Source organism: Cibotium barometz, chromosome 23 (assembly GCF_041138505.1).
Source record: "Cibotium barometz isolate CiBa-2024 chromosome 23, ASM4113850v1, whole genome shotgun sequence".
In the NCBI taxonomy this organism is placed as follows: Eukaryota; Viridiplantae; Streptophyta; class Polypodiopsida; order Cyatheales; family Cibotiaceae; genus Cibotium; species Cibotium barometz.
The window spans coordinates 43,396,941-43,469,029 of NC_141068.1; the positions used below are offsets into that span (position 1 = coordinate 43,396,941).

The 72,089-nt window shown below is 38.9% G+C and overlaps 2 protein-coding genes and 1 long non-coding RNA gene across 4 annotated transcripts; 2 read left to right on the plus strand and 1 right to left on the minus strand.

Moving 5' to 3' along the window:
• Positions 1–16,331: 16,331 nt before the first annotated feature.
• Positions 16,332–22,021, minus strand: LOC147625977 (oligopeptide transporter 4-like). The gene is made up of 6 exons (XM_086817531.1): positions 20,601–22,021; positions 19,928–20,025; positions 19,265–19,828; positions 18,834–19,086; positions 18,442–18,624; positions 16,332–17,069 (listed from the first exon to the last, which is right to left on the minus strand). Exons 1-6 carry the CDS (start codon positions 21,108–21,110, stop codon positions 16,446–16,448), a joined length of 2,232 nt encoding a protein of 743 aa, XP_086673657.1. The 5' UTR covers positions 21,111–22,021; the 3' UTR covers positions 16,332–16,445.
• Positions 22,022–42,855: 20,834 nt separating this feature from the next.
• On the plus strand, positions 42,856–54,604 carry LOC147625978 (oligopeptide transporter 4-like). Of its 2 annotated transcripts, none has more exons than XM_086817528.1 (7): positions 42,856–42,972; positions 43,442–44,129; positions 44,544–44,641; positions 44,740–45,300; positions 45,510–45,762; positions 45,868–46,050; positions 53,680–54,604. In XM_086817528.1, exons 2-7 carry the CDS (start codon positions 43,620–43,622, stop codon positions 54,295–54,297), a joined length of 2,223 nt encoding a protein of 740 aa, XP_086673654.1. In that variant the 5' UTR covers positions 42,856–42,972; positions 43,442–43,619; the 3' UTR covers positions 54,298–54,604. The 2 variants fall into 2 exon arrangements, with proteins under 2 accessions (XP_086673654.1, XP_086673655.1); XM_086817529.1 differs by having other exon boundaries at positions 42,857–43,077.
• A 5,857-nt stretch (positions 54,605–60,461) lies between these two features.
• On the plus strand, positions 60,462–61,251 carry LOC147625979 (uncharacterized). The gene is made up of 3 exons (XR_015268751.1): positions 60,462–60,842; positions 60,954–61,025; positions 61,151–61,251. It is a non-coding gene; the product is annotated as an uncharacterized LOC147625979 (long non-coding RNA).
• The last annotated feature ends 10,838 nt before the right edge of the window (positions 61,252–72,089 follow it).

Genomic DNA, 72,089 nt, shown 5'->3' on the forward strand with positions numbered 1-72,089 from the left:
CCAGCATTCTTGACATAAAACAATCATTTAAAAACAGGTCATAAATATAGTTTCTATAACGAACTCTCGTCTTTCCACATTGTTTCACCTCAATCTACATTTCTTAATCCACGTCCAATCATATGTATTCCCATCGTCCTTTCTTCTCATCTAATCATATCATATTCCATCTCATCCCATCTATCCACATTTATCCTTATCACATCTCATCCATTTGTATCTACCCATGTCCACATCTCATCACATTACATTCATTCACATCTCATCCATTCATATCTACCCCGATCCACATCACTCACATCAATTTCACATCACATCTCATCCATTCACATCTATCCTGATTCACGTCACATCACATCATGTCCATTTCACATCACGTCTTATCCATTCACATCTATCCCGATTCACATCACATCATATCACATCCATTCACATCACGTCTTATCCATTCACATCTATCCCGATTCACATCACATCATATCACATCCATCACATCACATCCATTCACATTTATCACATTCATTTATATCACATCGATCACATCACATCCATTTATATCCATCATATTCATTCTCATCACCATCCCATCACATACATTCTATCCACATTACATCACATCCACATCTATCCACATCATATCTCATTCATACACATCCCATCTCATTCATCCGCATCCATCCAATCATTCACATGCATGACTATTCACATCCATCTATTCATTCACATTCACACCTATCACTTCACATCTCATCACATTCACATCCATATCCCTTTACATCACATCACACCCACATCAAGTTTACATCACATCACATCCATTCACATCCACATCCATATCCCTTTACATCACATCACACCCACATCAAGTTTACATCACATCACATCCATTCACATCCACATCCATTTACATCACATCACATCTTATCACATCCACATCCACATCCATTTACATCACATCACATCTTATCACATAACCTCACATCTCATTCTCATCTCATCATTCACATCCACATTCATTTACATCACATTATTTCACATACACATCCACATCCATTTACTTTACATCTCATTCTTTCACATAACCTCACATCTCATTCTCATCTCATCATCTCATCCACATTCATTTACATCACATCTCATTCTCATCTCATCATCTCATCCACATTCATTTACATCACATTCTTTCACATACACATCCACATCCATTTACTTCAGATCTCATCGATATTTGTTTACATAAAACCACATCCTATCACATCCCATTCACATCAAACCACATCCTATCACATCCCATTCACATCCATTCACATTCTATCGCATCTCATTTACTTTTTATCACATCTATTCCCATCCTATCGCATCCCATTTACATCTTATCACATCCTATCGCATCCCATTTACATCTTATCACATCCATTCACTTCCTATCACATCCCATTTACATCTTATCACATCCATTCACTTCCTATCACATCCCATTCACATCTTATCACATCCTATCGCATCCCATTCACATCGCATCCCATTTACATCTTGTCACATCCATATTCACATCCTATCACATCCCATTTACATCTTATCACATCCATTCACATCCTATCACATCCCATTTACATCCTTGGTTTGACATTGGGGCTAGTCCCAATGTCTTACCTTCTCTCTAGCCCCCCCACCACCCCCCCTTCACACCATTAATTCATCATTCCTCCAAAATATCGCATTTTTTTTTAGTAATATCTCATAGTTTTTAACTAATAAACCTTGTACTTAATCAACTCTTTATCTTATGTGAGCATAATTTACTCATTTTTGGGTATTTTCTTTTATTCTTTGGATTTATCTCATCCAAACACTTGGATTAATTGTATTGGCTCATAGGATTCTTAGAATTATAAGGTAAATACCATCATGTCTAGGCCTCAAGCAAGTCAGGGATTCCATACAATTGTGGTACTTCCATTTGAAGACCCAATTACCTATTTATGAATCTTCATTCTGAATATCAATTTGTATGAATTTTATCACACAATTACAACCTTTTACTGCTACTTCATAAATTTTTGATATTTTTGGTTTGTCAGTTGATCCACTTTAGCCAATTCGCTCTGATACCAGCTGAAAGATCCCTACCCCCTCCGTGCAACGAATTCGGGGTTGCTAGCTGCGGAAGTAGCACTTCTTGCGCAGGGGGCAGAGCCTCTCACTCGAGGCCTTGCCCATGGATATCTGGACAAGAGACTAATCCCTCAGTTCTTCCGAAACCAAACCCAGAAAAAACTTCTCTCGACCAAAAACCACAGGCGATTCCTCGAAGGTATTTTTATTCTAACGTAGTCAAGGGCCTTAACTAACCGAGAACTGATCCGACCGAACCCGTAAGCTACATGGTTAGATCAAGGAAAAGACATGCACTTGGATCCTAGAGACCAACGCTTTTTTTCTCATCGAGAGGAGGCACGGCCGTTGATGCTTTTCCATACAACAAGGACTGTTCGAGATTTACTTCACCTATCGTACCATAACAGAATTGAGTCTCATTTTAGGGATCCATCAGTCCAGCCTCAGTCCCATGGGTTAGCCAACCGCCCAACCACTATAGTGATAGGATCCATTTAGGAATTTGGTTATGTTTTGTCCCGAGTACCAGGGAAAAGAGTTCCCAGGGCCCCTAGCCCCGGCAGTTCATGCAAACTTCAAGATAGTCACACCACTTACACACCCAATATGAAATTGCCTTTTTCACAGATTCAACTATCTTTAAAATAATCTTTTAATGAAACCATAGTATCACTGATCATAATCCTCCGATTGAATTCTAATTTTTGATCATTCCTTCATTGGTGTACCTATGGCATCATTGGTAACCAGAACGCTCACCACCTATCCACTCAGGGGCCTTTTGAATAGTTCCTAGCTCATAGTACCTGGCAATATAATCACATAAGAAAATCCAGATGGACTCTCCGTTGAAGATCAGCAAGATCAACCACAACAGATCCATATAAAAGAGCCATGGAATCATGCCTTGAGGACCAGCAAGGTTAATCAACCAGATCCATTCTCGAGTTCAGAAAACAACTCTAACACCTTGTTCCATTTTCTTCCTCGACGCACGCATAGGTATCTTCGGCGACCCATAGCCCGAGCACCGTATGGTCAGCACCCTCTAGGATCTTTCGCAGGTCACCTAGCGCTTCACTCATAGGCCGCTTCCTTGGTCCCTCATCCAATGTACCGGAAGCTCACCATTTAAATCGAACCGAGGCTGGTCAAGACCTTGGCCGACCTTGCTACGTGAGACATCCTTCATTGACTCTCCGTCAACTGTTGCAACTTTATCACTTAGGTCACCCCACGACCTCATTCACAAGATGGTTAAATGCTTCCCTAGCATTCTTGACATAAAACAGTCATTTAAAAACAGGTCATAAATACAGTTTCTATAACGAACTCTCGTCTTTCCACATTGTTTCACCTCAATCTACATTTCTCAATCCACGTCCAATCATATATATTTCCATCGTCTTTCATCCATTCTCATCCAATCACATCATATTCCATCTCATCACATCTATCCACATTTATCCTTATCACATCATATTCCATCTCATCACATCTATCCACATTTATCCTTATCACATCTCATCCATTCGCATCTACCCATGTCCACATCTCATCACATCACATTCATCACATCTCATCCATTCATATCTACCCCGATCCACATCACTCACATCACATCTCATCCATTCACATCTATCCCGATTCACATCATATCTCATCCATTCACATCTATCCCGATTCACATCACATCACATCACATCCATTTCACATCACGTCTTATCCATTCACATCTATCCCGATTCACATCACATCATATCACATCCATTCACATCCATCACATCACATCCATTCACATTTATCACATTCATTTATATCACATCCATTCATATCCATCATATTCATTCTCATCACCATCCCATCACATACATTCTATCCACATTACATCACATCCACATTACATCACATCCACATCTATCCACATCATATCTCATTCATACACATCCCATCTCATTCATCCGCATCCATTTAATCATTCACATGCATGACTATTCACATCCATCCAGTCATTCACATTCACACCTATCACTTCACATCTCATCACATTCACATCCACATCCCTTTACATCACATCACATCACATCCATTCACATCCACATCCATTTACATCACATCACATCTTATCACATCCACATCCACATCCATTTACATCACATCACATCTTATCACATTCACATCCACATCCATTTACATCACATCACATCCTATCACATCCACATCCACATCCATTTACATCACATCACATCTTATCACATAACCTCACATCTCATTCTCATCTTATCATTCACATCCACATTCATTTACATCACATTATTTCACATACACATCCACATCCATTTACTTCAGATCTCATCCACATTCATTTACATCACACCACATCCTATCACATCCCATTCACATATCCTATCGCATCCCATTTACATCTTATCACATCTATTCCCATCCTATCGCATCCCATTTACATCTTATCACATCCATTCACATCCTATTACATCCCATTCATATTTTATCACATCCATTCACATCTTATCGCACCCCATTCACATCTTATCACATCCATTCACATCCTATCGCATTCCATTTACATCTTATCACATCTATTCACTCGCATCCAATTTACATCTTATCACATCCATTCACATCCTTTTACATCCCATTTACATCTTATCACATCCATTCACATCCTTTTACATCCCATTTACATCTTATCACATCCATTCACATCCTATCACATCCCATTCACATCTTATCACATCCATTCTAATCCTATCACATCCCATTCACATCTTATTCCCATTTAGCAGCTTTTCCTACTTCGATAACGATAATGAAACTTTTTTTAGATTTTTACCAATTACTTGGCCTAGATAAAGGTTCTTTTTTACGACGACGGCTATTTGTATATTCTTTCTCAATTTCTCAAATGAATTGTATTCAATATTCTTCTTTTGAATAAAAGAATTCATAGGATTTACAAAAATCAATTCTACCCATATTTTCCAATAATGCTCAAAACTTCACTTTTGATAAATACTCATAATTTGAATTATACTAGAAAATACTCTTTTTTTCATTTAATTTCTTGGATGTCAAATATCACGGGAATTTCTCTTTTTATATTTAATTGAATGATTTCTAAATTTCATGAGAATTTCTCTTTTGTTATCAAATAAATTTACAAAAATCTTCTTTTCTTTACAAAAATATCCATTAATTCAATATACCAAGAATTTTACTTTTACTATTTAAATGATTGAATTTTAAATATCATGAAAATTTCTCTTTTATCATTCAAATATTTCTCATGCATAAAATAAATTTATCTAAAATAAGATATCCATTAATTTCAATATGCTAAGAATTTTACTTTTCTCATTTAAATGATTGAATTCCAAATGTCATGGGAATTTCTCTTTTATCATTTAAATAAAATTATCATAATTTTATATTTTCTTAATTATTTAATAATGCATAAACCTTTAAAATTAGTTTTCCATTGAATGTGATGAAAATCATTCTTTTAACATAGGATGACCAATCCTAGAATATGGTAGGAAGTCCTCTTTTCACATTATGCATAAGAATGAGTTATTTATTAAGTCAATATTAGGTAATTTGAAAAAAATCTCGCATTTTGAGAATCAATTACTCCATATAGTTTTGGACATATCTTAAACATACTAACTCTAAATTTGTTGGAGATCATAGATTTAGATTCTACTCTTTAAGATCTTTCCGATGATATGTCACATGAGGGAGTTTTGACAAAATTTTGGACAAGTTCACCATGCTCCCATTTTTCAAATGGGAATGGGATTTTTTCCAAATTATCTAATATGGTGTTTATTGATTTCTTAAAAATTTTGCCATAGCTCCGTTGTTGCTATTACTGATATTTTTTAATATTTTTTTTAAAATAGACTTAGTAATACAATTATGATAGTATAACTATCTTCTAAACTTAAATCCTTTATGAATTTAAATCATAAGGTTATCATAATTTTGAAAGCATAAAAGTATAAAAAATCATTTTTCTAATCTCTAGCTTCACAAGACTAGAGTTTGATTTGTGAATTGAAAATTTATCAATGAGAATCATCATTTGAATAGAGATTTGGTCATAGGAATGACCATTCTTTTGGGGGGGAGAGAGATAAACATAAAAAGCATCCTAATTAAGCATAAATGTAAAATTTTTTTAATTATTCATTACAACTCTTAAGAAAATCTTTATTTGTATTATAAACACATAATTAGAAACTTCTCAAGCTTGAGAGGGGTTGAGAAGTGAAAACATTGAGAATAGTAGAGAAAAACCATAAAATTACACTTTACCTCTTGTTTTTGCTTGCTTCTCTATCTTAGAAGAAGCCCCCAACCAATCAATTGGTTAGTGTGTTAAGAGGAAAGCTCCAAGGATGGTTGAAGTGAGAGAGAAGCTCCACTCTCTCCAAAAGTATAGGATTTTTAAGGGATAATAGAAAATATGAGTATTTTAATGTAATACTAGCATGGTATAGCTCAAAGATGAGAATACAAAAGAACGAGGGTCTATTTATAAGTGAGGGAGGCCACTAACTCAGTCCAACTAAGTTTTAGAATTTTTCAGCTTCAGTTTGACTGAATTTAGACAAGATTTAGACCAGTTTAGCTCCCTTTTTTATTTGGTTTGATCTAGGAGAGAGGAGAGATAAAAATACCATAATTTTTTTGAATTTAAAACTCATCCACATGTGTGAAATATGCACCTATCTTAAAGGTCTCCCCTTCCTTACCAAGGTGTCAAAAATTCATCATTCCTCCAAAATATCTCATTTTTTTAGTAATATCTCATAGTTTTTAACTAATAAACCTTGTACTTAATCAACTCTTCATCTTACGTGAGCATTTACTCATTTTTGGGTATTTTCTTTTATTCTTTGGATTTATCTCATCCAAACACTTGGATTAATTTTATTGGCTCATAATAACCTTAATTGGACCATAATCTAAAATTTTCAGAAAATCTTGATCCTTAGGCTAAGGTCCTTTGTACACATTTTCAATTAATTCCAAATGCACATTGGAAAGTTCTTTTTGAATTTCTATTTTAGGGAAAACCATTTCAGACACTAGGAGGATTTTTATATCCAAAAATATCTCAATTTTGGATTACCTCTCTAGATATTTTCTCTCTCTAAGCTAAAATAGGGTAAAACAGGATCTTTCTTCTATTTCAGAGAGGGGAATAATTACAAGAACAGAAGGAGAGGTTCTTACTTCTTTACACCTCAAAAGCTAGAGGGAGGAATCTTACATCACTCTCCATGATTGGTCATGTGGTTAAAAGCACCCGAATCAACATACCATACATCTCCAAGGTTCCTTGCATTTGCAGTCATAGAACTGAGCGTATAATACATCACAAAAAGATGCTCACTTCTATCTTCAGCTTGCTTACTTGAAGATGTATAGTTCCCTTATAGCTTCCCACTTTTAATATCATTCTTCTTTTTATAGCGATTCTTTGTCATATGACCTTGTTTGCTATAATAATAGCACTTCATGCTATTTTTACTATGGTTTCTTTGTCATTTACTTCGGCCTCTCGCTCTGAGCCATATCTCTAGAGTGGCCTCTTCCTCTTGTTTGTATACTAGATTCATGTTGATGTTACCCACTATTTTTGTTTTTAAAATAGCCTACACCTTAGCCTCTAAATGATAATCTACCTTTACCTCTACTTGTGTTCGTGTAAAAGTCCCGCTCTTGCATATTTCTAAGATGAGTTACTCCCAACATTCATCTTCTTAGTGATAATAAGGGCTATAAGATCCTCAAAGTTTGGGAAGTTTTTTCGAGTTCATTTTTTATAGATCTCCAAAACTAATCATACTCTTTGCCAAGCTCGTTGAATGTGACCGATACCAGATTGTCGGTATCAAAACATGAGCTTCAATAATAGAGCTGAGGGTATCTTTGCAAGCCCTTTAAATTTCAATGAGTAATAGATGATACTCATCTTATTCCTCTGCACATTTTTTTGAAGCTCTTATTCCTCTACACATTATTATACATCTTATTCCTATGTATATTATTATGTAACTCTTGCTTTAACTCCCAAAACACCATGCACCTCGATCTCAATGATGAGCTACCTCTACCTCTACTTGTGTTCTTGTAAAAGGCCTACTCCTACATATTTCTAGAAGATAATTTACTCTCGACATTCATCTCCCCAATGATAAGGACTATAAGATCCTCAAAGTTTGGGAAGTTTTTCCAAGTTCGGATAGATGTCCAAAACTGATCATACTCTTTGCCAAGCTCATTCAATGTGACCGATACCAAGCCATCAATATTAACAAGATCTCCAATAGAGATAAGGGCATCTGTAAGCCCTTTAACTTTCAATGAGTAATAACTAATACTCATCTTATTTCTCTATACATTATGGAGCTCTTTCTTTAACTATATCTTTCTTTCTTTGTTGGTACTTGTGCTATATAGCTTAACCAAGGTATCCCATGCATCCTTAGTTATCACTATATCCTGTATATGATCGATCATAGAATTCAATACACTACTAGATAGCCAATACATGACTTTGCTGGCTCAATCATGTTATGACTTAAAAGCCTATACCTGTTTGTTGAGGAGTGACATTTTCTTCTGAAAGCTCTGGCTTCTTCTCCTCACCTAAAATGAACTCCCAATATCCTTTTTTCATGAGGATTTTTCTCATCATGAACTTCCATGCTCAGAAGTTATTCTTGTCTAAGTTCTCGCTTATAATCTAGGATAGACTATTAAATATAGTTAGTAGTAGCACCTTACCAACAAATAGTGCTTGCAATTAAATTTGTACTCAAATTCTGAAATCACTAAGATCCTATGGAATTTATCCGTGAAATATAATACCCTTCTGCTTCACTCTGTGAATGGTGACTCAAGATATGATAATACATTTTACTGTTGTGCATGCCTTATCTGGTGAGATTTGGTTCCAAAACAAAGAGAAAGAGATGGATTTATTCTTACTCCTATGAGGAGACTTTCAACCCAATTGCTAGGATGACAACCGTGAGAGTATCCATTGTTATTACTGTAGTAGCTAAGAAATGGTCTCTATGCTAGATATATGTAAAGAATGCTCTACATGATGATTTACAGAAGGTCGTCTACATGGTGTAAGCACCAGGATATGAGGACCATATGCACATCCATACTTTATTTGCAGGTTATGAATAGCCTTGTTTGACTTGAAACAGGCACCTAGAGCATGCTTAGACAAGGTAGGAGAGTATCTTGTACTATTAGATTTCATATATCTACAACAAATTTTTTACTTTATGCAAAAAAGATTAGCATAAGCATGTTCTAGTAGTCATCTAGATTGATGACTTGATTATCATAGGAGATAGTGACATTGACATTTATGAGAGGAAGACACTCTTGAAGAAGACGTTTGAGATGAAGGATATTGTTAAGCTACGATACTTCCTTGGTATAGAGGTGATTAGATTACATGATGGCATTTGACTTTTACAGAGGTAGTATGCTTTGGACATGATGTCCAAGTATGGAATAACGTATTGTAAGCCAATCTAAGTGCCATTAAAGCAGAACACAAAATTGGCTACAAATACTGGTGATCTTTTGGAGAACCCTTCAATGCATACCTTCAATGTACATATGCATTGTAGAGAATTTGATTTACATGACTATCACCGGGCTATATTTGAGCTATGGTGTTATGTTAGTAAGTAAGTTTATGCATGCCCCGAGGAAGCCACACTTGGATGCAACTAGAAGGATACCCAAGTATATAAAGCCCACATCACACTATGGACTTTTATATAAGGCTGAACTAAAGATACATGTACATGGATATACATATGCAAACTGGGCTGATAGTATCATAGACATGAGATCCACTACAAGACAATGCTTCCATACACGCGTTCGATACACGCGATAAGTTACGGGTGCGTGTATGGTCGCGCGTGTATATGAGTAATATCGGGCGCGTGTATATAGGCATCTAAATTCGTGTGTATACTGAGTTCATAAACGCGTGTAACAGAGCGTGTATATACGTGTAAACACTGTGTTACATGCTTTATTACACGCGATAGCAGAGAGCAAATATTATTTAAGAAAAGCTCCATACCTTTAAAAAAATAAAAACCATCTTCTTTAAACCATCTCATAGTACATTACAATATATATCATTACACAATCCCACTACATGTATTTACAACAATATATATTCAAAAATAAATCATGAGATGATAATTAAAAGACAACATATACAATAGAATTGTCATCAATTTAGAACGATACAATGATGGATTGGTTAGGATTCGATCTCATATTCAATAAGATCCATCCTTGCCAAACGATCAACATCAATATCCATTTGATCAATTTGTAAGGCTATGATTAAATTTATTCCACTATCGATATTCTATCCATTGATAATGGTACCGATGCCTTGATCATCCTCATCAACATCACCATCATCATCAATGGTAGGGTCATCCTCCTCACGATCATGAGAAATGGCACGCACATCCTCACATTATCATGATCATCTCTTATTTCTTGATCATCGATCACAATATCTTCAATATTGGCATGTTCGATATCATTTTCATTGCGCCTGCTACATCCTCCATATGCTCCATATCAGTGAATGTTCGATATCATTTTCATTGCGGCCTGCTACATCCTCCATATGCTCCATATCAGTGAATGTATTGTAAATCACTTTGGAACGTGGTGCAACAGGGATGACGTACCACCATTTAGTGTCATACACCATTGGCAGATAGATAACCTACTTAAATACACATACTGCAATGTATTAGCATATCAAAAGTCAAGGGGTACGTGAGCTTAGATATATATGTACATGAAACACATTAGTAAAAAAACGCATACCTGCTCACATTGTTGTGGCAATACGAGCCTATCTTTCTTTGTTTGCCAAAACTTTGTAGAGTCAATAGTTACATAGCTATTTGCATGGCGTCTTATCGTTGCATTAGGTCCTTTTTTCACCACGTTCATTTGCTATTTGACATCCAAAACATACACAAAGAAGTGACGAAAGTCAAGCCTAAATATGTCTTGGATTGTGCCACAATAATCATCTATTTTTCCATTGGCTCCCTCAAAGCTACGACACCGCAATCTTGTGTATTCCTCTTATCATCAATTCTTTGTGTTCGAAAATGCTTTTCTTCACACCATATAGCATTGAACATAGTGCACTAGACCAAAGTAGAAGCAATATTTATGTAAGAAATGTGAATAAATATTAAAAGCAAATCACTTACAACTAATGCAAAAAACATTAGTTCTATGTACCTTTAACATGCATCCTCGTGCATACTCCCATTCTTCCACCGTGATATGCAGCCCCTCGTCTCTCTCTGCTCTTCTCTCCATTTCCTCATGCAACCAATCAACATGGATATCATTTGGAAGTGTTGCTAGATGCTTAGGGTACGCCTTACGAGAGCCATGTTGCCTCCAAAAGAGAGCTCTTTCTGCGTGCCTTCTTGTCTTTGCATCCTCATATCTTGTAACCCATCTGCTCATGACATCACTATTCTGTCAATTACTTTACTCTGTCCTTTTCCTTGAGGCACAATAGAGGTCATCCTCAAGCTCTCTTCATTTCTCCATAGTCGCGGGAAAGAGCTATCCACTTGACTAAGAAATTCTGAAATATATACAAGAGACTCTTGTATCAACCAACCCTCGGCCATGCTTCCTTCGGGCCTTGCACTTTGCCTCCTCACAAAGTCTTTTAAGGTCTTCATGAAGTGCTCTAGGAAGAACATTCAACGTGCATGTACAATGCTGCATATCCTAAAAAGTCATGCATTGTCCACATCAATACTGCTTTCAAGTCGAAGTGTCGAGAGGAGGGAGGCCTACTAACGTCCACCACCGCAACACCTCTCCATAGTTCCTCCAACTCATTAATCAACGGTTCGAGATAAACATCCATGTGCTTTACTTTATGTTTCCCTGGAATTAGAAGGGATAACATAAGATGTCCCTTCTTGATCGCCATTGATGGTGGAAGGTTGTAATTCACCACCACCAACACAATTGGCCACACGCTGTATGCGGTGCTTTTGAAACCAAATGGATTCACTCCATCCATACATAGGCCAAGTTGTAATTCACCAAATGGATTCACTCCATCCATACCTAGGCCAAGTCTCAAGTTTCTGGGCTCTGTTTTGAAGCTGAGCCACTCATCTTCAATATGCTTCCAAGCAGGAGGGTCTGCAAGAATTCTCCACATGCCATCATCCGATCGATGTGAGGAATGCCATGACACGAGCTCTGCTATAGATTTGTACTTGAACATGTGTTGACGCGAGGAATCATAGGAAAGTGTCGCAAGACTTTACGAGGTACATCAAAACTCTTGACATCTATTCTATACCTTGCTTCACCCCACAAGTGGGACAATGTTGAGCCTCCTTATGCGTCCCACGAAAGAGAATGCAATCATTGACGCATGCATGTATGCTATCATAATCTAATCCTCCAAGAGATGTCACATACCGCCTCGCTATGTCTCTTGAGGTGGGTAGTCTATTCCCCTTTGGAAGCATGTTTGATAATAGCCTGCATCCAATATCATCGATTAAAACATATTGAGCTTTATTCATTGCGAAACCCTTAACCACTAATTCAAATTTGCAAGTTAGAATGCTTACTTGAATAATGCGTCAAGACTTGCATTACTCCACGTAAAATAGAGAATGTGCACCCTTCAAATACCGGTGTTGATGAAGCCTTGTAAAGATGCTCTTGATCAGTTTCATCATTGTCCATACCTTTGGGATCATCCCTAAAAAGATGCCGCACCATATCATCAAACACTTCCTCTTCCACGACTTCGTGGGGTGCAGAGCTATTGTCATCCCTTTCCCACTCATCTTTGACAATAGATCCCGAAGCTCCAGCATCATCGCGTCGACGCTTTGCATGCTCTCACCGAGCGTAGGGCACCATGTTAGGGTGTGGTACTGCATCCTGCTCCAATTAGAGTATATATATTAACAACTCCATTAATTTGGACACCATGAGTCATTTGGATACTATCAATTTGGACACCATGAGTCATTTGGATACTATCAATTTACATCTACTCACCTCTAAACCTATTTGATTCCATTCTTCATACATGGAGATGTAATTCAAGGTAATTCGACGCACTCGTACAATGCATCCTTGACATTGATTACACATACACTTGATCCTTTGTCCCAACCACACATCGTGATTACGGTGACGCATTGTCTCATCTTCACCACCAGAACTGCTTGAGAAGGTTGATGACATTCTGTGTACAAAAGAGCAAATACATAATCATAATCAGTTTTTAATCAAAGTATAAAAAGTCTCTATATCGCGTGTATAACCACGTGTATCTACGCATTTACCCTGTGTCAAAACGCATGTATTTGCGCTGCAATGTTATCATACACGCGATTATACATGCGATCATACACGCAACGGTCAATGTCATACTTAAAACAAAAGCCACCGGCTACTCCAAAACCCTATCGCTTTCTTCATTTTCATCTTCTTCGTCGCCACCAAAGCATCACAAGTGCAAGGAGCTTGCAAGCAGGTGGAAGGAGCATACGCACGGGTGCACACAAAAGCCAAAAAGGAGACTCACTTGTTAAGAGGTGAGTCAGTTGGTCCTGTCTCTTCCATTCCTTTTCTTTATGCAAATGTCCCTTTTCTTTATGCAAGTGTCTCTGTCCTTTCTTCTCCTTCCTGCAAGTGTCCCTTTTCTTTATGCAAGTGTCCTTTTCTTTATGCGAAAGTGACGTTGATCGATAGGCGGCCTTTTTCGGCACTTTTTTTTCACAGAATCGCGTGTATGCCTGCGTGTACTCTACTAGACAGTTTTTTCACGCGGAGATATACACGATCTTGGATGGGATTTTACACGCTCATTTACACGCGACTTCATGATGCATGATACACTTCATGATACATGATACATACAAATGGATTCTTTTTGCAGATTCTTCATGGTGGATCCAGGTTCTTCATTCGATCCATTTACATACGACACTTGGATGATGGAGATGCTAAATCATTTTGGACGCTACCCTGGCCCAATTGAGCTTACAGAGTATATGTATGCCCATCTTCCTCCTAGATTCCCTAGTATAGTCATCCCACTCCTAAACTCGCGTATGATGATCGGGTAAATCAAGCTGCGAGTGGCTATCCTACCAAATCAACCTGCCATCACTGCCCACAAATGCGAGTGGAAGGAGGCAAAGAAACGAGCAGAGAGTGGCGTGAAGAGCAGGGAGCATGTGGAGGCACGACGGATCCAGATGGAGACCATTGGATCTTCGCATTTCGGATCTGGAGGCGTCGAGTCGTGGGAGGCAGAGTTCGTAAGTATCTTGCCACCTTATTTGATTTTTTACTTGATTCATTGATGCGCTGATTGTTTTAATCTTACAAATTGTGTTGATTATGTTACAGCGATGGATTATGGAAAGGAAGCCCACAGCCCACGAGACTGCGTATGCTCGCCGGCATAGCAGGCGTGACACGTGGGCTCTCTTTAGAACTGAGGGACGTATTACAGACGCGCAGTTTGAGATGGCCATGAGACCGTACGGTCGATAGGTACTTGAAAACTCTAAACGAATGATTTTGGTTTATTAAATTTTGAATTACATATATATATACTTATATATGATATATTACTTGAATAGGCACAAGTTGCTGCTGTACCTGCTGATGCTCGTGTCGCGTCGCGATGATCCACATGCCGCCGCTACTCCTGCTCCTACTGGACGTGAACGACAAGGTGAGCCTTACTCTTCGAACATGTTTACCGATGTGAGCTAATCTGATCCTGGAGGGAGCAACTCGTCATCATCTGAGTCTGAGTAGTACTCGAGCTTATAGTATGACATCCGTATTGAGGATGTGGTTGTATATATATTTTTGTAACTCAAGCCATGGGCTTTTTTAGATAAACCAATTTGATTTTGTATATATTTATTTATATTGAAGCCATGGACTACTTCAATATATGGACTCCCTTGTATATATGTTTTTACATAATGAAAGCCATGGGCTTATTTCAGCACACATAAAATTTTGATAGTATTGCATTCATGTCTTTCTTGAATCGTGTATTGATAATATCGTTCTTAAATTGTGTATTGACAATGCACAAAATGTTCTCCGTGTGGATGGTGCAATGCACCAAAAAAAAAATCCAGAGAGTGCTATTGGGTGCTGGAATGCTGGAATAGATTTCAAGTACCAAATACCACTCTCTAGATTTTTTATTTTTGCTCTGTGTTTGCGTGTATTTGCGTGTAAAGTCTGCCAAAGTCGTGTTTATATACGCAAAAAATCTGTTGAACATGCGTGTATCGACGCAACAAAATTGATAAAACGCGTGTATAAGTCCGGTATCAATGCATCTAACGGTCATCATACACGCGCTTTTACGTGCATGTCTGTGGTCGCGATTATACACGTGCTGATACACGAGCCCGCTACTTTTTTTTCACAAGTCATTTTTCGCGGCTAACAGCGCGGGTATGAGCCCGATCCCTTGTAGTGATCTACCCGTTTTTTTTATTTGAAAGTGTTACTGTTAGTTGGAGAAACAAGAAGCAACCAACAGTTTCTTTGTCAAGTGCTGAGAGAGTGTTGCTACGGCAACATATTAGGATAGAAAATGCAACCATCAATCACTCTTGTCTCGTTACGTTATGGTCAATGTATAGAAAAGAAGAGAATCTAAGAAAATGCAACCATCAATCACTCTTGTATGCTAATGTCTACCCTTGTGTGTGTGTTTACTTACAAGAGGAGCTCAAGGTCACCCTCTCCCCCGCATTCTTCTCACATATAAACTTAATGTAGTAATGGCTTTGATATCAGATATAATATAATTACTATCTAACAATGCAATATTCTCAAGCTTGACCTTACTCCTACATTGAAATTTCGCATGCAGATGTATATCATGGACGTAACAATCTGGTGTGTAGAGGTGTGTGTGTGTCCACCCGCTTCGGGTGACTATGAGTGTACAGTTTACTATTTAATATAAACAGTGTTTTCACCAAAAAAAACAAAAAAAACAAAAAAAAAAACGCGTGGGGTGGTAAGTTTCCTCCACTCGACCCAACCCAAAGTATAAAATGCAGTCGTCTTTCTTAAAAGCATATAAAAAATACACTAGTTGGTTTTGATATACACTAGCTGTCCTTGGGTATGGTGGGACTGCAGTAAACAAGTCTTTGAGCATGTCAATGGTTCACAGGACAACCTGCTTTCACAATACCAGGAGCCGTGGGACAAGCAGCGAGTGGACAATGATCCCCAGCACTTCCCCACCAGTTCATCTGAGCATTCGGGAGCTTTAAACAAAAATATAACACCACGGCCATGAAAGCCAGTCCGCTCTCTGCATCGAGGGCAGCAGAGAGCACATAATTGTAGCGTTTCCACCAGCTTTTGTGGTACTTGAACACGAAGAAGTTAAAAATGGTCCCAACAACCACCCACGAAGTATAGTTGACTGCTGTTGCGGGCGGTAGCATCGCGGTGGCCCCGAGAAGCACCGGCATGTTGATGAAAGGAATCCACCATACCTTGGGGAAAGCCCTGTGACACATCCACACAATCACAGGTGCAATGGCTCCCCCGAAGAAGAACCAATTGAGGGCTGGGTACACCCCTTCATTCCCAAAGATCTTCCTTGGTCCAACAAGCCCCCATATTACTGATGCATCAAAGAAAACAGCATCACCTGGACAAGTCCAAGGGCTACTCGCAGGCAGCAGATCTGTATTACAGATATTCTCGATTGAGTTCAACAGCCACCATGCGACTCCCATGTTCACTGTCCCTGCTACTATCGTGCCAATAACCTGTAGGGTATTTAGGATGTTCAAGTTCGAAGAGCTGAGCTTATGAGCTTGCAAGTGCACACAGTCGTTTGTGGATGCACGTACATGTACACATCACACACATTTGCGCATGCACACACACATGCATGCGCATGCAGCCATGCACCCACCCACCAAATGCAGATTATCCAAGCATGCATATCCCCACCACACGCACGCGCGCACACACACCCACCTACCCACCCCATGCCTATCACCCAAGCATGCACATCCCCATGTCATAGGCATGGACAGCCACATTACCATTTTGAGAAAATTTGCACTTAGCAATTGTAAAGAAACATTATTTTTTTTGCCAAAGCATTCCAAGACATTAGAGAGCTTAAATTATAAGTGCCCCAAAGCAAAGCGAAAAATCTGCAAATATGAATGTTGAGCTGCTTGGAGGCTCGTCTCTGGGAATTTGAAAAGCTAATCTCACGTTAAGACCAGCTTGCATCCACCCATAAAAGCCAGACAATTGCTGCAGTAGATTGAACCTTGCAGGCCATTACGATAGGCTTGGCCAGAGCAGGCTAATAAGGGCATGTTGAGCCATAAGAGACTTTACTATGGGAAATTCATTCAGCATGCCAGCGGTTTTCGAGCAGCACCAGACTGAGGAGGGCCATAGAATAAGATTAGCATGCCTTTTCCCGAGCGAGCAATTACTAGTAGGCTGACCTGCACTCTTTCATCCACTTCCCCTCAGTTGCCCATCCTTCCATTTGAGCCTTGGTTACCATCTCCAGCCCCAATTCACCTTCATTACTGTCTCCAGCCTGTGGTGAGTGCACAGTGACATTCGCTAGCTCAGCACGGCATATCCTTCTATGCGTGAAGTAAAAAATCCCCAAGAGAAGCTGGAGCGGTGGGGGATGAACGCCCACTTTGGATGTTTCAACCTTCACCCCAAGACCCAATGCTTCAGTTACATCCTTACTAGGGGTCACAGGGGACTGGCAATAGAAACCATAACGAGTTAATAATCCTATAACGCATGACAGGCTATTAATACGAGCCTGAGGCCTACCGAGTGTCTATAATGAGTGTCTGTAATCTAGATACATTGCTGAGCTTGAGGGATGCTGGCATACATGGTATGGGACACAAATGGCAGTAGACCAAAGGCAAGGTGGTCCATGATCTCCATGTGCTCAGGGGCGGTAAGCGTCAGTTGGACAGACATCAGCTAGTGCTGGTTGTGTTGTGCTTTGGATGAAGGTTGTGGTTGTTGTCACAGCTTGCACTTTAAGACGTACACAAGATTTACTAGATACAACACTCTGCTTAGAAACCTTCCAAGTAAAACCACAACACTCACAAGGCATGATGCATATGATAAGGTACAAACCTGAACCATGAACATTGATCGTGGAGGAACCTTCATATAGTGGCCTAATTTGAAGTCTGCCAAAAAGGCAACTGCCTGGCTCATGCTCATGTAGCCATACACCTTGAAGCAAACATTTGCAAGAGGCTTGCCCGGAAGTACATAACCCATGATGTACTCGGTAATAATGTTTAGACCTGGAGTCTGAACCAACACGTGGACACACCCATAAATCCAGGTGTTTGGAAACCCAATACGGAAGACAGAAAGCACTCTATTTGCACACCACAAAGCATAAACAAGAATTTACCTGATTGGTGGTTGGTGTGATCACATCTACTGGTAGAGTGAACCCAGTACAAAAGACAGAAAGCAATCTAATTGAACATGACAAAGCATAAACAAGAGTTTACCTGGTTGGTGGTTGCTGTGATCACACCTACCGGTAGAGTGAACATAGCTGCTAGAATGCATGCTAAGAGCAAACCCCACCAAGGCAGCTGAACTTGCTCTTTAAACCCCACGCATACTACAATAGAAAGTCCAACTGATCCAAAGAGCAGAATATTCCACCACCATTGTGGTATGTCCGAATACTTTTGCATTAACCGCGTGTGGATATCTGGTTGAGTATTCAAGGCAGCTCTGCTGCGTTGCCATATCTCCCTGCCGCACAATCAAAGTGGTTTAGAATCACACATGCAGTGAGAAGCACAATCCAAGTGTTTGAGAAGAGCTCACACATGGAGTGTGGAGCACAAACAAATGAAAATGTCATTACAACTGTGTCTAAAAAAGCTGATCAATTAGTGTTGAAAATGACAACTGCTGAGAAAATGCTTACTTGCCGTAGAAACAAAACACATGCGTCAATGTGGCTGCAATTGTTGCAAATCCGAGGCCATACGTAAGAGCAAACACGATACTCAGGTGCACTTGGCCTTGTTGCTCATAAGCTGTATTATTCAAAGTAAAATCTGGGCTCAAGACTGCTTGGATGTCATAAACGCTCCCATTTGCAGTGAAAAGATGGGATGAGAAGATGGGAAATGTCTTTGCATGATATATATTGTTCCAGTAAGCAGCTGGGAGCACCACGTACATGAAGACAAGGAATCCCACACCAACATTGACTATTGCAAAGAATGGAGCAACCAATGGACTTAGAAGAAACGAAGAGATGCCTGACCAATCAAAACTGAAGGCACCCAGCCCGAGTCCATGATAGCCAGAGCCTATCTGTTGTGCAGTTACTGAATTGGGAAATGCCCAACATACCCATGAAAAGCATGTTAAGGTGCTAAACAAGTAGCCTGGCAGTAAGTAGTAGGAGAAACTTGCAATCATGAATATCAAGAAGAACTGGGTTCTGGAAAGTCCTTTGGACATATCCTTCTCGTGCAAAGTTCTGCATAACATGTGTATGAAAGTGGAATAGATAATCACAATAAGTTAGACAGTTTTTTATTTGCCTTGAGGAGCTGCTCACAATAAGATTTACGTTTACCTGAACAATGACACCTGCACAAGTGTACTAGGCCACCACATTTGGGCAGGTTCAATAAGATATTTCCGAAAAAGGCCAGCCCACCCATAACCCAGAACCTGCAGTTGGAGGAAGCACGTTAGGTAGCATGAAAAGTTTGCTGGGTTTTCCATACTCTCTTATGAAATAAATGGTACACATGGAGACATAGAGAAATAGATCATATTTCGCCCACCATCAATCACAAACTGGTGCTTCATGAAACATAGCATGCTTAAATCCATAATTATGATTGGTTAGTCAGCAGTTAACGCCACTTAGTCAACTACAAACAGGCAATAATTCACCAAAAGACAGCATCTACTTTTGCTTTAACAGCCACTAGTTGGTACTTAATTACCCAAAAACAGGCAACTACCTGTGTTTATCATCCACAAACAGACATTCATTTGTGATATTGTTGCTTGATGGACCAGAAAGAGGATGTTGTTCACTGGCCCAAAAAGATCCTTTTATTGTTGCGTAGCCTCAAGCAGCCACTAATGGATCCCCAAGAAAAAGCCACCAATTGGAGCATAATGGAAACAGCCACTAACTGGCCCAAAATATTCACTAAGTGCCCTATAACAACCACTATATATTGCTTTGATCACCCACCACAGATAAGGATTTCAAAATCAAACAAGAGGGTTACCTGGGTAGTCAAGATGATGAACAATCCAGCCCAGAAGGAGATGCCTCGTTGGTAGAAGGCCTTCACGATGTCAATGATGCCGACAGCATAGGCAGGCCCGTTGCCGAAAGCCGTGCCAGCATTGGCAAAGATGGTGATGAGCACATGCTCCTTCACATTGAAGGGCCCTGGGTTGAGTGAAAACTCCTGGTTGGAGAAGGGCAGGCGGTAGGTCTTTGTGGGCAGGGTGAAGGCCATGAAGCGCCCAATGGGCAGCGCCACAACCTGCACTGTGATTAGGGTTATGATGAGAGGCTCTGTGCGGTAGGAGAAGAACTGATTGAAGAAAGACAGCACCATGCAGGACAGTAGCCCTATTGTCCACATCCGGAAAGTCCATACTGGTAGAGATGGGTCATCTGTTGTGGCCACAGTAAGGGCCACTTGCTCCACAGGAGACTGGTCTTCTTTACTTGTCCACCCTTCTGATTGGACTGAAAAAGCATACTCACTCTGTGTACCGTTTTCCATGGCTTCTGTGCTGCTTAGCTCTGCTCTCAACTGTTTCTTAGGTGGGCAAGAAGAACTATAGCGGACTTTCTGGATCCAAGAACTGCATGCGATTGCAGTAAACAGCTCACCAGCTGGACTCTACTAGAAAACCCGCCGAATTGCTGGACCTCTACTTCCACTCTCTGCAACAATTTGCATGTGCGAGCAGGAACCCACAACGATGGCAACCTCTCTTTCGTCAAACCTGCATGTTGGCGCAACAAGAACCCACAACAATAGAGATCTCCGTTTCAAGGTTTTTGCATAGCACAACAAAGATCTCTACTTTCCCTCTGTGTTCACCACTTTGCATGTCATTAAGAGCAAGAATCCACAACAGTCTTCCCCTTCTGTGCTCGAGTTTTGCATGTGGGAGTGTGCAAGGGGAACCCACATTCCCCCGTGATAAACTCTACGCTGCCTTGTGCACAGATGATTACTTGCATAACTAGCCAAAAAGCCAGATCAGAGATAGGGGTGCTAATTCTACCCCCTTTGTGTGTTTCCAATAATACTGTGCAATGCGGTAGCAGCAGTGATGGTTCTTGAGGGAAAGATGAAGGGTAACTTGAAACCAGCCGCGCATTATTGAGACTTATTCTTGCTCTGATCATGAGAAGGGATGGATGTAATAGACGCAGTCGGCCATTGGTAGTGTGAATGGGATGTCCAAAGGAGCTTGACTTCTCTGATGTAGTACTTTGTTGGTGTTTGCTAACAGCTCATGAAGATGGACAATTGCCAAGTTTCCAATATATTGCCGACAAAAAACCCACGAGTCACGAGCGTGACTCTTTATTCATACTCAAACTTATACCCCTCCAAAAAAACACACACACACAACCTATAGTGTTTTGAAAAAAAGTTAAGGCCTGTGTCCCACGAACACTAGATAAGTAGATCGAGGATACGTCTCATTTTATAGTTTCAATATGACTAGCTAAGTAAGTTATTTTCAGTTCATTTTTAGAAGCCTAAAATTTGAAGGGTATTTTTTCTTTTGAAGGGCTTTTCTTTATAAAGAGATTTTCTTACTACTCAAGTAGCCGCAGCCCGTGGGACGCAGGTGTACCCATCTATTTGAGAATTTTTTTTTAAATAAGTAGGCTTTAAGTTGAAACAAACCTATCTTTTTCTACAGCTTGTTACCTTACCCTTCTCACGTTCAAAATTTCAAAATAAGGATGCATCATCCCATGTGCGGCTAGCTCAGGATATCTCCAACCATCATGCCATGGGTAATTAATGCAAGAGAGATGTGTGCATTTTGTGCAATGGGCAGGCCACATGCCATGTCCTCTTACGAACACCTCAACACCATTCTAATACAAAATAACTACCATGTGGATAGTATGATTCTCAAGGTTAATAATTATCTTGTTGAACATCAATTATAATGAATTTTGATCAACTCATAAAAAAACCCACAAACTTTGATCTATTAAGTTATGAATACGAGTTTGAAAAAAAAAACATAATGGAAAGAGCACAACACAAAGGCTAGTACCCACAAGTTAGGTGAGCATGACTAAAGGAGTGAACAGAACCCATCACCCCTCTAAATCTTGGTGATTCATGATCATATTAAGATTTATTAGAACTATAGCTATCTTGTCTATTAAAATTAACACATGTGACAATGCTCAAGTGTCAGATTGAATGTTGAAACTATTGAGAACAGGTAAAGAATAGTTCGAACGTTTAATAAAGATATATAAGTTCTAGTTTGAAATTTCATGTATGTTTTATATTAGACAAATCTAGTTAGAAAGGATCATGAAGGATAGGATGCAAACAGGAATGGTAAGGGGTAGGGAAGGAAAAACATCAGTAAGACATTCACATCATTTTGTTTAAATGCCTAATCAAAATAAAAAGTAAAACATTTTCCTAGTTTCAAGGTAAATTGTAGCAAGATCCTTGCAAGCTACAATAAAAATGGAGAAGCCCCATGCAAGCTGTAGCAAAAATAGTTGCAAATGAAGTACACGTACCTTTATAGGTTACAAAGGTTGCCCCAATGACATCATTGCTTATGTCATGCACACACAATTATCTAAATATTATTGATACCCCTCTAAGAGCGGGTTCACACACACACACAAGACTAGAATATCTAGATATTATTGATACCCCTCTAAGAATGGGTTCACTCACAAAAAAGACACTTGCACACTACCAATCTTTAGGAGGTGGTTCACACACACACACAAGCAATACCTTGATCCCAATAAACCCTCCCTCAAGGGATTACCTCATACTGTGTCAAGGAAAAATATAGGCTCATGGTTTCTTATACCAATTTTCCTGGTCAAGGATAAATCACATGGCTCTAGTTTCACATACCAATTTTCTTGGTTAAAGATAAATCACATGGCTCTAGTTTCACATGCCAATTATGAGGTCCCAAGGAAAAAGACATACAAGAGATCATGTCACACAAAAGCTTACAACAAACACAATGGACTTAAAAATCGCAATCATTAATACAATAGTTGGCCTCTTGTGTGGAAGGCTCTTCAACGATATTAGTATGGTTTTTCTTGAAATAGTAATCTTTTTCAAGATGATCTCTCTTCCCACAAATACCACAAGGATTTAGGTTAAAACCATCCTTTTCTATAAGTGATTGCTTTTCCCACATGGTGTAAGGTCCCTCCCTTTCCACCTTTGATGACTTTAGTCATTTTTTTGACCCCACCTCTTTGCTGTAAAAATTAAAGTTGTGAATTATTTTCTTTTTTTAATCCAGGTCATGTCATCTTTGTTAACAAAGAAATAGTGATTAAAAATGTTAATTATCATAATTTACTCTTTTAAAGACAACGTGTTGAGTGGGTGTGTTAAGCGAAGTGCAAGTCATCACATAAACCATTAAGAGAATTCACTTATCATGGAAGATTATCATAGTTTACTCTTTTGAAGGCAATTTGATGAGTGAGTGTGTTAAGGGTAAATCAATACATAAACCATTATAAAAATGATCAAGTAGCTTCTGAAGTGCTACAATAATGTTTATATATAATGGTTATGATAAAATGAATGATGCAATTATTGATAAGAGAGATTGGAAATTCAGAAGAAGCTAAAAAGGTGGACAAGGGTAGCGAGAGAGTTCACACTCATTGTGGAGAATGATGAGCTTAGGGCCCTGAGACAACCTAACTCAAGTGGGACCTTCGACTAAGCATGGGTGAGGTCAAGATTAGTAGCCTTGGGTGTGGGGGATGGCTAGAAAACGTATAGGTACCATGCGAAGTGACCCTTCATGTGATGATGCTTCTTGGTTTGATTGACCCCATACCATGCGAAGTGACCCTTCATGTGACGATGTTTCTTGGTTCATGAAGTAAAAAGGAGAAAAGGAGAGCGTGGTGTCAACGTAATCACTTATAGATTGGTGGGCCGAATGAGTCTGGTGGTTTTCTTTTTTGTAAGACTTATGGAGAAGAAGATTTGGGAAGAAGCTTGCATGAGCATACTATATAATTTATGGCATATTTATATCATTGTTTGATTTTACCTACTTGATGTATTCTCTTGTATGACAGATTAGAATGGAATTCAAGTTTGTTTGTGTTTTGAATTTCATGCGATGCTGGTTCTTTTACTTCATGATTACCCCCTTGGGCTTGGTAACATAATTTGGGACCTAAGTGGAGGCAACCCGCACATCCCAAGTGGTCATGGACCCAAGGGCATGCAGGTAGGGGCCTCACTAGTGATGACACCCAACTTTCGTACACTTTTTGCCATATTTCCATGGTTCTTTATTGACAAATTTATTTTATAAACATTTATTTATGGAATTTATGCCTTTCCATTATACTTTGAGATATATTTTTATGTACATGTAAATTCTTGGCTATTTAGAGGGTCCACAATACATTCAAGCCAATGCATAAAACATTTTCTCTCTAGTTTGGTTTTGTAGCATGAAACCATAGTTTTATATGCACAAATAATCCTAAAGAATAAAGTGGATGAAGAACGCAATATCCTAAGGTTTAAAAAGTATGTAAGAAAATTTTTTTAAGAAATAGAAAAAGGGACGTTGGAGTCATGTGATTTGGGTAAAAAAGTGGTTGTGGGAAGTTGTAACTTCTCTCTTCCCTTTGCTAACTTCCTTCTCACGTTTCTTTCTCTCTGTCTCAATTTGGCATAATTCTTGCTTATTGTCTCTCTTGTGTGCTTTCCTTGTTTCTATCTATGGAAGAAGGAGAGAGTGTGGATGGTGACATGATGATGATATTTTTTGGGTGCCAAGTTCTTTGTGAGTGAGTGGGTTGTTTTATCTTGGGTAAGAGAATTAATTTGGAGGTTTCATGGTGAGGGGCCAAGCCCTAAGCATATATTTTTCTACCATGTTCATGGATTGTGTGTGCAAGCTGTGAGTAGGGTGAGAACATGACCATTTAGGTTCTGTTTACAAGAACCAGGCTAGCCATGGGTTCTACAAAACAATGGGGCTGGTCTTGAGATTTCCAAAGAAGATAGAGTTTTTGTTTCTGTTGTAGTTTGAAGGATGAAGAAGGAGCCAACCATGAGAATTCTTTCATCGTTTAGTGTCAAAAGAAGAAGGAAATCTAATTATCAACAAGAAACAACAATCACAAACCGTGCAAAAAAAACTCAGGAGGAGAAAAAGAGAAGGCTACACAATGAGCATGATAGAGAAGATGGTGGTGACTCTACTTGAGAGAATCAGAAGTACATAAGGAGCCAGGAGGCATCAGTATGGAATGGAGATGATTCCCCCATCGCCATAGCCAAAACTAATGTGGTGCAATCCTTAAAGCTAATCAAGAAGACAAAATGAAGCCCATGAGGTGCAAAAGATCAAGGCTAGGAAGAGCATGGAGCCGTTTGGAAAGAATCCCCCTACTGTCAAAAGGCACGGAGGGTAGGGAATGCTCATCTCTACCCCCAAAGAGAGTTGATTTGGTGCTCTATTTGTAGACAAAATCACACGAGCATCGAATGCCCCCACTTAAGATTAAGGCAATTACTTTATTGTGTTCACTGTGTGAGATTAGGGAAGCATGACATTGCCATGTGCAGATATCCAAAGGTCTAGCCCTTAGCACAACTGCCGGCACCCAGAGTGTTGCTAGCCTTACCAGCACCAAGAGTGCAAACCATTGCAGCTGTCTGCAAGGAAGCCAAACCCATCCTACTTACCAAGAGGGATGTTCTAAATGCAGAACATGCTACCTTTTCCACCACCTGTTCTACCACCACAGGCTAAAATCAACTAGGTGTTGATTGAGGAGCCCTTGGACGAGGGGGAAGTCATACGTAAAGTAGAAGTCAATAATGATAAACACGAGGAGCTTGCTGAGATCACGCCAGAATATTATGTCTAGAACAACATGCCAGTGCCAGTGTTTCAAACCACAGTACAATGGAAAGGTAAAGACATAAACTCAACTATGAGAAGGGGACCAATATAGTGTTTTGGTTGAAATGGACCTCATCGAGAGTAGCGGAGTGTCCTAATAAAAATGTGGCTAATGTGGGCCAAGCCTAGCCCTTGGCAGCACCGACCAACGTCTAGCCAACAATTTTCGGTGTTCAGTGTGGGGTTGATCATTTGATCAAAGACTCTCCATATCATGCTAGTGGTTCCGCTTCCACTTCTAACCATGCCACTATCAGGACTATAAGTGTGTAGCTTGGGAATATCATGCCATTGAATGTCCTGACATGAGCGCAAGCAAAACAAGTCGACAAAGGGAAAAACCCAGTAGGTGTTACAACCTCTAAAATTGGGAGAACAAGAAGAGTGAAGAAAGTCGGCAAAGGTGATACCATGGTCACAATTCAAGATGGATCCGAAGAAGATACCATTGACACTGGATCCACCCAATCAAAGGAAGGAGATGACCAACTACCAAAACAGGATGGGCACGCCCAAGAAACTGCAAAGGAGAGTTCACATGGAGTCTAATAACCCTAATGAATCCGTAAGTGGAGATCCTAATTGTTTGTCGGACAGGGCAAAGAAAGTGGCCGATCCTTATATCGCGATGATTGACGACGATCTACTTGATGTCACAGCACTAAACAGTTTAAGGCTCTAGAGTCCTGTACTTTGGACATTGAGGCCAAGTATGATAAGATACTCCTCTTTCTTCAGGAGTTAAAAGATAATATGCAAGCTTCTACCTCTGCTTCAGTGGGAGGGATGACAATGGCTCCCGCCCAAGGGGGCAACATGAATGTCAGTACGTCTCACTCTAGAGATGTTGCTATTGTATTAAAAGATTAGAAACCTCCGACCTTCAATGAGGAGGCGAAGGAACACAATAAGGATGCGGTCAACACTTTCTTACAAAAGTGACAAGACTTGCATTGATTGTGTCATACTCTAGAGGATATACGCATGCTTGAAGCAAGCTTAACTCTAGGAGGTAAAGCATATAAGTGGTGGATGAGCTTTGAGTCCAAAAATTGGCCTACTACATGGGTTGAATTTGAAAGTGCATTTATGAAAGAATTTCTTCCAGATAATGTGATAGATCGAAATTGGGAAGCATGTGATAATTGTGAGATGAGAAATCTCACATTGACTCAGTATATCTCTAATTATCGAGAAATTATGCTCAAGTTGAAAGGTATGGATGAATTTCAGAAAATTCATAGATTTATTTGCAAAATAGATTCGGACTATAAGAATCAAGTTAAACAAAATGAGCAAAAAACTTTAGAAGAAGCAATTAAGTTTGCTCAAATTTTCAACGACACTGTCGGAAAGAAAAAACGTGCATAGAATGCACAACGGACATCTAATATGTTCGAGGGTTCCAAGCATCAAGATCAAAATAAAAGAAAGGGACCTAACCAAAAAAATGACCAAATGAAGAAGCCTAAGGAACCACAAAAAATTTTGAAGCATGAATATTTTGAAAGAGCTAAAAAAGAAAATTTATGTTTTCACTGCATGGAAAAGGGGCATAGTAAACTACAGTGTCCCAAGCTAAAAGAAAATGAGACAAAGATGTCTGGGATACAGTAGTTCATGATATTCCATTAGTCATTCAAGGTCATAAGATGCATCTAAATTTTCAAGTTATTTTTATAACTCGAGCAGATGTTGCTCTAGGTCTAGAGTGGTTAGATAACATTGGTCCATCTTTATTTAGAAGTTATTTGCATAATACTTTTGAGTTTAAAGTAGATGGTAAGAAAGATAACTTGTCAGGTGAACATGATGTACCCTCCTCACCTCTTATATTCTCTATGGAACTCAATCGCCTTGAAGTAGAAAACATCTTTTTGTGCTACATGCTTCTTGATGATGTTATTTATTTTTCCACATGTGAAAACATAAGTGGTTTAAGTGAGCAAAGTCTTTACATTACTTCTTTTCGATCAAAGCATGTTAACAATAAAAGTTAATGAATCCTTAAAGCAATTGTTATAACAATTTAAAGATGCGTTTCCAAATGAATTACTGGAAGGATTACCTCATGTCGCGATGTTGAGCGTCCAACCAAAGTGATACCTGGCTTAAAGCCAGGTAAGTACGCCTCCCTATTGGCTTAGTTTAAGGAAGCAAAAGAAGTTGAATAACAATTAAAGGACTACCTTAAATGTGGATTTATTAGACCAAGCACTTCGCCTTGGGCTTCACCAATTCTATTGGTGAAGAAAAAAGATGGGTCTATGCGGTTATGTGTAGACTATCATGGTTTAAATCAAATCACAATTAAGAATAAGTATTCTTTGCCACAAATAGATGAGTTGTTTGATCAACTCCAAGAGAAAGAAATTCAGCATGTGGTTATATGTATTTAGGAAGCTTTCACTCTTACAGTTTGAGTTTCTTTCTTTTGGTTATTCAACTTTAATCGCATGTTTCTTTATGATTTTATCTATTAGTTTTCAGAAGATAGATCAACTTTGAGGGAAGGGCAAAGTCCCCAATATTATTGTTTCTAGAAGCTTATGATAGCTTTTTCTATAGAATGATCAATCCAAGTTAAACCTTCAGGGTGAAAATGGATACGATTAATGATGGCATAGGAACTATTCTTTGCAAGATGGTAAACCTATTCCGTAAGAAGTTGGACAAGGTCCAAGAAAAGTATTTTGTATGAAAGAGGATCGTATGCTATGGTGCATACGCTAAGGCAACAATGTCCTTGGTATGGTACCCAATTTGAAATAGCCCTTGGTCTTATGAGTATCAAATGGCTATCTAGATAAAGGAAGTTGAAAGGTCGAAAGGCTCGTTGAACAGAGTTGTTAAGAGTTTGACCTTCAACTTAAAGAAAAGAGTTCTTACTTATAATCACTTAAGGGGTAGTGCGTTGATGATCCACATGATGCCCATGTGTGGTGTGCCATAGTGATGAGATGGTACTCATCCTAAAGTATAGTGGTCTCGTTAATGAGACAGGCACTACCACTAGCGGTAAGTCTCATAAATAGGATAGTTTTCGATAAGTGACATAATTCCTTTAGATGGTAGATATGATGTTGGGATCCCTATTCATCACCATTTCAATCAGAATTGTAAAGTTTATGTCTACCATAAAAAGAATTTCCGAGATGACATTGTCCCACATTAATTAGTGAGATATAAAAGGAGTTATTGGCTCGACCAAAGGACGTCCATATTTAAGAGGGTCTAGTTGCAATAGCAGATTGCCAAAGTATCTTATTGTTACTAGGTGGTATGGGACACTTGGTGGATAATGAGGATGAGGTAATCAAAAAGTGGCTGACCGGTAACTGGTTGAGAAGTTTCTCATCCAATGATATTTCAAGCTAGTTGACACTTGAAATATAAAGATTTGGCTAAAGGAAGTAAAGTATATGGTTAGACAACGAGTAAGATGTAGAACTCGAGAGTTCTAAGGGATTATCCACAATGAATAGAGACTAAGATTTGGTTTGGATAATGAGGAATTGGTTGACTAAAAGGTGTTGGTACATTCTAACAAAAAGACAGTGAGTATGCTAGAGTTAGTTCAGCCATTCATTGAGTATATCAGCTGCATATATGTGGGATGATTTCCAACATAGTAAGTGATAGTGATATAAAGATTAATAGTTGTTTTGGCATACTGTGTTCAAAATATTGGATACTATGCTAAGTTTGAGTACGGTTAATCATCCATAGCGATGGTATAACCAAGAGAGTCAATCAAATCCAAAAGGATATTCTATGAGCGTAATTAAGAAGAAAACCAATTGGATGCGTATTTGCCCATATTGATTTACTACCACTGTGCCAGATATTCAGCACGAGGATCCAACGTAGATTCCTCATTGGCTGTTGGACTCTTTGAAAATGGAGAGATTTCTAAGGTATTGTATCTCCAAGGTATTGTGGTCCATTTAAATACTTCAAAAAGTAGGTAGTGTTGCATATAAGTTAGCTTTATCAGAAAGCTATAAAGTTCAACTAGTTTTTAATGTCAATACACTGAAAAAGAAGTTGGGTGATGACGATAATCTCGTCAGTTAAGAGATCCTAGTAGAGCTTCTCGAACCCCCATCCTTACTATATGAATAAAAAAAATCTTGGATTTCCAAGAAAAAAGAAATCAACACTCTATACGACAGGAGTGTTAAGTCAAGTGGAAAGATAGACCAGAAGAAGGTTCTACTTGGAAAAAGGTAAGCACACTCAAAAGGAGGTTCTTGAATTTCATTTTCAAGGAAGAAAACTCTTCTTAAGGGGGGAGTAATGTCATGACAACGGATTTATCGGGTGACTAGAGAGCTCGACCTTCCAGGCAAGGCACGGGAGGTGTTTAGAGGAGCCAAGAGGTTTGGTTATAGAGCCTAGGGTGACACGGCATTAATAAGAGTGTCCGAGCACATGAAAGGGCACCTTACTATTAAAAGAATTGGGGTCTTGATATAGGAGCTAGAGTGCCTCTTTTGGCTATGGTTGGGTGGAGAAGAAGAAGAGCTCTCAACAACTCTTACAAGATGAATTCAAAATATGCAGCGATCGTAAAGGAGAAAATTGATAAACTCATCGCTGCAGATTTCATCTATGAGATCAACCACATAAATTGGCTCTCACCAATCGTGATTATGTCAAAAAAGAATGGGAAATTGAGAGTCCGTGTCGATCTTAAAAAGGTCAATGCAGCCACCAGGAAAGACCACTACCCACTGTTGCATATTGAACACGTATTGAACGGGTAGCAAGTGAAGAAGCTTATAGCTTCTTAGATGGGTTTTCAAGTTATAATCAAGTGTCCATAGCACCAGAAGACCATCACAAAATGGCCTGCAATACGATGTGAGGAACATATGCTTATAAGGTTATGCCTTTTGGCCTCACCAATGCCCCAACGACCTTCCAATGATTGATGTGCATGGCCTTCAAGGACTACTTACAAAAGTGGCTGGAGGTATTCATGGATAATCTGTGTACACACTCACGCTGGAGTGAACATTTGTCTTGTTTGAGAAAGGTGTTTAAGCGATGTCGATTGTATCGTATATCCTTAAACCCTTTGAAGTGTCAATTTTGGGTCAAGCATGGTGTAATCTTAGGGCACATTATGTCTAAAACCGTTATTTCCATGGATGAGACCAAGGTAAAATTTATCTTGGATTACCCCCACCAACCAACTACAAATGTGTGTAGGTTTATGGGCCACGTTGGGTATCATCAACTCTTCATCATATTCTATGCTGAAATCACGAGGCCATTATATAGACTACTCATTGTCTTTGAATGGATTGAGGAATGCCAAGAAGCATATTATAAGTTGAAGAAAGCACTAGCAAGTGCACCTATTCTAAGACCACCCAACTAGGATCTTGTATTCCACTTACACATTGATGCATTGAATTTGGCGATAGGATGTATATTGACACAACTTCGCGATTTCAAATTGGATTACCTAGTTTACTTTGCAAGTTGTCAACTAAACGATGCAGAGAGAAACTACACCACTATGGAGCGTGAAGGGTTGGCCATGGTTTATGCTGTAAAGAAATATCAACATTACTTACTCACCATCAGGTCCCCGGTTATATTTGGTAAACAAGCCTTGCACCATGGGAAGAATCACATGCTGGTTTTTTCTATTCTTGGAATTTGACTGTACAGTTATGGTAAGAAAAGAGACACAACATGTGTTGGCTGACCATCTATCTAGAATTTCAAATGGAGAATATGCAACTGGCATTGATGAGATGACCTCCCAGATGCTTGTTTAGTCCAACTTGACTAATGAAAACCTTAGAAGCCAGTCGCACGGATTGGGAACACAAGCTGACTGTAGCTCTGTGGGCTTATTGTACATCATATACGGTAGTGATGGGAGATACTCCCTTCCGTCTAGCTTATGGCATTGATGCGGTAATGCCAATGGTGTTTTTAGTTCCAAGCCTATGATTTGCTGTACAAGAAAGGTGCACTGAAAATGCATTAGCCAAGAGATCGGTTGATTTGGAAAAACTTGATGAAACCAGGCTAGTTGCATCACATGGGCTTGTGGTTGAGAAACTACGAAGAAAACGTTGGTTTGACCATAACCTGAAACACAAGGAATTGGAAATGGGGAACCTCGTCCTCATGTATGGTGTTGGAAGCACCAAGAAAAAGAAACTCAAATACAAAGGGTTAGGACCTTTCAGAGTGTCCGAAATCACCCCTCAAGCGTCGGTCCAAATTAAAACCATCGAGGGAGTAGAAATGGAAGGATGCATCAATGGGAGCAAACTCAAAAAGTATTACGGACCCCTGACCCAAGAAATGCTCGCGTGCACAAGAGCATCTTCTGAAACAAAAGAAGGAGCTAGCCGAAGAAAAAATCAGACAAGCTCGAGAAGAAGCCAAGGCAAAGCGGACACTCCAGGAAAAAATGATACACATGAACATGGCTTCACTCACCTTTCTTGACGAGGATGACCTAGACATTGAGCCTGCACATCTCAGTGTAAAAGTGTCTATGAAAGAGAGTCACACTAAGAGCATTGAATTAATTGATATGGGATCGTCATAACTTGATCTCCTACTATGAAACATGGGTAGCTCTAGATAAACCTCACCTCAAGGTCTCTAATGCACAAGTTCCTAGTGTGCATTTTTCAACTATGAAAACCGTGGGATTTTTTAATGTTTAATATTTTTATTAGAAATAATCCCTTTTTTGGAAAGGTGATTGTCATACGTGCAGGATCCATGGAAGAAGAGATGATTCTTGGATGATCTTGGATTTGTGCCAGTAATTGTTGATCCAATGGGAGGAAGAGGCAAACAACTCAATGATGGCAAGGACACCATCACCGTGCCATTATGGAGTCCATTAAATAAAGGAAACCAAGCAATGACATGTAACATGGAACTGCCAATACCAAAGAAAGTAGAGGCCATAATAAATAAAGCGTCCACGTCACAACCTCATCTCCATATAAGAAAACCACAAGCAAAGTAGCAAAAGTATCCAATACGTCAATAGTGGATTCCCAAAGCCCAACTTCAAGTCCAAGGGTACTATGATACAAATAAGAACTCATGGGATCTAGCCAAAAAGTCCATGCTACATGCAAGGGACCAGGAAAGTACCCCAAGGATAGGAAGCAATTTTCCAAGCAAGCTTGCACTCAACTCAACATTCTAAAGTGGTGGGTCCAAAAAGACTTACTAGCAACACAAGGCTACTTATCAAGGGAATGCAATGATATGGGTACTAAAGACCAATCCAAGACCCAATTCTACTTGCACCTTCATGACAATAGAAGAGACCCATAAGCAGAAACAAAACCAATCCCCTGCCAAATCAAGTGATAAAGAAGAACCAACATTTTTATGGCAAAAGAAAATTGTTCAACCACACGTAGACAAGGGAGTGTGACACTGCTAATGTCATCACCAAGGAGAATGAGCTGAGCCAAATTATGGATGAGGGTAAAGAAGAGCTGCACTCACATGCACAAGAAACATAATAGGTTCACTAGGATTTGGTGGATGCACTCCTCAACTGGATGGAAGAAAAAATCAAAAGCTCTCACTTTGAGTTGAAGTGGTTGGTTGCAACAACAAATACGCATAGGGGTTCCAAAGCACCCCATTGGTTTACGTGGCAATAAACGGAGAATGATCATAAGAGGCACCCATCCCCAAGCAAGGGGGTACAAGGTAAAGGAGTATACCTTTCATGCCGTGAAACATGTTCATTTGTTTCACGTGTACTGTCCTCCTCCTCTAAATGAATAATGTGTTGCCTTGAGTGTTTGAGCATATAGGAAGCCATAGGGTATTAAAATTTACATGCATAAGGGATCAAACAGTTTCATGTTCACATCGTGAACTGACTCTAGCAGTTCATGTCGTGAAACACTTCAAAATGGTTCACATCGTGAACTGACTCTAGAAGTTCACGTCGTGAAACGGTCACAAGGCCTTCACCAATCGCAAGTGGACACATGGCATATCCATTTAAGCTAGCTGCCAGGACCGATGGTTGAATCATAAATACTTCTTCTTTCCCTTTTTGTGCATTTTTCTTCGATCTCCTCCGTGTGATCTTATTGCACTTGATCTTCATCATCTTGCATTGGTCTTCATTGCCTGCTGGGTTACATCACATCAGTGTTCATCCGTTTCTCCTTACTTGCAACCGTTAATCTCAAGTAGGAGCAAGTTATCCACCTTTTCCTGTTTCATTCATATCAACAAAAGCATTGTGGGCAAAGATTGGAACACATTTCAGTATTCCTATTCTTAATCAATTACAGATCTCCTTAATTGATTTGCATATGTTCCTTCCCCTTCTTGTTTTTCGAATCATTAATCCATTGCATGCAAGAAAGTAACATCTTCCCCCAAATTGCATCACAAGGGTGTGGGCTCTTAACCCGCGTGAAATAACAGTTTGATGTTTCACGGAGTCCTTTACTAACCCCTCGGGTGGAATAACATTGTACCAAGCACTTAAAATTCATTGTTCATACCACACATACATCACTAGCACTCCTTCTCCATTGATAAGCATGACACACCCAACTATGCTGTTTCACGAATTAATAAGATGACATCCCACGGCTTAAGCATCTCACGTGCTATGCCTCTTGCGGCTTAAGCATCTCATGTGCTAAGCCTCGCACGGCTTAAGCATCTCACATGCTAAGCCTTTCATGCCTTAACCCCTTTATTGCTCACCCCACTAACACTCTTCACATCAGAACACACACACACACACACACACACACAACAAAAAAGGAGGACCACAAGCTCCTACCAGTCATTATGAGTGATGCTCTTTTTAATGTTATAGATGGCCTCCTTTGCTAGAGTAGACCCAAAAGTAGAAGGGAATCCAACCATCACTCAGGCCAATGGAAAGAAAAAAGTGAGCATCACACACGGTACCAAGATTAGCTAGCTTGGGCCATATGCACAGAAGTTCCAGGGCTCCATGATCAGCAAGGACATACAAACAGCTCACGGAGAGATTATGCTCTAGTACCACAGCCTAGAGTAGTGTTTGTAGATATTAGAGGATATAGAGGTCAAAAACAAGTTGGAGAAGGTGGGCCTTGGACGAATGTGGCAGAGATCCTCCCCCGCACTATCAACACAAACTCATGTGCATAGTATTTGAAATCATATGACAAAGCCACCAAGAGAGGAACAATAACAAATTTAGATGGAACCACTGAGCAGGTCCTTATCATAGAGGAGCTGATACACGATGCTCTGCAGTTGGCCCCACCAATCCCACACATGTACACAATTTCGAGAAGATGCCCATGGAAGACATGCTGAAGAGGATTTTCTTTAACTCCAATGGGGCAGAATACAACAGTATAAGGGATGAAGTATATGAAAAGGCTTGCAGAGCTATGTCCATGCTCATGCAGGCGAAACCCGTGGATTGATATAATAGGGTACCTCTACACTGCATCGCTAAGGTCCATGAAGAAAAAGAGTAAGATTGGGCGTGGTACATACATCGAGAAATGGAGAATTACCTTAAGTCACACCAATCAAAGGTGTGTAACCCCTATCTCCTTACTAAAGTGCTCAGCCATGCAGAGCTAACCTTCCAATTCCAAAAGGCACTCAGGAAGTAGAGGTACCCCAAGATCAAGGATCCTTGGAACCATCTACTATCATTCACAAAGAGCTAACAGGGACAAGCGTTTTGAAAAGACACTAAGGAGCTACTGCAAAAGCTGAAGAAGGGTAGGAGAACCAAGAAGGAAAAAAAGATGAGGGGAATCCTCTAGCAGGTTGAAAGCTGAATCCCAATGCTTACATGCAGAAGTAGCAAAGGAGATAGCTTCATTGAAGCAGGCATCGGAGCAGCAAGAAGTACAAGGAATTGAAAAGATAAGCATACCAACAAGTGCATCTCCTGAGTTTCCACTTTCGCACCACCTCAAGCCCTGCCCAGATGGTATTCACAAACCTCTCACCAGTCTGTTACTCTGTCATCTTGGATCAGCCATCTCAGCCTTCAAACCAAAAGGGAGCAGATAAACAAAGCCTTCAAACCAAAAGGGACCAGATAAACAAAGTCTATGTTGACAAACTCAAAGCCTTAAATGAGGCAATCTAAGCAAAAACTGTGGAGATTGAGCAGATGTTGGCCAACCACCAGCAAGTTATTGAACATGTACATCAGTAGCTATAAGTAGGAGAGCCAGAGCTTGGTAGGCTGAAGCACATTGAAGATGCTAATGCATAGGCCACCACTGCAAGAAGGGAACAAGATGAGGAGGTGGCCGCTACTAGAGAGGTATAAGAGGTTGCCATTTTTTACCTCCTTTCCACCAATGACTCAAGGATACAAGATTTGGAACGCCAGCTTGGCATACAACAAAGGACTCAGAGGATGAAAATAATTGATAAATTACAACTCCTCATTGAACATGCCTCGGAGATAGGTTTATTGCCAGTAACTCCTCGGCCCCCTCCTCAAACACTAACAATTTTTTTATCTACACTACCTCTCTCTCTCCTTCAATACAAGATTAACCTTATAGAAGACCTCAGTCTAGGAGACTTCACACTCATTTGTCAAAATATGGAAAGAGATGCCAACCCCACCATAATAATGGGAATCCTTTAGGGGAATATAGTACTAACGAACCCAGCTAATATAGTTTTCTATCCCTTATGTCCCATAGTGCTCAACCATCATAGTTGGTGTCGGGTGCTACAACAATCATACATCTTGGATGACAATGTCGGTAAACGTGACTTGTTTATGTCCCATAGTGCTCAACCATCATAGTTGGTGTCGGGTGCTACAACAATCATACATCTTGGATGACAATGTCGGTAAACGTGACTTGTTTATACCAAATGATATCCCATCCCAATAACACCGACCAACCACGAGGTTGTTGCAAGAAGCTATCAATGGGTCATTAGCCACGGTTGCATAAAGGTTTATAATACACATCAGCATCTAAATCTTTTATTCCACCTTATATCATCCTTTTGGTATTATAAAACTTTATCAAAATATTCATAAGCATTTGGAGTCTATGCTCACTACCGTGGTTTATAATTTTGATAAACAACATATTGAATATCCTAATATAACCACAAGATATAGCTGAACTCCAAGAATTTATGAAAACTAACAAGCTCACGCACCCAACGCCAAGTTCAGGAGAGCGTCAAGAGGAGACACAAGGCTCCTGTATTTTAGCTACTTATCATGTGTTCTCTTCAATCGCAAGTAAATTACTAAATCCATTTTTGAGTGTAGCTCCTACTAACAAATGTGAGGAAGATTGCACATTCTCTCGCTTACCTTCTATCCCTATTGATATTCCCACTAACCCTCTCACCCATGAGGAGATGCCGACACCTAATTTGTCTCCACCATGGCCGATTGATGAGGTAGGTAATATCCAACCTTAGGATGACATTGAAGCTTTTACTGACATAAATGTCTTTGAGTCCTTGATAGCTACATAATACGAGGGATTCATCAAAGCAGGAAACCCACTTTTAAATCCAAAACTCATGCTCAAGGTGTTGATGCAAATCACACCATTTGAACCCACCCGAAGGATCATGCCCGATGCTTATTCAACAATGGAATCACAAAGGCATCCTTACGTGCCTTACCCTCTCCGCGCACCAATGCCAAATTTAGAAGATTTGTCACACCAATCGGGGGAGAAGGCACGTTACGGGAGAACGTGGCTAAGCACACAAAGTTGGCAAACCCCCACTTAGCCAACCAGCTAGAAATACGGATTGTCACCTTCATGATTGGCAACTGTTTCTACAGGTGGCCCAAGGCACATCTATAGTGCATACAAGGGGAGGCTATACGACCATCACCACATATGATACCAATCCCCACATCAAGGATTTTGGTATACAACCGGATAGGCAAAAGGAATATCTAATAATCCTCGAATATAGTCATCAGTACCAGTGCTCCCCACCAACCCAACGAGTGGATTCGCTCTACATGCCCATCAAGCGAAGGCTCACTCCACTCTTTGGCTACTTATACTTTTATGTCATTTTTTTAATCTCTCTAATAAGCCATTGGCTCTTATACTTTTATGAAATTTTTGTTCTCTCTCTAAAAGAAATGTCATTGTTGTTATCCAATCCATCCATTGGCATGGACATGTGTCAATGTCCATGGGCGTAGGAGTGTCACATCTAAAGTAACATCTAAAGTATTTGGCCATTGAGAGAGCTAGATAGTTATCCCATGAGTGTATGGATAAAATTAATGCCAAAGTCATATATAAGCATGAGAAGGGCTCATAAATCAATGTTAAGAATTCCTTGTGCGGGTTTAGAATAGCCTGACAGTGGTTTAGGGATGTTGAGATTTGTAGACCGGTACCATGCATGGTATTGGGCACACATGGTGGTGGTATGACTACAAGATGTTCTCATGATGTGAAGGCCTTATGCTCAGTGGTGCACCTAGAGAGGGTGAAACCCATTACATCCTCAGACAAATTATGTCTAATTAAGGTGATGAAATGAAAACATTTTACCATTCCATTGACCATATGAATGAAAGGATTTCTTAGTGATATTAATAAGATGATCAAAGTGATTATTGCCAACATTTCATACGGCTTCAACAAGGAGTAGCATACTTCTTGCCTTAAGAGATCACCTCCAAATTTGATTGGATGGATCCCTCAAGATTTATCCTCAACTCATTCATATTTGAACCCTTTCAAAATGTTACCTTTCACAAACACCGATGTAAGGAGTGTGGCAACACAAACTTCAAATTCGCCCATGTGAGGAGTCTGGCAACACAAACTACCAACCATCATGTCATCAATGTTCCTTCCAAGATGTGTAATTAATCAATGATGGACTATGTCTCAAGCAATGGAAAATCCCAAACCTTCTCATTATTTTAAGTCACCTAAATGAGAGGAGTTTGTCATGTGAAGAGTCTTGAAAATTGCATGTGAGGAGTCTTGAAAATCACCCATGTGAGGAGTCTTGAAAATCGCCCATGTGAGGAGTTTGACAACAACACAAACTACCAACCATCATGTCACTGATTTTCCTTCCATGCATAATACGTACGTAATCAATGATGGACTATGTCTCAAGCAATAGAAACTCCAACACCTTCTCATTATTTTAAGTCGCCTAAATGAGATTTCAAGTTTCAATCTCCCAATTCAGATGGCCAATTATCTATGAAAAACACCAAACACAGAGCTTTGTATCCTCTTACAAACAATCACAATCTAGTTATTTGCAATCCTTTAAGGTGTGTGCATTAAACCCACCTAGCCTACATCATAGAAGTAGATGCTTGATATATTTCTTTTAAAAAAAGTCTTCTTTTGAATGATGATTAAGTGATTCTCTTAAATTGTATAATTTACTTTCATGATGAGGTTTTCTTCCCTTTTTGGGGCGGCATATTTTAAAGGACCCACATGGCATACTTTCATGATGATATTTTCCTCCCTTTTTGGGGTGGCATATTTTTTTAAACATCCACATGTCATTTATAAAGAAAATACTTTTTTTAAAACCTAATGTATATTTTTCAAGTACATGAAAAAGTGTTGGCTAGAATCTAACGTATTCACTAGAAAAATGGTAGGAGGAATCTCCAAAAACACAATTCTTACATCACCACACTTGTACTGATATAAGGAAATTGAGCAATGCCACATGATATAAGTGGCATGCCTCCATTTCTTTAATTCAGATCCTTGGGTAGGAGCATACTAACATGCCAAGAGATAAGTGGTTTTTTTTTGTGAAGCTACATTGAACAATTTGTATGTTTGGTGCATTTAAGAAGTAAAAGCTATGATATAGGAGTTGATTGCTTGATAAGATTAAAGGGAATCATTGTTTAAATTTCCCTTTATGTTTTCTTTCTTCATTTGCAAACAAGTTTCGCATAGAAAATATTATTTTAAAAAAGTATCTTTCTAGTGAAGGATATGATATAAATATGTAATGGAAAGATTGAAGAGAAAGGTAGGTAAGAAGTGTACTAGTAGGTGAAAAGTATCGTTCTAATGAAGGATATGATATAAAAATATAATGGTATAGATTAAAGATAAAGGTAGGTGTAAGAACTGTACTAGTAGGCGGAACTAGTTCAAGTATCTTTCTAGTGAAGTATATGATATAAAAATGTAATAGTAAAGATTGAAGAGAAAGGTAGGTAAGGAGTGTACTAGGAGGTGAAATTGGTTCTGCACTTAACCAATGAGATATTGATGATCCACTAGTGCTCTTAAAATGAATATTACACATATTGGTACTAGGTATTAAACACAAATATCAAAGTTCTTGGGGATCGAAGTAATCAATAGGGATCGAAGTAATCAATATCAAAGTTCTTGGGGATCGAAGTAATCAATAGGGATCAATGACAATTTCTTGCATTGTGGCCGATGCATTAAAGATTATGATATATTTTGGTAGATTGTGCACATGTTAAAGCAATCTAATAACTAGATCGACCTAGATTGTATTTATAGGATTGCAAAACACACCTTAAAACAGTCTAATAACTAGATTGTTTTTTTTGGGATCCACATGAATTGAATTATTTTTTAAAGCTCAAATCACCAAGCATTCCTTGACATGTGAAAAGTGGAGATTAGAGTCAATTTATGTGGATCACTTGGGATCTTATAAAAGGCCTATGAATCAGTAGGTCCAATTCAAAAGTTTTGCATTAGAAAAGGAAACTCAGGCTTCCTCCCTTGTTTGGGAATTTTTTTGTAAGCGATTGTATATTGGACCCACTTCCACTCAAGTATTAACACAAATGATATTTGTATATTTGGCCCCACTTCCACTCAAGTATTAACACAAACGATATTTGTATCCCTATTATTTTTCACATAGTTTGATCACACCTTAAATAAGTGTTCCCATCAATCTACGTTGGATAAGTGTTCCCATCAGTCTACCTAGCTTGTGCATTCTCTTCATATGTGTGCCATCATTTCAAAAAGTGCTTGAACTTGATTGCTATGGACACTCCTTTAAGTCATATTCAACAACACTATCCAGTTCATACCTTTGGATGAAACATGCCACGTTTCAATATTATGCTCTTAGAGCTCAACACAAATGCCCTCCCACTACTAGTGGTCCTTGTTATTGTAGCACTTAAACAATAACTTTTTCATTCATAAGTCAATTTGACTTTAGCATATATGCTTTCCTTTTAATTCTTCAAAGATTTTCTTAAATAGCTAGATAAAGGTGATGAAACATGTTAGAGGCGTATGAGGATGTTTAATTCTTTCTTACTACGTTGTGCCATTAAAAAATATCAAAAGGCCAACCTTCAATTAATTATTGTACGGTGGTATCATGTCTTGGTTGCATTTGAGTGGTTTATAAGTAGTCAATGTTTAAGAAAAATATTTTAGGGGAACATAGATCTATGTTTCTAGCTCTCAACAAGTGAACCTTTAGAAACATTACCCGGTATGAAAAGGAGGTTTTAAACTTGGTCTCTTTATGTATCTCAAAACCACTTTATGCAAGACTTAGCAAATTCTCAACTTTGGGACCTTTTGCATCCATGTCATCCAAGGCATCAAACTCGTTATTTAACCTATGTTCGAGTGTGCATTTTGATGGTTGCTTCTTTCTTTTTGCACAAATATAATATAACCACTGTCTCATTAAGATATTTTGCACATATATAATATAGTCAAACTCCTTTTAATTCTTAATACAATCATTGACCCCTAAGATTTCCAAGAGCAATGGGTCTTGTTGATGCCTTCGGTCATGCTCACTAGATTGGGAGTATTGGCCTTGGTGTTGTGCTCTTGCCATTATGATTTTCTTTGGCGTTGTATTCATAATTCAATAATATTGATCAAAGTTTCTGAATTTTTTTTATTAGTTGATCAAAGCTCATTATAGTTGATGTTCACCAAAGATATTTATCAATCTTAGGAAATGTACGATTTGTATCGTTGCTAGTTTTGTGTTAAATGGTGTTGAGAGGACATGTGATCTCAGTTGAGGGCTCCCTACCTCGGCACTATAACCCACTGACGGACCGTGCGCGCACGTGATCTCATAGCCATTGATCCCATCTGACATAGGTGTTAAAGACCTTGTGCCATTGATCCCATCTCACATAGGTCTTAAAGACCTTGTGCCTCTAATGAGCTCCAATGGCAACAGTCCGCCCACCACGGGATGATGTGTAAAGGTTCCTAGTTTGAACGTGAGAAAGGAGGGGCATTACATGTAAAGAGTCCTTTCAACGTGCACCCATTCACAAAAGTTGGTAGACTGCAGCTGAGACTTAGAAGAAGAAGAAGAAGAGGTTGGCAATGACATGTTGACAATCGCATCAAGATTCACCAGAATCTGTTCTCATGAGCAAGAATAAGGGTGATTCCTTTATCTGCATCACCCACCTTTCTGTCACGACTGCTGCTAGGCCACATGCACAGTCATGCGATTCACCAGAATCTGTTCTCATAAACAAGAATAAGGGTGATTCCTTTATCTGCATCACCCACCTTTCTTTCACGACTTCTGCTCGGCCACATGCAGAGTGTTAGAAACACAGTTGGATGGTTTTTTTTTCGGCTATTCATCATCTGTGCAAAAGTAGAGCTTGTTTGTGTTGTGTGAGTTCCTAGAATCACACGCACAGAGGGGAATTGTGGGTTCTTCTTGCGCGCAGACAGAAGAACAGAAGAGGATGAGAGACCATATCTGTCGTTGGACGCTTTCTCTCACAACAGAGGTTGGGTAGAGGTCCTAATTATGTTGTGGGTTTTTGTAAATTGTTGTGTGGAAAAACCTTGAAATGGAGGTCTCTAATGCTGTGCGATCCTGTTGCGCCCACGTGCAGGTTTGAAGAAAAGAGAGAGAAAGAGAGGTCGCCGCCATCGTTGTACCAATTTGATGGGTTGACTGCAATCACACGCAATTCTTGAACGCAGAGGCGAAAGAAAATCCGCCATAGTTGTGGGCTCTCAAAGAGATTTTGGACACAGCTGTTGTGGGTTCTCCGAGGGAGCACAGAGGCCATGGAAAACAATACACAGAGGGAGTATGCTTTTTCAGCCCAAACAGAAGGGGGAACAATTAAAGAAGACCAGTCCCCTGTCGAGCAAGTGGCCCTCACTGTGGCCACAACAGACGACCCATCTCTACCAGTATGGACTTTCCGGATGTGGACAATAGGTCTAATGTCCTGCGTGATGCTGTCTTTCTTGAATGAGTTCTTCTCCTATCGCACAGAGCCTCTCATGGTAACCCCGATCACAGTGCAGGTTGCAGCGCTGCCCATTGGGCGCTTCATGGCCTTTGCCCTGCCCAAAAAGACCTACCGCTTGCCCTTCTCCCACCAGGAGTTCTCACTCAACCCAGGGCCCTTCAATGTAAAGGAGCATGTGCTCATCACCATCTTTGCCAACGCTGGCAGTGCTTTTGGGAACGGCTCCGCCTACGCCGTCGGCATCGTCGATATCATCAAGGCCTTTTACCACAGAGGCATCTCCTTCTGGGCTGGATTGTTCATCATCTTGACTACCCAGGTAAATCTCTTGATCCATTTTGAAATCATTGTCTGTTGGTGACTGACGCACTGTATAGTAGCTGTTTTTGGGCCATTATGCTCCAGTTAGTGACTGTTTGTTGGGGATCCATTAGTGGCTGCTTGTAGCTTACACAAAGATTAAAGGATCTTGCCTGTTTTTGGGTGATGAAGTGCCAACTAGTGGGTCCATTATCTGCTTCTTCCGGGTGATAACGCAGTGTTTAGTGGTGATTAAGCAGTTATATTTGCATGGTTTGCAGGAATTAAGCACCATGAAGTGCATGCTATGTTTCATGAAGCACCAGTTTGTGGGCAATAAAAAAATTTGCTCCATGTGTAACATTTATTTCAAAAAAGATTCTGGAAACCCCAGAAAACTTCATGCTATCTTATGTGCATCCTCAAACTGCAGGTTCTGGGTTATGGGTGGGCGGGCCTTTTCCGGAAATATCTTATTGAGCCTGCTCAAATGTGGTGGCCTAGTACACTTGTGCAGGTGTCATTATTCAGGTAAACTGGATTCTTATTGTGAGAAGCTCCTCAAGCTATTAATCACTTTGTCTAACTTATTGTGATGATCTATTCCACTTGCTTCTTCTGTTACGCAGAACTTTGCATGAGGAGACGTCCAAAGGACTTTCCAGAAGCCAGTTCTTCTTGATATTCATGATTGCAAGTTTCTCCTACTATGTACTTCCAGGCTATTTGTTCAGCACCTTAACATACTTTTCATGGGTGTGTTGGGCATTTCCCAATTCAGTAACTGCACAACAGATAGGCTCTGGCTATCGAGGACTCGGGCTGGGCGCCTTCAGCTTTGATTGGTCGGGTATCTCTTCGTTTCTTCTAAGTCCATTGGTTTCCCCATTCTTTGCAGTAGTCAATGTTGGTGTGGGATTCTTTCTCGTCATTTACGTGTTGCTCCCGGCTGCTTACTGGAACGATATGTATCATGCAAAGACATTTCCCATCTTCTCGTCGCATCTTTTCACTGCCAGTGGGAGCGTTTATGACATCCAAGCAGTCTTGAGCCCAGACTTTACTTTAAATAATACAGCTTATGAGCAACAAGGCCAAGTGCACCTGAGCATCGTGTTTGCTCTTGTGTATGGGCTCGGATTCGCAACAATTGCGGCTACAGTGACACACGTGCTTTGTTTCTATGGCAAGTATGTATATTTTCTCAGTATTTGTAGTCTTTTTCCATAGTATTTGGTCAGCTCTTTTAGACAGTTGCAATGGCTTTATTTCTTGTGTTTGTGCTCTACACTGCATGTGTGAGCTCTTCTCAAACACCTGGACTGTGCTTCTCACTGCATGTGTGATTCTAAACCACTTGGATTTATGTGATTCTAAACCACTTGGATTTATGTGACAGGGAGATATGGCACCACAGCAGAGCTGCCATGAATAGTCAACCAGATATCCACACACGGTTAATGCAAAAGTATTCCAACATACCGCAATGGTGGTGGGGTACTCTGCTCATTGGATCAGTTGGACTGTCTATGGCAGTATGCGTGGGGTTTAAAGAGCAAGTCCAGCTACCTTGGTGGGGTTTGCTCTTAGCATGCGTGCTAGCAGCCGGGTTCACTCTACCAATAGGTGTGATCACAGCAACCACCAACCAGGTAAACTCTTGTTTCTGCCTTCTGGTGTGCAAGTGGATTGTTTTCTGCCTTTCGTATTGGGTTCTCAAACGCATGTATTTATGGGTGTGCCATACATTGGTTCAGACTCCGGGGTTAAACATAATCACTGAGTACATCATGGGTTATATACTGCCGGGCAAGCCGCTAGCAAATGTTTGCTTCAAGGTGTATGGATACATGAGCATGAGCCAGGCAGTTTCGTTTTTGGCAGACTTCAAACTAGGCCACTATATGAAGGTTCCTCCACGATCAATGTTCGTGGTTCAGGTTTGTCCCTTATCATATGTATCATGCCTTTGTGATTGTTGTGGTTTTTTGTTTGGAGAGTTTCTAAGCAGATGGTTGTACCTACTAAAGCTTGTGTGCCAAGTTTTAAGGTGCAAGCTGTGACAACCTGTGACCACATATGTCTACCTACTTCTCTAGAGATCATAGTGATGACTGATTAGAGGATCTTGAGTATTTGATTAGTGATACATCTATTACACACGAGGTTAGAGATACTCCAGAGGATACCCATGCGCACCGATGGATAGTGAGGAGCTTAGGCCTGAGGTTCTTATATTAGATATGTTGGGCTATTGCTCTAGAGAGTTCACATGTGGGGATAAGATAGTGATGACTTCATTGAGGTGAGACCTCATAGGTGACCCATGAGTATGCACACAAATCACATGGTCTATGATTTTTAGTGCTTTGCATTTGACTTAGGCATTTTCATAGATCCAATGATTGTGGAGATACCATTGATAGAGGCATACCATAGCGTTGATGATACATTAGTTTTTGGTCTAGGTCTTGACTTGGATTATGAGCTATTTTGTAGTGATGCTCGTGGATACTTATGCATTGATGTGGATTCAGTTTATTGGGCATTCACTTTAGGTCATACCAGAGATCATCTTGAGAGACTTGCGCTTATTGATGTAGCATGCCATCATGATATATTTGTCTTTAACCTTGGTGAATATCTAAACCATGATCTTGGTGGCATATCTCATGGATTATTATTTGATCTTGGCTTCCTTTCCACATTGGGGCAGTGTTACTTCATATTCATTCCAAGTGGCTGCTGCATGCTTGTGACTTGGGTGATACGACTTATCCTTTTGATCCAGGTAGTACGAGATCTATGGCTATGATCACGCGATCCCTTGATTTCACGTTTGATCCAAGAGGATGCATTGCTAGTTTTGTCATCGGCATTGCACTATGTTCTTTTCCATTTGATTCAGGACAACATTGATATTTAGCTTTGGATGTAATTTTTTTGGGGCTTTGTATAAAGCCTTCTACATGTGTCTATTTTGTGCATGAGTATCCTCGTCAAATGGACTCCTAACTCTCTTCACACTTCCTACTGACTCTTTTCTCTTAACCCTAGATCTCCCTACTAATCTATTTCTTCTAACTTCTACTATCCCTATTCTCCTTTCACTTCCAATCTCACTCTCCATCAATAAGTTGTCACTCTTCAATGACCCTCTCCACTGTAATTTCTACATAATGGAGTGTACTCTTGATGCTTCATCTCATTAGGACAATAAGCAGCTATATGTTCCTCTTGTTGACAATGGCAGCATACGATTGGTCCTTGTTGTGGCCTAAAACGATTTTTTAAGAAACCAAATGGTGTTCTCAGTGTTGCAAATGGTGGAAAAATTGCTCTCTCATAAGTCTTGTTTATTCCAGGCATTAAATTTGGTAGGGCTAGATTTGTTGATGGCATGTCTTTAGTTCATGATCGGAGTGATGGAGACATCTCATCCAGTACTCGAAGCCATGGGCTTTACAGATTGGACAAGTATGAGATATTGGCACATAATTCTTTTTCAGTTACTACTACACATGCTATGAATGACATAGACCTATGGCATGCCCGCTTTGGTTACCTGAATTTTGGCAGTTCCTTGTGCTTTAAAAGATAAGAGATGGTGTCAAAGTTACCAAAGCTTGAGACTCCTAACAAAAATGTATGTGAGGGGTGCATTTTGGGTAAGATGCAATGGGCATCTTTTTTGAAAGATGGATTAGTAAGAGCTATCCACCAGAAATTACAGCTTATATATAATGATGCTTGTGATTCTATGAGGACAGGACGGATTGAGGGATATCTCTACTTTGTGACTTATATTGATGACTACTTCAGGCATACCTAGGTGTATCTTTTGAAGGTAAAGTTAGAGGTTTCTACATGCTTTAGAAACTTTGTTTCTATGGATGAAAATATGTCTACATATAAAGTTGGCATCATTCATAGAGATCATGGGGGGGAGTATATGTCAAAGGAGTTTCATGCATATATGGCTATGCATATATGGTTGAAAGAGGCATAAAATATCAATATATAGTACCTTACACACCTCAGCAAAATGATATGGCTAAGAGGAAGATTGATTCTCTCATGGAGATGGCACATTGCATGGTTAAAGGCTTGGATTTATCTCATGTTTTTTGGTTGGAGGCAGTTATGTGTGCGACTTATATGCTAAACAAATGCCCCAACAAAGACTTATAGATAATTGTGAAGTTTGGAATGGCACGAAGCCCTCTATGGCTCATTTTTTATGTTTTTAGTTATCTTGCTAATGCTCCTGTGCCTAGCCAACAATGCAATAAGCTAGATGATAAGGTTGTAAAATGCATTTTTTTGGAATACAGCACAGAAAGCAAAAGGGATAGACTCTTATCATCTGGCCACAAGGCGAATTTTGGTGAGTAGAGATGTTGTCTTTGTTGAGAACTCAGTTCATCCCATGCTTTTATGCAAATATATGCTCACATGACATCTTGGATACATTTCCTACCTTTGTTTAATGATGGGTAGCCATATGTGGAGAAAATGAATGCTCAATAAGGTGTTGCAAAACAGCCCATACCGGCTAAAAATCAACTCATATTTTAGTCCGTGGATTAGTCTATTGATGAAGAAAATGTAGATAATGTAGTGGATGAGGAAAGGGCAGCCAAACAGGTGTCCAAAAGTATGCCAAAATGGTTGGTGTGCAAATATTGCAGGATAGAAAACTAGCTACTCCTTTACCTAGTAGGGCATGTGCAGGTTCTCATTATGCATCTTATTCTTTTATGGATCATGCACTCATTGCCAGTATATGCAATGAAGAGGAGCCTGAGTCCTTTGGGGAAGCACAGGAAAATGGTCATACTCATCCTGCATGGCATGCATCCAATGACTTAATCCTAAAAAATGACACTTGGTATTTGGAAGATTTACTTTCTGGAAAAAAGGTCATTGGTACTAAGTGGGTTTATAAGCTTAAGTGTACAGCTGATGGTAGTGTTTGCCGCTACAAGGCAAGGCTTGTTGCAAAGGTTTATGCTCAAAAGAAGGGCATAGATTACGATGAGACCTTTGCACCCATGTCTTGTATAACTACAATCATGTGTATTATTGCATTGGCAGTGCATCATGGTTGAAATGTACATGATTTGGATATCAAGACTGCCTTCTTAAATGGTGTGTATGTTGCTACCTTTGTCTCCACTCCAACATGTTGATTCTTACTTGAATTCCACATACTAAGAGCCTTTTGACACCACGTGATAACCTGATGGTCATTGGCGGTTAACGTTGGGTGGATAATGCGCTTCCAATCATCTACTAGCACTACCATTAGTGGTGGGTAAAATCCAAGCTAACCCGAAAGCTTTTCGTGCTCAATGTCATTACCAACTCCACATCGTTACGTGCTACCGAGTCCATAAATATCTCATAGCACACACAACTTGTCGAGGATGTGGCATGTCGGTGTGGGAAAGGGGATTGGAGTTGTCCTTCTACAGTGAGAGTCAAAAATCTTGATTAGTGAGGGGCATGAATTTTTTATAAGAGTTGAAAAACCACACTTTGAAAAGCCAATCTTGCTTTTCTTTTAAAAAAACCCTATAGGTACCTTAATATCATGTTTTGAATAAAAGAAAAGCTCCCAACCCATTGTTTTTTCTCTCATCATGCTTTTTCTCTCAATCCCTTGCACATCCATGCAAGTTCAAAATTCCATGGCTACTTTGCCAAAAGAAATTGTTAAAGGCACAATCTTGTGCACTCCCCACGTAAACCCATCAATCTCCACATCCATGGGCTCTATCCTTGTCAGATATTTCTTTGATACCACTGTGAGGTGTCCATAGACCTAACTAAGGATTATTTGACATAGAACCATAGAGGATTAGGGTTAGATCCACACACTTGAGAAACCCTACACAAGGTTTCGGAGTCCTAGCATCGTTTGTTGCAGCACAGGACAGCGATGGATTGTGGCTAGAAACTCACCACCCCACTATAGGTTCGGCACCTTGAACCACCCCCGAGTCTAAGGTCTGATTCCCCTGAGCCTACCAAGCCCAAATGATCTCAATCTAGCACCGCATATACCACCTAACCGAGCCATCCGCTCGTAGCTCCATGGCCCTAAGGTCATGCACGCCCTTGATAACTCTTCTGTTTGATATCTCTAATAACTAATAAATTCTCCCAAGGTCACTAGCAGCCTAGAAACTCACCATCCCCTTATAGGTTCAACACATGGAACCACCCCCGAGTCTAAGGTCTGATTCCCTTGAGCCTACCAAGCCTAGATGTTGCCAATCTAGTGCCACATATACCACTTGGCCGAGCCATCCGCTCGTAGCTCCATGGCCCTCGGGTTGTGCACGCCCATGTTAACTCTCCTATTTGTCACGTGGATACCTCTAATAACCAATAAAGGCTCCCAAGGTCACTAACAGCCTAGCATTGCTCTATCGTGTACAGATGCTGTGAGTACAGGGGTGCTGCTGTGGGAACATGTGGGGTAGCTTAGTTGTAGAAGCTACTCGTTGATATGGATGGGTAGCCCATGTTGAGATTTCGAGCTCATCTAGTGAGGCGGTGGACATTGATGACCCGCTTGCGTGATAGACCCCACACTTACACCACTGGCATGGTTGGTGAGATCATGGGTGATATGCGGCCAACGGGATGACACGTTGTGTGACACCCATTCTCTAGACTAGCATAGTTATAGCGCCAGCTCATTTAGTTGGGTTCACACTATAGAGAACCCTAGTATATATTTGGTTAAGTACCTTTTCATATTGTGTGCTCTTTTATCTTTGTATATGGTGTGTTGAGTGTTGTGTGAAGAATAAAAAGATTTTCAGCCTCTCACCTTGTGTGCTCTATTTTAGGGTTTTGTAAACACTGATTCAGTCCCATATGATGGTGTATAGATCCAAGGTACAGGAAAGTACACGGATACAAACCCCAAGGCAAGGAGCACAGAATCGGGAAGAGCTCCCATGAGGTTTGTTGGTGGTGTTCCACAAAGCCACAAGGGGGGCAGTCCTGTGAGCCAAATAGGCTCTCGGGCAACGGTCCCAAGGGAGGATTATTCTCCAAGAGGTGATGTGAGAGTGCCAGACTCATTTCTCAGGAATGAAGACCAAGACAATGTTCAGAGTCAGGGCAAGAATGGATTGGGGACTGGAGGGAACAAATGCATAGATCTTATTCAGAGGAGGCAGAGTGGTTTTGGAGACCGGGCCGGGTTTTCAGAGACAAGGGTTACCACCAGGAAGAATGGATGGATGACAGAGGGACTTCGGAAAAAGATTGGGATGATGACAGTCATCCAAGAATAGGTTGGATTCCCGTCATTAAGTTTAGCAGAGGGGGATGTCATGTGCATGACATGCTCATGTCCATTCTCAGGGCTAATCCAGAAGGGGCAGCCAGAAAAGGACCATTAGAGCTAGGAATTGGAGCACAAGATACAGAAGTGGACAGTGTGGACTTGGAGCAAGGCCTGGAGGGCATGAAGAGGATGTCCTGTAAGCTGCGTTAGAAGAAAGGAAGGCTGTCGGCTGCTCACAGAGGTGGTCGGCTGAACCAGAGGACAGGGCGGGCTGCAGGCGCATCATAACAAGTGAAGAAGTCCAGTCGGGCAGCGTTGAAGAGCATTTAATGCATTTTGGACTGGCCGACCAGCAATCGGCCAGTATACCAAGTGTCCAGGAAGCATATAAATAGCAAGTGTGCTCATTGTATTATTCATTCATTCCTTTATGGAGTGGATCCTTAGGGTCCAGCATTAGGACCAGATTTTGGGTGTTTTCCCACCTTTTTATGAAGGCAGCCAAGGGCTGTAGATTAGGAGTACTTTTTTGTACTATATGAAATATACTGAATTTCCAGCATCTCTCTCTCTCTCTCTCTCTCTCTACTCTCTCTTCATGTCTGCGTTTTGCATCAGCATGTTTCCAGTGGTGTTTAGGGCTGAAAGAAGACTCCCAGAGCTTCCGTGTGTTACAACATGAGCAACATATATTTGGCGACGATAATAGCTCTTCACTTACGGCACTGGCATGGTTGGTGAGATTATAGTTGATATACTATTAGTGGTTTATATGCTGTGTGACAACCACTTTGGTTTATTCAAGTTATGGCATAGTTATAGCGCTGGCTCATATAGTTGGGTTCACACTATGGACCAATCTCATATGTTTTATAGTAGGAGAGTACTTTCTAGTATAGTATGTACTCTTATCTTCATGTTATGGTAGTACAAAAGTAAGAAGATAGAAGAAAATTTAGCCATCTCTCTCTCTCTCTTGTGTGCTTCTCTACTCGTGTGTGTGTGTATGTGTGTGTGTGTGTGTAAAGAAAAAAGCTTGCAAGGAGCTCAAGCTCACTCTCTCCCCTGCATTCTTCTCATCTTTGTCAGATCTGGCTTTGATACCACTCTAAGGTCTCCATAGACCTAACCAAGGATTATCTGACATAGAGCCGCAACGGATTAGGGTGAGATCCGCATACCTGAGAAACCCTACACAAGGTTTTGTAGACCAAACATCATACACATTGCATGACTGCGATGGATTGTGGCTAGCGACTCACCAATGCCACCGTAGCTTCAGTGCCTCTCAATATTCTTAAGCTTATTCTATGGTCCTCGTCAGTCTCGAGCTGCTCTAAAACTGCTGGCATGGTGAGTGAATTCCTCACTCTAAAGTCTCTTATAGCTCAACATGCCCTTATTAGCCTGCTCTGGCCAAGCCTGTCGTCAGTATTTTGTAATGGCCTGCAAGGTGAGGTGGGATACATGTGAGGGGCTCATATAGGGATGCCCGTTAGAAGGGTGAGAGAGCATGGGGAGGTTGAATGACAGGGGAAACATCAAAATGGCGCTATTAATTGTCTGGCTTTTGTAGGTAGGGTAGATGCAAGCTGCTCTTAACACGAGATTAGTTTTTCACATCCATAGATGGGCCTCCAAGCCTGTTGAACCTTCAAATTTGTAGTATGTGGACACCGGTTTTTTTTTTTCCCTTTGGCCCCCCATCCTCCTGTAGTTACCATTTTTCACCGCCCGAATGCGCTTTTCATCCGCCATAAGTGATGCCGCTGAGGAAGCACCTTGTGGGGTTTTGAACCCAGGACCTCTTGGTGCTAGGCCGGACTCTCACCTCATTGGCTGTGGACTATGGTTTTAACATGCCATGCACACACCTTGTGGGGTTTTGAACAACCCAGGACCTCCTGGTGCTAGGCCGGACTATCACCTCATTGGCTGTGGACTATGGTTTTAGCATTCCATGCACACACTTTCCCTCAGCCAACTGTTTTGCTTTGGAAATGCCACCTATAATTAGTTGAGTTTCTCTAATATCTTTTTGCAAAAACTTAGCATTTTCTTTACAATTGCTAACCGCAAATTTTTTTGCAAATTTAGATTAGTGTGGCTAGTGTGCATGTCTATGGGGAGCATGTTGGGGTGATCTGAATGGGGCATGTGGGGGTGTGGGTACATGTGCATGTGCTGACATGTGAGCTGCGAGTGATGGCATCATGCATGAACACAGCTGTTCTGACTGGGGCATCCTGATACCCAACAGGTGATTGGCACAGTTGTAGCAGGGACTGTGAACATGGGGGTCGCATGGTGGCTGTTGAACTCAATCAGGAATATATGTAATACAGATGTGCTGCCAGCGAGCAGCCCTTGGACATGTCCAGGGGATGCGGTTTTCTTCGATGCATCAGTAATATGGGGGCTTGTTGGGCCAAGGAAGATCTTTGGGAGGGAAGGGGTGTACCCAGCCCTCAATTGGTTCTTCTTGGGGGGGGCCATTGCGCCTGTGATTGTGTGGATGTGTCACAGGGCTTTCCCCAAGGTGTGGTGGATTCCTTTCATCAACATGCCGGTGCTTCTCGGGGCCACCGCCATGCTGCTCCCCGCCACAGCCATCAACTATACTTCGTGGGTGGTCGTCGCCACCATTTTTAACTTCTTCGTCTTCAAGTACCACAAAAGCTGGTGGAAGCGCTACAATTATGTGCTCTCTGCTGCCCTGGACGCAGGACTGGCTTTCATGGCTGTGCTGTTATATTTCTGCTTGCAGCTCCCAAATGCTCAGATGAATTGGTGGGGTACTTCTGGAGATCATTGTCCGCTCGCAGCATGCCCCACGGCTCCTGCTATTGTAAAAGCAGGTTGCCCTGTGAACCATTAACATGCCCCCAAGATGGGATGTGTGACAAGGAGACATGGCAATGAAACACACAGCTGCCAAAAACCATGGAGACACAAAATCAAACGATCGCACATTTACACACCTTAGACAAGAGCTCATCATCAAAACCCAAAAACAATCTAATAAGAGGTGCCTAGGATGTGTAAATTAGTCCTCAAAACGAGTCGTCCCAACGCTTGGTACCTAAGGCAAACAACAATGTGGGCAATAAATAGTAATCATACGTTCTTGGAAATTGACACATCAAAGTTAGAGCAACATGAAAAGCTATTGGACATCGTAAAAATTTTGGTTTAAACTCTAAAACAAGCCATCACAAGTTCACAAATATAAGGACTGTTACTCCTTTGGCATGCGTTAAATGTGCAGGAACAAGATAGGCACAAATGAGCACATGAATATGCTTCTTTTGCATGATAAGTGTTGATAATCTTGAGGTCATTCTCCTTTAATCAAAATGTAGTAGGGGTAATTGTTTATAAGACCTTGACATTCCTAGGTGATTTTAAAGGATCTCATTATAAATTCCATGTTGACAGAGATCTTGGCATGGAGTACCACATACCAAGCCTAAAGTCTCAACTGACATTTATCAAATGGGGAATCCAAATTGGCCAAAGAGCTATATATTTCACCCATCTCATGGCAAATTCACCACCTACTATCCACTTCTTGCGCATTCTTAAGGTGGAGTCAACTCAACAACTAACCCCAGATGGCACACACAAGCCCATTCCTTCATTAAAACCCAACATTCTGGTCTTAATTCCTTCGTTAAGCCCCAACATTCAGGTCTCCATTCCTTCATTAAGCCCCAGCATTCTAGTCTCCATTCTTGTACCAAATCAATTCACTTATCCATTCTTGTACCAAATCAATTCACTTATCCTAGGATTAAGAAGGTTCTGACCCAAGGAAAAATGTGAACTTTCCATGACTTATCTTGTTTACTTGTATATAAGTCAAAATCTCTACTTTATTATCTTACTTTATGAACTACAACTCTCTTGTCAATGCTTGATGCTACCTCTCTTGCTTTCTCTCTTGTGCTTGATTGATGCTACAATCTAATGGGATGTGCTCTCTACGATTTGTGAGCTCTACTACATTCTTCATTGTCTTAACAGTAGTTTGGTAATAGGACAGAAAAGTATTCATAGACACATTTATGATCACTTTACTTACTAACTTCATGGAATTATTTAGAACACATGGATAGTGCAAACCAAAGGTTTCTTTTTTTCATATCATCAAGTACACATGGAAAAAAATTTGGGATTTCTTGGGATCACATTGGTTACCTCTAGGCTTTTCAATTTCATAAGAATTCATAGGTCAAATTAGAGTCATAATGCAGAGCTATTTGGACTATATTTGGATCAAAGGCTTTAATTAGCCAATTTCTCATTGCTTTCCAAAGTTTTTGATGTGCATTGCTTCACAAATATATATATATATGCTATAATACAATCCATCTTCGACTCAAAAATCAATTAGAACTCCAAAATTTAGGTCTTAATGAAAATTCTAAGGTTTTTAGCTGTCTAAAAGAAAACTAACTTTGAAGATTTTTATAGCTAATCAAACAATCATAAACTAGGATCAAATCTTGCACACATGTTTTGTACAATGTTGTGCTTCACTGGTGCATTTTGTGAGAGTCAATCACATATACATTTAGCCTTTTAGGCACTTTGTTTTAGATGAATGTTTACAAATTTTGAACCATATTTATTACTATAGAATAGAAGAATACTTCACGCATTTTTAAACATCTCAAAAGGCTTTAAGTGAAATATCTAGTCATTTTATGTAATAATAAACACTATTTTCGTGAAACGAGATGATCGCATGCTATTTTATTATCAATGCAGTTTTGAAAGTTGAGATCATCACGTTGTCTTCTAACTAAATTAAAATGTTTAGATATGTATTCTTAATCGAATAATTTAGTGGGGATATTGATTTATTAGTATAACTACAGTAAATCACCGTCTAAGCTTACATTATTGTCGTGTTTGGGTGTTAAAGACTTAACAACTAAAAAGAGATTCTAAGGAGTAAATTCAATTGAATTAATTATTAATGAAATCAATTTTCTTATCATGGAAAATCTATCTCTAATCTCTTAAATAGTATATTTTATAATGAGTCAAGATCATTTTTTCAACTTTATAAATTCGTAACCTGTTTGGATTATAGTGATGTATATATCTCTACTTATGGTGATTTATCAATTATATTTAAGGTTATTTTTATCATTTTAATAATTTTCTAAGGTTTTCCACATTCAAAAAGACATACCTTAGAAGAGAAATGCTAAAATACGGCTTCCATTCATAAGATATGATTTTTTTAGCAAACCCCTAAAAAGACATATTTAACTTCCATTTGAACTCTATTGTGCTAGATTGTGTATGATTAGCACTAGATTAATTTCTACATCATGGCCTAAGTTACATTATTTGAATTTGACAACTCATTTTATTAATGACCAAATTATATGCTTCTCTATATTATGAAATTGAATAGTTCGTTGATACATCACGAATTTTATGTAGTTCATTTTTGCAGTTGCATTCCATATGAAAGTCTTTTGTACAAAAAGATTTTTCATTATATATAACATTTACCAATGCTCTTCAAAGTAGTTTTTAGTCTTAGCTTTAAGAAGTCATAGTATTTCTTGGCCCTTTGCTTTAAATTTCAAAAAGGAAACCCATGGCTTTTGCCTTGGAAAGATGATTTGCTTCTTTATTGTCTTTGCTAAAGAGTTGGTATGCGCATTGAAGCTTGTTTCATATTTGCTAAACTCTTTAAATGAAGTTATTGTTGTTTTCTTTTGCTACTTTTCACCAAGAGACATCTTCATTTACACATGATATATTATGGGATGTAGATCCACTAACCATGCTAGGTTTCAGAAGTACACATTGCAGTTTGCTACTTCCCACCGGAGACATCTGCTACTTTTCACCAAGAGACATCTTCATTTACACATGATATATTATGGGATGTAGATCCACTAACCATGCTAGGTTTCAGAAGTACACATTGCAGTTTGCTACTTCCCACCGGAGACATCTGCATTTCCATAGGATATATTGCAGGAAGGTCAGTCACCATACTCCTTCTTGTATTATATAGTATGGAGTTTTCCCAACAAGGAGGCATCTTCCTTTTGGGAAACTTCAATTCCTGGACAACTAGTAGAGAGGTTCACATGTTTGACTTGCATGTAGATCAAGAAGTGCTCTAAGAGATAGACCTGATGGAGTTGGGGATGCAAAGGACCATAGAGGTTACTGGATACATCACCAACTATGGTAGAGCTTAATAAAGCAGAGAGGCTTAGAACTGGTGTGTACTATATCCACCTGAGACCCATGAAAATAAATGGCATAGTATCTCGATGGACTTTGTGGTTGGATTTCCCATGGACTAGTAGGGGTCATGATTCAATCTGCTTGTGGTAGACCGATCGAGTAAGATGACCAGATTTATACTTTCTAAGGAAACTATATAGAGCCTTGAGTTAGCTACTATCAAACTAAGAAGGAAGTTCTTCTTTAAAAAGAAAAAATTGTGTTATACTTAGTTTTTTGTAGAGCAAAAAAATTGGTGGTGATCTTTTACATTTTCATCATGTTTATAAAAATTGTGTTTTTTAAAAAAGAAGTTGGCAATATCTTTAGAAAAAAATTTCTTCTCTGCATGTCATTAACATTAGTGATTTTTTTAATGCTAAGTATTCTCCAAGATTTGAACAAATAATTTGTAAGTACTCCACTTTAAGGTTATTTTGTTATAACTTTTAAAGCATAGGGAAATAAATTACTATTACAAAATTATTTAATTGTATACTTTTTGAATTTTGACATGCTAGGTATAGTCATTGGGTCTATTCCACTCAAAATAAACAAAATGTGGCCATATTATGAAATGTTTTGAGATAACTATGGCTATTGCAAATTTTGGATTTTGATCACATTTTTTCATATGGGAAAGGATTTCTTAAAAAAACCTACTTTTGTATGAAATGCTCCCATATTTTTTTTAAAAATTCCATGATATCACATTTTATATGAAAATATTTCATACAAAATGAAGAAATAAAATTCATAATTATACAAATACATAAATTTTATTGGATTATTTGCATAAAAAATAATTCAAACCAAATAATACAACCTAGGCTATGGCTGTGTTAATGATAGCTTGCAAATGCATTCTCGAGTGAAAGAGAATTATCTCTTGCTTAAATATCTTGCTTGCATAGTGCATTCTTGAGCGAAAGGGCATTATCAATTGTGTGAAGGAGCCTACAATTTGTGAGAGATGAGCTTAGAGTGATAAATAGTAGCAACAACTGGGAAAGAGGAAGTGATAAGTGAGAAGCTGGATTGTGAGAAAATGTCAGTAAGATCCAATTGGAAAGCAAGCACACTCCCATTGTGTAATTCCTTGGAGAATATTAGGGAGAAAAAGGCATTAGGAAGCATAACCATTGTTAGAGAAGCTAAAGGAAAGAATAAATGACTACTTGATTTCTAAAGAACAATAGCACAAGTTCCAAATCACAAGTGAGTGCCATCTTACTAAGTGCAGAGATTGCCAAGTGCATGGTTGGGAATCATGATGGATGGTGGTTCTTGGGGGTCACAAGTTCTTGTATTTTTATAGTGGGCTCTTTACCCTTCTTGAAACATATATGTTTTCTACTTGTTTTACTAAAGGCATTTACTCAAGGGATGATAGGTTCTTGTGGAAACTTATCATTTTTAGGCAAGTGTTCTTGTGGATCTCTTATAGGGTTTGATTTTGAGAGATGTTTTCACTACAACACATCGGGAGCATAGTAGCGTTTTTGGAAGTAAAATATCGAGGGTTTTCAAGATGCTCAACAGCGCGTTGCTCCACAGCACTTTTTCGCTGCTAAGTAATGTGTTTAGCAACGAAAAATCGCTGCTCAACAGCGCAATATTGTTGCCTAGCAGCAAAAAAGTGCTGCTCAGCAACATCTATATAGCAGCGAAAAAACGCTGCTATATTGTAAAAACATCTCGCTTTTTTGTCACTTCTTTTGCCACCACATAGTTTTATCTTTTGAATACAATAAACTTGTACTCTAAGTTTTTTCTATAGGTTTTTACCTTGTCTATCACTTCTACCTCTCCTACCTTATCCTCCTCAAGCTCAAGCAAGGTATGTCTATTGTTTTCCTTCATTTCCTATGCAAACAAGCTTTCCATATTAAAGTTTTCTTGTGAGTATTTCCCTTCTCTTTTCTCTCTTTTAAGTTTTTCTTTTCTTCTTTTTTTCTTCTCATTGAAGCTTGACCCTAACCCTAGCTTCTACATAGAAACCCTAATAAAGAGATTTAATGGAGAGCTCTCCATCAAAGCTCTCTATTATGTTTTCTATTTAGAAGCTAGGGTTAGTGTTATGCTATAATGAGAAGGAAAAAATAAAGATCAATACGTTTTCTATGTTATGTAAAATCTTTCATTAAGATTAGGGTTTTGTATATGCTTTCTATTAGGGTTACGATTAGGGTTACTAATACTTTTTTTCTTTATTTAGTTTGATTTTGTAGGTTATCTACACATACAAGCCTCATAAGGTAAGAGATCTCTCCCTTTTATGTTTCCTCTCTTATGCTTTTACATGTTATAGGATTTGTAAGTTTTAGGATTTGTTAGTTTTTCTCTCCTACATGGATAGCATAGCTCCTCTCTAGAGGTGGCTATATGGCGTAGCGTCATGTGTGAGACTAGTGCATAAAACTTATGGCATTAGCCTTATGCATAAGCCTTATACATAAGGATAGTGCATAAACCTCATACATAAGACTTATGCATTACCAAATGTATAAGCCTCATGCATGAGGCTTATACATAAGGTTTATATGCATGACTTTTGTATAAAGCCTTATGTATAAAGCTTATGCATTAGCAATAAGCCTCTGTGTATAGCCTTATACATAAGCTTATGCACGAAGCTTATGTATTAGCCGTATATATCTAGTAGCTTCCAACGCATGCCAGTAGGCAACCAATGCATGTGGATAGCATCCAACGCATGCTGGTAGTTTCCAACGCATACCGGTAGCTTCCTATGCATGATAGTAGCTTCCTATGTATGCCGGTAGGAACCAACGCATGCCGGTAGCTTCCAACGCATGCCAGTAGCAACCTACACATGCCGGTAGCAGCCTATGCATGCCGATAGCTTCCAACACATACCGGTAGCTTCCAACACATACTGGTAGTTTCCGATGCATGCCGGTAGCAACCAACGCATGCCAACAGCAACCAATGCATGCTGGTAGCAATCTATGCACGCCGGTAGCAACCAACGCATGCCAACAGCAACCAATGCATGCTGGTAGCAATCTATGCACGCCGGTAGTAGCTTCCTATGCATAAGAGTTTTAAGTATTTATGTTTTTTCTTGGATAGATGGCAAATACCATGAGGAATAATGTTACACATGAAGGAGGAGTCGATATCCCAACAATATTTGTAAGTATATATTAGCCTCAAATTGTATCTTATCTTTTAATTAAAGAAGGTTATCTTAAATAATAACTTTCTAAAATGTTCATTTGTTTGTATGTCTATAGCTTGAAGCAGTGAACTGCCCCCCTACACAAGAGTAATATAATTTTTGTATTACAAACAGGGTTTGCAAGCTCTATTTGATAGGTAAGATGAATGATATATTGTTATTACTACAAGAGATGCTTGGCAAGTAAGTACATTCCTAAACCCTAAACTTCTTTGTTTTTGCAAAACTGATTCTCACTTGTGTTAGTTTTATTGCATTTTAGGATCATATATAAATAGAAACAGTGGTGCAAATGTCCATGCCGATAGCAGTGGAAATGTGAGTATATGAGTTTTTTGGGAACATACACTTATGTAATCCGCTAAGTATTGTAATTGAATTTTGACATTCCTAAAACCATGGTTTGCAAACGTCTTTTCTTTTTGGTATTTGTAAGTTTTACATTACACTTGTTCATGATGATGTGAAGTTATGTTAGTTTTACTATGTCTACTATATTAGAAAAAAAAGAGCTCGGGCAGATTGGGGAGTCCTATGCAGACTCCCCAGTCAGTCTGCCCCAGCTTTCTTTTATTACGCAGTACGTTCGCTGCTCAGCAAAACGAACCCGTTACAGCGAAAATAGCAGCGTGTTTAGCACCGATATAGGCCCGACATCTCTGCTCCCTTCTAGTTATAAAAGCGCTGCTATTTTCGTTGCTTAAACCCTCATTCTGTTGTAGTGTTTCTTGACCATGTCTAAGATGACACATGTTCACTAACTTCCTTAGCCCCTTATGTTTTGATTTCTTTTTCTGCTTAGGTATTCAAAAGAAGATTCTTAGTATACCCATTTCTTGGAGCATGTATTGGTTTTGCTTTTTGTAGCTTTTTATTAATGGTTGATCTCCTTAATGGAGTAAATACTTGAGCTTTATTAATGATTGATCTTCTTGATGAAGTACATGACACTCACATCATATTTGATAGACTCCATAGAAAAAGTGGTTGTTGATAGGTTTTTCAAGGAAGTTGGTGGTGATGATTAAGGGGTTAATGAAACATTGTTTCACAAAAAGAGTTCTCTACTAATTGATAAGATCTCTTGGGAGGGTTTTTCATTTATCATCCATGGATGGAGTTGATATTTAGAGTTTTGGAAACTATGGATATTTGATGATGAGGATTCATACTGGACACAAGAAGAGTAGTCTCGATGATGAGGATTGGTGCTGGATAAGAAGGGTAGTCTTGATGATGAGCTTGCTTTTCTTTAGAAAGAGTTTATATTTCTAGGCTTGGTAACATGCTCTTAGTACCACTTTTTTTGAAGTGCTAGTATTTATAAACACATGTATCCTACACTCCATAGGATTAGTACCAACATATACTAATTCAAAATATCCAATATAGGGAAGTTTAGCATCACTATTAAATAAGATATAAAAAGGTGTGGTGTAAGTGTTGGCTGACACCACTCACTAGTAAATGAGATATAGAAATGTATGGTGTAAGTGTCGCTAACACTCCCTAATAAATAAGATTTGTAATGGTGATCTATCCTGCCAACCATGTCCACCTATATGTCCTCTACTAGAAGAGGATCTCCATCTACTTCTTGCACCTCTTTGTGTGTAAAATGCATGGTCCTTTGCATGCCCACTGATACTCAATGATGTGTACCTAATCCAAGTTTCAACTCTTCCACACTAAGAAGTGAAATCAACTCTTCAAAGTTTGGGGGATCACCACTTCTCACAGTGATACAAAGTCTCAAATGATTTGTAATCCTTTCCCAAATCTTTCAATGCAACAACAACCAAATCATCATCATCCATTGGTGCATTGATAAATGCCATGCATTTGCACATGCTTTGATCTCAACCAATCATAATGCTTCAATAAACACACTCAACCAATCAATGCAACCAATGTGGTACTATTAACCACACTGGTTAACATCATTTTTAAGCGTGGTTATGCTTCTTGTAACTCATTATTATATGTAATTGCATTAAGCGTTTCGTGTAAAAGATATATGGGATGACTAAGCTTATAACTTGTGTAATGTCGTTCATCATCACAAGAATAAGCCTAGGTATACATAAAGCTAGGAAATCAGTTTTGGGCCCCCGATTGTTAAATGGGCGGCTGACCATTGTAAAAAAAGAGCTGATGTATATAAGTGACTTATGAAATATGAAAAGGTACAATCCCATTATCAAAATTGAGTTTTGCCTTCTCTCTCTCTATCACTCTCTTGTGGCTATTATGGTAGGCTTGTGTTATGAGACTGACATGAAACACTATAAGGTAAACTAGAAAAGATTATTTATATGTAAAAGGTTTGCATATAAATAAGGTTTAGGGGATTTCAAATAGGAAACACCTAAAGTACTGTTAATAGGCATTAAGGTTAAAGTAAAAGGGATGTAAAGGGCCATGCCTAGCCAATGAAAGGCCAAGGGGATGAAGTTGGAAGGTCATGCATCACTTAGGCCTATATAACCTTGAGTTTAGGGTCCATTTGGGATATGGTTGGGTGGAGAATCAAATTTCTAGTCTTACAAGTCCTCAAGCTTATAATGCAAGGAGAATTACATTGGTATCAGAGCTAAGTTCTATCTCTTCCATGTTTTCATTGAGCTAATCATTGCTAATTCTAATCTCTACTCCTTAATATTTTCTCTATTCATTTCCATAAGCTAACCCTTATACTTCTCAAATCTTCTCCATACAAATACCTATTGCTTAATTGATTGGGCATACCTCTTGTCTAATAGATTAAGCATAGCTCTTACCTAATAAATTAGGCATACTTTGGAGAGTCTACATGAAGCAAGTGGATTACATGACAACCTTGAAGAATCATTGAAGCAAATATCAACAAGGAGGACTCAATGAAATTATTCTTCACATCATTAGAGTTAATTCATAATTACGCAACTTAGTAAGGTCATTTTGTTGCATCTTTTTGCTTTTTAAGAAACTTTCCATTTTGCTTAGTGTTAGAGTAAACGGCTTCTCAAGGTGGGAAGGATAAAAATGGAGAGAAGAGAGAAAACCTAATGTCCTATTTTTACGTGGAAGAGGATATTATAAAAACAAATGAAATACATATGCAAGATTTAGATCTTAATGAGTATGAGGATATAGAAATGAAGAAAATGAAAGAAAAAATCTCTAATTTAGAGAATAAACTTGAGAAAATGATGGGTCTTCTTAGCTCCTTGATGGGAGGGGAAGGATTGGGAGTAAAATAAATATCTAAAAATAACATTGATGAGGGAAGGAAAAAAACTCTAGAAAAAGGATTGAATGAAATCATAGTTGAAGAGGGTCCCAAAACTAGAGACCAAGGTATGGTATTCAAAGATTTAAAGGCACCCATTTTTAGTGGAGAAGAGAACAAGAGAAATATACAGTCCATATTTTTCTATAAAAATGGCAAGATTTGCATCTTTGAAGAAATGTTCGTGATCATAACCGCCCCATTGAAGCTAGCCTATCCTTACAAGGAAAAACTTATAAGTGGTGGATGAGTTTAGCGGAAGCTAGGCAAGTACTCGATTCTTAGGATTCATTCAAGGAATTATTCTTAAAGGAATATCTTCCTAAAAATGAAGAAGATCGAAATTGGGAGGAGTGGGATAATTGTTCTATGGAACAAAAGATTTAAATCTCACTCAATATATAGCTTGCTATATAGAGAAATTGTCTTAAAACTTAAGGGCATAGACAATTTTCAAAAACTAAGAGGCTTCATTAGAAGCCTAAAAAGGGAGTACAAGAAGGAAGTTCGCTATCCTGTGTTTCATGTAAGTAGACTGAAACACAAGATGGGAAACAATGACAATATCATTGGAAAAGAAGCAATAGTTGATTTCATAGAACCACCTATTCTTCCACATGAGCCTGAAAAGATTCTCGAATATCGAGAAAAGAAAACTAGGCATTTTGTGTTTAAAGAATGTTTAGTAAAGTGGACAGATAGACCAAAAGAAGGATCAACTTGGGAAAGAGTGGCTACACTGAAGAAAAGGTTTCCTAAGTTTTTTTTCGAGACGAAAACTTCTTTTTCAAGGGGGAAGAAATGTTAATTAACATTGGGAGTATACCTTTGGAGATTCCCAAAGGAGTTGTTTAATATTTAAGAAATGTTCTTTATGCTCCAAGCATTACAAAGAACTTGGTGTCAATTGGACATTGTGGAGCAAAATATGCAAGTAACAATGAATCTAGACATTGGGTGTGTTATGCAAGACTATAACACACTCAAAGTTATATAGAAAGAGGTGAAAAGGTTGGAAGGATTTTTATTTTGGATGTTATGTGTACATCAGAGGTATGTGTGTATATGAGAAGCTCATCTATGTCAGAGGTTGAGCTTTGACACAAAATTCTTGGTCATATAAATATCTCTCGATTAAAGGAGAGCTTACACACAAAGGTTTGGTAAAGGGATTGCTAACTCTCAAATGATTATCATTGTTTGGATTATGTGAACCATGTGAAAAAGCAAAGTCATCAAGAAATCCTTTCCAAAAGAAGGATATATTCATCAAAAGTCTTTGGAGCTTATACGTAGATCTATGGGGTCTAAAATAAACAAAGTATTAGAGGAGCAAGATATTACATAACCTTCATTGATGACTATTCAAAGAGGGATTTAATATATTTTTTGAAAGCTAAAAGTAAAGATTTTGATAAGTTTCAACAATTCAAAGCAGAAGTAGAAAAACTAAGTGGTCTCAAGATCAAGATCTTGAGAAGTGATAGTGGAGGAGAGTATATGTCATGGGAATTTGACAAATACGTAAAACAACAAGGCATTAGAAGGCAATTGACACCAAGATACATGCCATAGAGGAATAGAGTGGTAGAAAGAAAGAATAGGCATATTGCCGAGATGTCAAGAGCCATGTTATACGAGAAAAACATGCCAGAATATTATTGGGTAGAGGCACGTAATTATGTGGTTTTGTTGATCAAATGATCTCCAAACGATTGATCCAAACATAACTTCAGAAGAGAAGTTCATAGGATAAAAGCCTAATGTTGCAAACTTGAAGATCTTATGGTTATGTTATCCACATGTGCCAAGTTAGAGAAAAATCAATTATCTCATAATTACAAGGCTGGATATTACGCATGCAATTGGAATAGTAGGCTAGTTTATGCAAAGCCCAAGAAAGAATCGCATGGGTGTGCATTAAGAGGAATCTTGAGATATGCCAAAACTACGATGAATCATGGACTTCACTATTAGTGTAAAGATGAGTTTAAACCTCCGACATATATTGTGATAAAAATTGAGTAGGTGATCCATCAATAAGAAGAAGCACCCCAGGTATGTGTTGCTCAATTGGGAATGGTTTTTTTTCTTGGACACATGAAAGAAATAAGCTACATTAGCCTTAAGTACTACATAAGCAGAGCATAGAGCTTCAACACAAGCATCATGTGAAGTTACATGGATGCAACAACTCTTAGCAGACTTGGAGTAACAGACTTGGAGATAACCTTGAAAGCACCAATACCTATATACAGTGATAGTAATGAGCTCCATTCAATAGGCTAAGAATTCAGTGTTTCATGCTCGTATGAAACACATTGAGGAACATTATCACTTTGTGAGAGAGAAAGTACTGTAGGGTCAAGGGGATTTAATATTTGTAAAGATTGAAGACTAGATTGTTTTGATACCTTCACTAAAGCATTGGGGGCAAGAGAGAAGTTTGAAAAGTTTGAAGGCTACTTGGAGTTGAGGACATGAACAACACCTCAACTTGATCTTAAGGGGGAGTGTTAAAGAAAACAAGATCAAGTAATGTAGAGCATAGAAACAAGCTCTTGGCTAGTTATTTTTTATAGCAATCATAAAATAGGAAAGCATGTTTTAGGTAATTTTCTTTTTTGTAAACATGTATACGCAAGGCAATTGAGCCAAGCATAGTAACCAAGTCAAGATTTCTAAGCTTTAAGTATTGTTAAAAATTCTTAACATCCATTCTCTATAATAGAATCCATCCTCTAGATGCTACCAATGCAACCACACATCTAGTTGTTACCATCTTGGCAATGGGACTAAATGTCTCCTCATAATTTATCCCATATATTTGAGCAAACCTTTTAGAAACTAGTCTTGCATTGTACATGCTTGTTGACCCATCTTAATTATCCTTTATTTTGTACACCCATTTGCAACCAATAGCTTTCTTCCCCTCAAGCAATACAACTAAATCCCAAGTACCATTCTTATCTAGTGCGTTCATTTCTACATCCATGGCTTCATTCTAGTGCTTATTTTTCATATCCTCTTCCGCACATGTTGGTGTATAACATGCATCATGAATATATGCAAGAGTAGTGTTCATTGACCTTGTCTTCCTTACACTTGTTGTTTGGACAGAAGGTATCCCAAACTCTTCATCTAAATCCTGATCAGATCCACTAGAGATGTCATCAATATTAACACTTGAAATTGTCACATCATGAGCACTTATGGGGTCGAACATCAACCTTTTCATTGCCTTTCCTCAATGCATGCATAACAGGTGTTTTTACTACATCAATCGTGCCTCTATCACTAAACTATCAAAGTCTACTTGTCCATAGTGAAGTAGTGTTGATCCACCATTGGAGTCCCTGTTGTCTTGATAAAGTATATACTTTGTGTAGTTCTATGACCACCTACATTCATTTTGAAATAGTGATGTTAGCATGCCTAAAGGTGCTAATGAGCACTAGAGCATGAGTAGAATGAGAGGACAATGGAATGGTTGCCTAAAGGGGTCCAATAGCATTTTCTAAGAATTTAAGGGTTTAATAGGAGAAAGCTAATGGCCAAGTGGCATGATAACGTGTAAAGGAGATTGTGCTAAATTCTATCTATATTAGAAGCCTTTCATTGTATATATCATAACATATTGCAAATATAAGGTGTTGGGTGTGCCTACCTTGTCTACCTCTCATTAGTGTGCAATTAGCATTATGGAGTTTCTTGATTACTATGAGCCTCCTTAAGCATATGTTTAATATGTGATTAGCACTAGGCTTAGCACGATTCCAAATTATTAAGATGGTATCAGAGTAAGGTTTAGCTAAGCCTAGGTTATTTGTGATTTGTTTTTTTCTTATGTTTTTAGTGTTTTGAGAGAAATAAAAAATGGCACACTCATTATGTGGAGGCTACATCATTAGGAATGTGGACAAGAAGAGGGAGCTACTGTCATCAATCATTTCAAAGAGTTACTACTAAAAGTAAATTTTTGGTATGGTGATTGTAATTTTGGTTGCGATTTATGTTAATATGCCCATGGGTTTGGGCAAGTTCAAGAGTGCTTCAATGGGAAGTACTATGCTGCTGTAAATTTTTTGTTGTTTGTTGTTTTGGTTGATGCTTATGGAATTTGAGCATGTGGGTTGTGCTTTCGGGTTGAAGAAGGCAAATAATGTGTGCAACAATATGTAGTGCACGTGATGAAAGCTTGGTAAAACAAGCTTTAGATGAGAGATATGGTCTCTCCAACCAAGCTATAGGATGGATGGATAGTGGCCTTGGATTGGGGGCCAAGAGGAAAACAAGAGCCTCAAGGGACGAGGCTATTTGGAAAATTGCAATAGAGAGAAGCAATGGGACTTATGAAGTCGGCATATAGCTTTTATGGAGCCAGAAGCTCCTACGGAGTTAGTAGAGCCAACAAAATCAGTTAAAGAAGTGCCGCATGTGACAGACACTAAAGAATAGAAAGAGATACCTGAAATTCAAGGAGAGAATGAAGAATGCAAAACAATACCCTACAAGCATCTCTAGCTCTTGCAAAGCAGGATGAGCCTCACGAGGTAAAACTTACAGATCTCAAGGATTCTACATATTATATAGATAGGTGGTGTATAACTCAGTGGGACAAAGAGAGAAGAGATGAGGCAATGACAACAAGCAGGCATCATTGGGCAAATCTGAGCAGCAGCATGGAGGCTATCGATACATGTGGCAACAAAGCAGCAACCACAAAGGAAGATATAAGAGCCCATAACAAGAGCATAAAGTAGGCGTGCATAGACCCCAAAAGAGGCGATCGAAGCTAATGACACGTGGCATCAACAAGCAAAAAGATTAGTTAAAAAAAACATCCATACATCATGTGTAAGTAATGATCACATAGGCATCCCCACTTAAGTAATGATCACATAAGCATCCCCGCTTAAGTAATGATCACATAAGCATCCCCGCTAGACCATAGAGGCTATGACTAACATTGTCTCTTGCTCAGGTTGCAATTTACCTCAATTGCATGGATGGTATGAGTGGATGAGATTTTAATAAGAACAGAAAAACCTTTCTGGCATCCATTTAGCATCTTTAATAGGATGATGCTTGAAAGGCACAAGATATTTAACACATAAGTGTTACCTATGCATGTAGTGAGAGACTTAGGCACAAGATGTTCTTCTTCATCTGCTAACTCAAGAGGTTATTCTAATATAGGATGAGAAGATAGAGGTCTTGTAAAAGGTCCCAAAAGACTAACATGAAAAGAATTATAGATATGCCAATTTGGGGGTAGCTCCAATTTAAATGCATTGTCATTTATCTTTGCAATAATCTTGAAAGGTCCATAAAATCTAGAAGCTAACTTTACCACAGGGTTGGTCTCTATAGACTTAAGTCTCATTTTCTCAATGTTGCAACAAAGAAGTAAATAGTCGCATTCGTTGAAGATGACATGTTTATGTTTACGATTTGTGTGCTTCATGTACTTTTCTTAAGCTTTTTGAATGTTAAATTTCTCTTAATCATGAATTTGGTCAAAGTGTCTAACAAACGAATCTATAGCCTCAATTAAATGTGAAAGACAAGTCAGGACTTGGCAAAGCCTTACCATAGACTATAGTAGCAGTGAGGAAATTTATTATATGTAAATTACAAAATGTGTAAATACTTATTCCACTTAGGTTGAGATGTAACATTACATCTACGCAAATCAAGAATTGTACTATTTGTTATAACTTCAGTTTTTCCATTTGATTCAGGATGAAAAGCAGTAGAAAAATCAAGTTTTTCCATTTGATTCAGGATGAAAAGCAGTAGAAAAATCAAGTTTTTTTCCAAGATTATCAAACAAAGCAGTTCAAAAATCATTACAACTCTTTCTATCTCTATCAGAAACAATGATATTTGGTAAACCATGATGCACAAACACTTATTTGATAAAAACATTTGTAGCTTGCTATAAGCAGTCAATGTCTTTTTGCAAGCAATGAAATAAGCCTGTTTGCTAAATCTATCTACAATGGTCCAAATCATATCATTCTTGTTAGCAGTCAAAAGAAAACCAATAATGAAATCCATACTTATTCGTTCCCACGGTTCATTTAGGAATAGGTAATGGCATAAGTAAACCAAATTTTTTTCCTTTATGACTCTTAATATTTTGATAAATAACATATTTAGACATAAACTTTACAACATCTTGACACATATTAGGCCAAAAGAAATCTCTAGCAACAATTTGCAAAGTAGATGAAACTCCTTTATGATCGAGAAAAGGTGGTTGATGAGCTTCTTCAATAATAGCTCACCTAAATGGTCTAATAATGCATAACTTCATTTGAAAGAAAAGAAAACCATCATCATAAGAATAATCTAAATGAGATAAGCAATCATTGTCTTTCATCTTGTTATATGCATCAAAAAAATCAGAATCACTTTCATAAGTTTCTTTCATGTATCAAAAGAGATCCCCTCAATAACGGATATATTATTAATGCTAGTTCTCCTACTCAAAGCATCAGCAAGAACATTCTCATGACCACGTGTATATTGAATAGCTAGCTGATAACTTTGAATAAAGATGCCCACTTACTATGTCTATCCGCCGATATTAAAGGTTATGAAAGCAAATGTTTAATACTTTATTGATCAGATAAACTCAAAACCCATAAGATAAAGCTTCCAAATTTTCAATGCTTGAACAATAGCAATTAATTCTTTATCATAAGTACTATAATTAAGCTCAAATGGTTTTAGTTTTCTACTTTCAAAAGCAATTGGATGATTATCTTATATAAGCACAACACCAATACCATGTCTACTAGCATTAGTCACACTACCACAAAGAATGGTCTAAGGAAATCATGTAATGTTAATACAGGTGCATGGGTTAGTGCATACTTAAGGGTATTGAAAGACTTCCCTTGCATATCAGTCTAATGAAAAACTTTAGCCTTTTCAATAATTTAGTTAATTAATGCGCTTTGTAAGAAAAGTTTTTCACAGATCTTATACAGTAAGAACATAGACCAAGAAAAGATCTCAACTCATGAATGTCCTTTGGTCTAGGCCATGATCTAATGGTCTCTTACCTTTTTAGGTCTACACAAATTCCATTAGCAGCATAATATGCCCAAGGTATTCAATTTATTTTTGAAAGAACTCACTCTTCTCCAGATTGGCATAGAGTTATTTTTCCTTCAAAATATTGAATTCTATCTCTAGGTGTTTTTTGTGCTTGTCTTCGCCTTTACTAAAGACCAATATGTCATTAAAGAAAACAAATATGAAATTCTGGTGCTACAAGAATATACGGTTCATCATACAACTAAATGTAGCTGGAGCGTTAGTAAGTCCAAAAGGCATTATAAAAAATTCATTATAACCCATTTGTGCAGACATTTTCTTCGCCCATTCTAACTTGATGATAACCTGATTTAAGGTTAACTTTGGAAAATAGCTTGGATTCTCTTGATTTATCTAAGATATTATCCACACGTGGGACAGAATATCATGATAGTATTCTTATTTAAATATCGGTAATCTATGCATATGCGAAATGCTTCATTCTTCTTTTTAACAAGAAGAATAGGTGCTCCATATGGTGAACTACTAGGTCTAATAAGTTTCATATCAAGTAGGTCCTCAATATGACTCTGGATCTCTTTTCTCTCTAGAAAATTTACTCTATAAGGATCTCTACAAGGTGAAATACTACCAAGGATACTGTCTATTCTATGGTCTTCGAGTCTAGAATTAGACAATCTAGGAGGCAACTCATTCATAAAACAATTTGAAAATTATGAAATGAATGGCTTATGCGAGGTGTCCTTGGAAATTGGTTTAGAAGCGGTAAGCTCATTAATCACTAGATAAGTTTTTTCCTTTTTCCTCATGGCTCGCTTGGCTTGGGTATGGCTAAAGAGTGCACAACCACTAGATTCCC

Coding starts and splice junctions, on each gene's coding strand:
- LOC147625977 (XM_086817531.1), bottom strand. CDS start 21,110: ATGGAAAACGGTACACAGAGTGAGTATGCTTTTTCAGTCCAATCAGAA. Junction 20,026..20,600: donor TCATCATCTTGACTACCCAG/GTAACCCTCTTG, acceptor CTCCAACTGCAG/GTTCTGGGTTATGGGTGGGC. Junction 18,625..18,833: donor TCACAGCAACCACCAACCAG/GTAAACTCTTGT, acceptor GTGTTGGTTCAG/ACTCCAGGTCTAAACATTAT.
- LOC147625978 (XM_086817528.1), top strand. CDS start 43,620: ATGGAAAACAATACACAGAGGGAGTATGCTTTTTCAGCCCAAACAGAA. Junction 45,301..45,509: donor GTGCTTTGTTTCTATGGCAA/GTATGTATATTT, acceptor TTTATGTGACAG/GGAGATATGGCACCACAGCA. Junction 46,051..53,679: donor GATCAATGTTCGTGGTTCAG/GTTTGTCCCTTA, acceptor GATACCCAACAG/GTGATTGGCACAGTTGTAGC.